The 72,089-nt window shown below is 37.6% G+C and overlaps 4 pseudogenes; all 4 read right to left on the bottom strand.

Moving 5' to 3' along the window:
* Positions 1-25,382: 25,382 nt before the first annotated feature.
* LOC138922874 (olfactory receptor 5D13-like) lies at positions 25,383-26,315 on the bottom strand (annotated as a pseudogene).
* Positions 26,316-38,215: 11,900 nt separating this feature from the next.
* Positions 38,216-39,169, bottom strand: LOC138922873 (olfactory receptor 1165-like; annotated as a pseudogene).
* Positions 39,170-57,849: 18,680 nt separating this feature from the next.
* LOC138922903 (olfactory receptor 14I1-like) lies at positions 57,850-58,746 on the bottom strand (annotated as a pseudogene).
* A 10,748-nt stretch (positions 58,747-69,494) lies between these two features.
* LOC138922898 (olfactory receptor 14C36-like) lies at positions 69,495-70,427 on the bottom strand (annotated as a pseudogene).
* Between the last annotated feature and the right edge of the window lie 1,662 nt (positions 70,428-72,089).

The following is a 72,089-nucleotide window of genomic DNA, read 5'->3' as shown; positions in this document are numbered from 1 at the left end:
TAGCTATTCTCTTTCATGAACATATAGGTCAAATTTTTTGCTCAGGTCTGGTAAGGCCCCTGCAGGTGCTTCCATTAGCAAGCGTGTAAGCTTATTGAAAGCTTGGTCACATAGCTTATTCCACTCAAAGGGGTCTATTCTGTCCCTATAGTTTACATAGAGAGACTTAGCAATCAATCCAAAATTAGGGATCCAAATGTGGCAGAGGCCAGCCATCCCCAAGAATCCTCGTAGCTCCCTATGAGTTATTGGTGAAGTTGACATATTGCCATTTTTATCTCTTGAGAAAGTCTGTGTTGTCCCCTTGAAATGATAAACCCCAAAAACTTTACAACTGATTTAGATATTTGTGCCTTCCCTTTACACACTTTATATCCCTTACTGGTTAAGAAGTTTAATATAGTTAGAGTGTTTTTATCAGATTTCCTTAATAGGCCTGGCTATTAAGATGTCATCCACATAGTGTAACCCAGTACCGTGTCCTAATTCCTAATTTTAGTTCCCTTAAATCTCAGTCCATGATTTCCCTTAAGATAATAGGGGAGTTTTTGAACCCTTGCAGTAAGACAGTCCAGCAATACTGTTGCTTTTGGTGGGAGTCTGGATTCTCCCATTCAAAGGCAAATATTCCCTGGGTGTTGAGATCCAGTGGGATGCAGGAAAAAACATCTTTTAAACCCAGCACTGTATAGAACCTGCTGTCCCCAGGGAGATCAACTGGCACAGTGTAAGAATTAGGTACTACAGGCTGTATGTCTCAGACTGTTTCACTGATAGTCCTAAGGTATTGAACAATTCTATATTCCCCTCTTACTGGCTTTTCAATGGGTATGATGGGAGTGTTTATAGGGATCTACATGGCCTGGTCAATCCCTGCCCTAAAAGCCTATTGATTACAGTCAGGATTTCTCTTCTGACTTCTGGCTTCTGGCTTCAAGGGGTATGGTTTTACATGGGTCCAGTGATCTATCTGCTTCAATTTTACCTTAATGGTGTGGAATTGGCTACTTGTCTCACCTGTCCTCGTGCCCATACTTCAATGTTAACTTGGCTTAAAACATTTAGGGAACTCTCTTCCTTCTTAAGTGCTGGTGTATCTTGCAATAGGGCCCTGAGCTCAACTCCCCATCTTTTAAGGACTTGGTTATCTATTTTATCTTGTTCCCAGCTTATCAAGCCCTGTAACTTAGTATGTCCCTTGCTAGAAAGGGTAACAGGGAATTCCGGTAGATACAGGAAAAAAATGCTTCAACACTTTTGATTCAATTTCACAGGTCCAGGCACCAGAAACCTTTTGGTCTCTCCTTTTTCTGATACTCCTTTTATGTCACACTTTTTTTGTGTACAGGTTTCCCCTTTGATTGTTCAACACCAAAAATGTGGCTTTGATATTGAGCAAGAATTCAACGTGCTCTCTTTCCACTGCCAGAGTCACCCAGGGCTCCTCTGGGGAGATTTGGTTGCCTGGAGCCAAATTGGGAGCCCCATGGCCCCATAATGACTCATCTGTAATCAAGGGAAGTTGCCACAGCTCAGTCTTGTTTGATCCCTTCCCTCTCTAGGGATGGTTCAGACAATCCCACTGCCAATGCCCTTCCTGTTTACAGTACTTTTGCTGATTAGCCCCCAAATTTGTTGATGGCCTTCTGGTCCCTTGCTGGGGGCTGGGATCACCCACCAATGGAATCTTCTTCCTTTCCCTCAGGTTACCTTGAGCAGTCTGTAAGGCCATAGATAGCAGGGAAGATTGCCTTTTCATATTCTTGTCTTCTTTTCCAACCTCAGTTACATCCTGGTTGTTGAACACCCCAAAGGCAGCCTCTGCTATCTGTGCAGAATTAGTATCAGGACCTATGGCCAAATTTTGGAGTTTCCTACGGATGTCTGGAGCACTTTGAGATATGAAATAGGTGTTAATAACCACTCTACTGCCCTGGGCCTCAGGGTCAAAATTTATATATCACCCAAGGGAGTCTCACAGCTTCTGTAAAAAGGTGGACAGATTTTCCTCAGGATCCTGTTGGACCTCTCAATTTAGACCAGTTAATGGTTGCCTTCCTTACCATTTGCATGCCTTTCAAAAGCAGACTCCCCAAATGTCCAAGGTTTTCTTGATTATCAAGATCGTTTTGATTCCACCCAGGGTCAATCCTTGACACAACTTATTCATTAGGCCTGTGGATGTCTGACCTCGAGTCATCTTCCTTACATGCTTGCTTTCTAGCTTTGAACAGAACAGGTGACTTTTCCTCAGGTGTCAGAAATGTAGTCAACAGGCTTTGAATACCTGCCCAGGTTGGATCATGAGTGGAGAAGATTCACTTCGTTGGGTTTATGAACTCTTCTGGGTCAGCGCTCAATCCTTTAGTGTGTGCCTTTCAATTATACAGATCAGAGATGGAAAAGGGGACATATTACATAGAAAGATTATCTGCTCTTGGGTTAATTCATGATACCCAAATGCCTTCCAATTCTGGAGGATACAGCCCAAAAGGCTCTCCTCTGGGATGCAACTTGCACTCCCATATTCTAGGATTTTTTCTTGTGGTCTGTTTCCAAGAGTCCAGGGGAAACTTATAATGATTACTGGTGGTGCAGGTGCCACAAGATTTTGCTCAGAGGAGGTTAAGCACCCTAGTTGCCTGAAACCAGACCCAAGACAAATAAGGAAATGGATTGGGCAGAGGTCCTGGAAAGACTTAACTAAAGTACGAGACTCCAGAGATCAGTGGAAGTCCTTTAGCAGAGAGTGAAAGGGAAAACAAAACTGGTAGATGCTGGATTCACCCAGGGCCCTACAATAAAAAGGGCAAGGAGAAGAGGGAGACCTATCCATCCAGAAAGCTAGAATTTCAGAGGGACTGTAGGTAACAAGATCAATGTCAGATGTCCCTGACCGAAAGACACAAACTGTGGAACTCCAAAGGGCCTTGACTCAACAAAAGACAGACTCAGTGACTCCAGGGAGGCCTCAAAGACACAGAAGACAGACTCAGTGACTCAACAGGGGACTTTAACATGCAGACTCAGTGACCCCAGAGGAGACTTGAATCCACACCACATCACTCCAGGGCTTGAACCTTCAGGGAAGACTCATCAAGGTTCAGATTGCTCCTGTTTCCCCAGAGCCAAAGCATTGGGCTTCTCCAATGGCTGGGTTGTGCAATTCCTTAAGTCCTTAAGCCAGGCTTAAGCAGACTTTGTAAGATAACTTAAAAAATAACTCTTACAGACATGTCATGGAGTCAGCACCACTTGACTCCATCGAGAGATCCTCCAAGCAAAGCTCTCAATGCAGCCACTGGGTCTCCCGATGGGGCAGTGAGGTCAAGCCAGCAGCACATTCACTAAGAAGGACACCCTCCTCATGAGGTCCAATCTTCAGTACCTGGTAGTGTGGATGGGCTAGCCTGAGTGTGTTGCCATAGCCCACTGCTCCCCCTATTGAAAACTGGGTGGCTGGAGGACATGAATCTCAGAGAGACAGAAGTTCCTTTGTGGTCACCAATTTTTTTACCAAACCAAAGTGGGTTTGCTTCTTGGTGAGTTGAAATCAAAGACTTCACAAGAAATAGTTGTCACACAAAGTACAATTTATTTGCAGCAAATAAGGAGCCCACAATAAGGGGAATTATTTCCAAAGGTGTGTCTCCCCAAACAAGGGAAAGCAGACGCCTTTTATTTTGCATGGGGAATGAGTATTCGCAAGGATATTTTCATCCTTACCTGTAGAGGTGGATATTCACACAGACGCAGTTTGAAAACATGCTTTCACACACATTGCATGTTATGTTAACAAGGCCTAAGCTCCCCCTGGGGTCATCTTAACACTAAAATGAAGCAAAGCTAATCTCTCAGCACTTCACGGGCAATCTGCACGGGCATCCCTCTTGCAGTGTGGTTTGGACTGGTTCAGGGCAGTTGGTGATTGCATCTTTTATAACTGAAGAAACGGTTGTGAGAAAGTTAAGTGCTTACTCCTCTGAGTTACTCGAGGCAGTCAGTCAGTGACACTTCTACTTCCAGTCTCTTCAAACACCGATCTGAGATCACCACATAAGAAAGTCTGTGTAACACACCAGCAGCATTTATCAGTCATCAAAAGAATTTTTAATTTTGAAAAAAACATGTGGACAGTGAAGGGAATAGAGCCCTGTATATCTTCAAGCTTTCCATTGATTCCATCATGATACTGCAATAATCATCTTATTGCTCTAAAACTAATGTAGCAACCTGGTAAAGTGATGAAGTTGTGTTTATGGCATGCTGCTCCTTCCCTGTTGTGTTTTCTTTCTTATTAGATTGTTTTCTCATTTAATGATAATGATGCTCTCAACATACTCCTCTACATTCCTTGATCATAATCATTTAAATTTCTATTATTATTTTCAATCTCATAACTTTTCTAGCATATTATAATATTAAATAATCATAGACTATCTGAATTGGAGAGTAGCTGAAAAGTATTTTGCTCAAGGGTTCCATATCCTCTAGAGAAATCTAGAGAATATTGTAAAAATAACATCAGTGGTTACATAATCACACACAAAACTTCTCCTGATGGAAACATTTGTTTGATTAAAGCTACATATGTTATCTTGTTTTGAGTCATGTAATCTTTGTTATATTTGTATATGTCGTTTTGAGAAAGCAAAAGTATCTTGTCTTCTCAAGTTGTTCACAACCACAGAAGTGTCTTCAATCATTTAACAATGATTTGAAAAATAAGTTAGCAAATAACAAGCACATGTTTGAAATATTCAGGATAATAAAAGAGTACTAGTATGACTCTCATAAATACGTGTGCCTCCCTCCCTGCCACCATCACCATTTTCCATGGGACCTTCTCATTCCTTTATTGTGTACCCAACTCCAAAATCTGATGGCTCATAGTCAAACTAGTTCTTTATTTTATACAGTATTGGTTCCCATCCTTACTCCTCTGATATATAGGCTCAGGAAACAAAGATGTGAAGGAGAGTATCATGAAGTTGATGAATCACTCAATATGATTTTGTAGAAGATTTTTATTTCTAAAGTAATTTGATTTATTATATTGAGGATAGTTCAATGCTTCTATTAGAAATGATGATTCAAATTCTTTAGTGAATTCACCAGATTTTTAAATCTACTGTAATAAACCAGTTATTTGATTATTTGATTTCTACTCACTTCAATGTTTATTATAATAGCTGTGAAGCATATGTGAAGTAGCATAAATGCTGTGGGTCAAATAGGGTCTTCCAAAATATCCATGCCCGCCAAGAAGCTCAGAATGTTTTTTGGAAATAGGGTCTTTTCAGAGGTAATAAAGGTAAGGATCAAGATAAGATCATACTGTATTAGGGTGATCCCTAAATCCAATGAGTGTGTCCTAATAAGAGACAGAAAAGGACACACAGAGACATACATGTAAGAAGGCATTGTGAAGATGGAGGCAGAGACTGGTATTTGCTACCACCAACCAGGGAACTCCAGGAGCCATCAGAATATTGAGGGTGCAAGGAAACATTCTCCCCTAGCATCTTCAGAGGGAGCATGGCCTTGCCAGCACCTGGACTTCAGGCTTCTGATTTCATGAACTGGGAAAGAAGAAATTCCCACTGTTTTAATCCACTGAGTTTCTGATAATTTACTGCAGCAACCCTATGAAGTTTATTTAATAATAAACATCAGACCACAAAATCCAAATCTTTTGACTCATATATTGGCATGGCAAATCATTTCTCTGTTCAGTTCTGCCTAAAGCCTTACGCTAACTATCCCCTAGTGTTCAACCTTCATGAATCATGCCAGTATTCTCAGCTTAAATGAACATTTGCTCATTTATTGCTTGGCTTATGCCATTTTCCTTTTCTTTTAACTGGAACATCCTCTTTTTCTGGTGTACTGATGCATCACTTGCTATATATAAACCTCTAAATCCAAATCACTATCACAAAGAAACTTTTGGTTTTCACTCCAGCAACATTTTCCACATTTGTGGTATACCTACAGACATTTCTATCAGGAAATCAAAATGTCATGATATACAGTGTTCACTATTACTTTATACTTATTATTCTTATCTCCTTTCTACAAAATTTTGAAATATGAGGACATTCTCAGATTTTGTAATATTGTCTTTAAATTTTCTGGTGTGACTGTACTATGATAGGCACAATGTAGATATCCTCAAAGCAAAGATCAGGATGATACCCCAGGGAGAGGGGAAGAGACCAAAACCCAGCAACTTGAGCCTTTGGGAGAGAGAGATTTGAAAGCTGAATATGACTCCTAGGAACAAACTGTAGGATTTTGTTCGCCTCTATCACTTCTTTTCAGTCCCTAGAGAATCTTTAACGAACCATTTATTTTTACATCACAAACTCAGGAATTAGATTGAATGCTCTCCTATGTGACATTTTACAAAATTGTACTTTCTTCTAAATCAGTGGATACAACTCTTCCTCAAGCCTACTTCATGAATTTCTTTTAAAAATTTAATTACAGAAAATATACAAATTGACTTAGAAAACATGGTGATTACTTAGAAAATAACAAAGGGAAAGCTAAATCAGCTAAATGCAACCATTCAGAGATAACTGTTGTTAACATTTTCTGTATGATTTTTCTATCTTTTTCTATGCATAATGCATGTGTCTTGAGAAATATAAATGGCATAACTTGGACTCTGGATTTTTCATTGAACATAAAATAATCATTATTGAGAGACTGACATCAGCATCATGGTGGAGTGAGCTCTTCCCTCGGCTCTCCTTTCTAAAATACAGCTAGAGGGACATTTAAACACCAACATACAAGACAGACACAACACAGGAGACATCTGGGAGACCCACATAGCCATGTGCCTGAAGGTGGTGGTGAGACTGGATCCTCTGGAGGAAGGTGAAGCTGCTTGGCAGGAGCTCCACAGAGAGAGAAGACTCATGGTTAGAGGATGGGCACAGCTAGGGAGAGGTGCTCTGGTCCCACCTGGCACTCCAGCCCAACACTCCAGCCCCACATTTGTTGGGAGAATAGCACAGTGATGGAGGGGCTGGTTAGAGGAGCAGCTCAGCTGGGGAGGGGTGATCTGTTCCTGTCTGACACTCCAGCACTGCATGCTAGCCCCATGTTCACCAGGAGAGTGGCAGAATGAGAGAGGGATTGACTAGAGGAGCAGCTCAGCTGGGGAGAGGTGGTCTGGTCCTGCCTGGTGATCCAGCCTTGTGCTCCAGCCCCACAATCATGAGGAGCACCACACAGAGAGAGAAGTAGTGGCAGGTGGAGCCCTGTGATCAGTCAGAGAAACACAGAGAGAGAGAGGCAATGTTTAGGGGTGGCATGCAGGTATATGAAAGTGCTCATTACACTTCCTGTAACTCTAGTCATACTATCATCCAGCACTCTGCACAGAGTGAGAAGCGGTGACTGAGAAAAGCACAGGTGAAGGACAGCAGTGCTCCCCCTGCCCAGTGCTCTAGATCTTCCATTGGCCAGAGCATTGCACAGTGAGGAAAGCAGCAATTGGCCAGATATGGGGATCACCACATCATGCTGGACCCAGAATACACAACACCTGATCCTCATCCAGTGGAGGCGCACGACAGCAGTGACCAGATAATAACATCATGCAGAGGCAAAAATCCACACCATTAAGCAATACGAGAAAATATATTAAATCTCCAGACCAGAGTGACAAGTACCCAGAAGCCAACCCAGAAGACACAGAAATCCATCACTTAAATGACAAAAAATTCAAAATAGCTATCATGAAAAAACTCAACAAGTAACAAGAAAACAAGGAAAGACAAATTAACAAATTAAGAAGCTTCTTCACAAAAGAGATTGAAACTTTAAAGAAGAACCAATCAGAATGGGTGGAGATAAAAAACACAATGGATGAAATTAAAAATATTTTGACTCCCTAAACAACAAAACTGAAAATATGGAAGACTGAATTAGCAATTTAGAAGACAATACTAGAGACATGTTTCAGAGGGGGGAGAAGAGAGAACTAAGACTTAAAGGAAATGAAGAGGCTCTCAGATAAATATCTGACTCAATTGGGAAATGCAACATAAGGATTATAGGTATTCAAGAAGGGGAAGAAAAGGAGAATGGAGCAGAAAGCTTGTTCAAAGAAATAATAGTGGAGAATTTCCAAAACATGGGAAAGGATATAGAAATTCATGTAAAATGCTACCAGAACTCCCAACTATGTTAATATAACAAGACCTACTACAAGGAATATAGTAGTAAAGCTGGCAAAAGTCAATGAGAAAGAAAAAATATTAAGAGCAGCAAGGCAGAAGAAAATAACTTACAAAGGAACCTCTATCAGGCTTTCAGCAGATTCCTCAGCAGAAAACTTACTGGCTAGGAGAGAGTGGAATTACATATTCAAAATCCTGAATGACAAAAACTTCCAGCCAAGAATTCTCTATCCAGCAAAAATCTCCTCCAGATATGATGGAGAAATAAAAACTTTCCCAGGTAAACAAAAGCTAAGGGAGTTCATTGCCACAAGACCCCCACTACAAGAAATCCTCAAGAAAGCCCTCATATCTGAAAGGAAAAAGAGGAAATCAGGAAAAGAGCTACGAAGCCCTGAGAAAGCAGATGAATAGGAAGGCAACAATCAGAAATTGACAGCTCTCTATCAGATCAAGTTGATAAACACTTAACTCTTACATCAAGGATAAAGAAAAGGAAAACACCAAAATAAAAATTATATCATCACCTTAATCACAAACTCACAACACAAGAAGGAATAATATATGAAAAAAATAAATTAGAAAGGTAAGAGGAAAGGAATGGAATCAGTATAGTATAAGGAAATAAGAGGCTATCAGAAAATGGACTATCTCATCTTCTAGACTTTTATACAAACCTAATGGTAACCACTAAACAAATAATTAGAGACATATATGATAAAAAAGGAGAAAATGAAGAAAACCACATAGAAAACTACCTAATCAAGTTGGTAGCCTGATATTCATGGGAAAAGGAACAAAGAATATATAGAAGAACTGGAAAATGTGCAATAATATGGCAGTATTAAGCCTTCATCTCTCAATAATCACTCTAAATGCAAATGGACTGAATTCTCCAATCAAAAGACACAGAGTGGCAGGATGGATTAAAGAATAATATTCAATAATATGCTGCCTCCAGGAAACACATCTCAGCTCTAAAGACAAACATAGGCTCAGAGAGAAGGGAAGGAAGACAATAGTCCAAGCTAATGGCAAACGAAAGAAAGCAGGTGTTGCCATAGTTATATCAGATAAAGTAGACTTCAAGATAAAACAGGTAAAGAGAGACAGCAGGGGGCAGTATTTAATGATAAAAGGGACTCTCCAGCAAGAAGACATAACACATATAAATATATATGCACCCAACACAGGAGCACCAAATTACATAAAGCAACTACTAACAAACTTAAAAGGAGATATTACCAACAACACTCTAATAGTAGGCGACCTCAATACCCCACTTACTTCAATGGATAGATCATCCAAACAAAAAGTCAACAAGGAGATAGTGGAATTAAATGAAAACTAGACCAGATGAACTTAATAGATATATAGAGAGTACTCCATCCAAAAACAGCAGAGCATACATTCTTCTAAAGTGTGCATGGAACATTCCCAAGGATAGATGATATATTGGGAAACAAGGCAAACCTCAACACATTTAAGAAGATTGAAATCATATCTACTATCTTCTCTGACCATAATGCTATGAAAGTAGAAATCAACTACAAGAAAAAAGGGAAAGGAACAAAAATGTGTGGACTAAACAACATGCTACTGAACAACAAATGGGTTGTCGAAGAAACAAAAGGGGAAGTCAAAAAATATTTGGAGACAAATGAGAATAAAAACACGCCATACTAACTCATATGGGATGCAGCAAAAGCAGTCCTAAGAGGGCAATTTATAGCAATACAGGCCCATGTCAACAAACAAGAAAAAGCTCAAGTAAACAATCTTAAGCTACACATAACAGAATTATAAAAAGAGGAAAAAACAAAGCCCAGACTCAGTAGAAGGTGGGAAATAATAAAAATTAGAGCAGAAATAAATGAAATTGAAACAAAAAGACTGTACAAAAGATCAATGAAACAAGGAGTTGGTTCTTTGAGAAGATAAAGTTTACAAACCCTTAGCCAGACTTACTAAGAAAAAAGAGAAAAGGCTCAAATAAACAAATTAGGAAAGAAAGAGGAGAAATTACAATGGAAATACTGAAATACAAAAGGTTATAAGAGAATACTATGAAAACCAGTATGCCAATGAACTGGACAATCTAGAAGAAATTGATAAATTCTTAGACTCTTACAACCTACCAAGACGGAATGAAGAAGAAATAGAGAATCTGAATAGATCAATCTCAAGTAAAGAGATTGAAACAGTTATCAAAAACCTCACCAAAAATAAAAGTCTAGTACTAGATGGCTTCTCAGGAGAATTCCACCAAACATTCAAAGAAGATTTATTACCCATTCTTCTCAAACTATTCCAAAAAATCGAGGAAGATGGAAATATTCCTAACACATTCTATGAGGCCAACATCACCATGATACCAAAGCCAGCTACAGACAACACAAAGAAGGAAAATTACAGGCTCATATTGCTGCTGAAAATAGATACAAAAATCATGAACAAAATATTGGAACAAATATTCGAACAAATCGAATAGAGCAATACGTTAAAAAGATCATACACCAGGATCAAGTGGGAGTCATACCAGGGACACAAGGATGGATCAACATTCGCAAATCCATCAACGTGATTCACCACATTAACAAAATGAGGAACAAAACCCACATGATAATCTCCATAGATGCAGGCAAGGCATTTGACAAGATCCAACATCCATTCATGGTAAAAACTCTGAATAAAATGGGCATAGAAGGAAAGTACATCAACATGATAAAGGCCATATATGACAAGCTCACAGCGAACATCATACTCAGTGGGGAATAACTGAAAGCCATCCCTCTGAGAACAGGAATAAGACAAGGATGCCCACTAACGACTCTTATTCAACATAGTACTGGAGATTTTGACCAGAGCCATTAGGCAAGAAAAAGAAAAGGAGTCCAAATAGGCACTGAAGAAGTGAAATTCTCACTGTTTCCAGATCACATGATTTTATATACACAAACCTTAAAAAATTCCATCAGAAAACTATTACAAATAATGAATAACTACAGCAAAGATGCAAGGTACAAAGTCAACTTACAAAAATCAGTAGCATTTGTATACTCAAGGAACTAACTGAACAATAACTCAAGAATACAATTCCATGTGCAATCCCAACAAAATAATAAAATATCTAGGAATATATTTAACCAAGGAAGTGAAAGACCTACAAAATAAAACTATAAGACATTACTGAAAGAAATTGATAATGACTTAAAGAAACGGAAAGATATTCCATGCACATGGATTGGAAGAATCAATGTAGTTAAAATGTCCATACTACCTAAAGCAATCTACAGATTCAATTCAATCCCAATTGGAATCCCAATGACATTCTTCACAGAAATAGAACACTCTGAAAAATTCATCTGGGGCAACAAAAGACCTCAGATAACCAAAGCAAGACTGAAAAACAAGAAGAAAGCTGGTGGCATTGCAATCCCTGACTTCAAAATATATTACAAAGCTGTAGTAAGCAAAACAGCATGGTACTGGTATAAAAACACGCATACAGACCAATGGAACAGAATTGAAAGCCCAGAAATAAAAACACACATCTATGGACAGCTAATCTTCAACAAAGGATCTAAGAACATACACTGGAGTATGGAAAGCCTCTTTAATAAAAGGTGCTGGGAAAACTGGACAGCCACATGCAAAAGAAAGAAAGTAGACCATTATTTTTCCCCATGCACAAAAATAGACTCAAAATGGGCCAAAGACTTGAAGGTAAGACCTGAAACCATAAAACTTCTGGAAGAGAATATAAGCAGTACACTCTTTGATATCAGACTTAAAAGGATCTTTTCGAATACCATGTCTACTCATATAAAGGGGGAAAAAACCAAAATAAATAAGTGGGACTTTATCAGACTAAAGAGCTTCTGGAAGGCAAAGAAAACTAAGATCAAAATGAAAAAACAGCCCACTAACTGGGATAAAATATTTGCAAGTCATATGTCTGATAAATAATCTCCATAATATATAAAGAGCTCGCAGAATTGAACTACAAAAAAGGAATCAAAAAGTGGGCAGACGAAATGAACAGACATTTGTCCAAAGAAGACATAGAGATGGCCAATAGGCACATGAAAAGATGCTCAACATCACTAATCATCAGGGAGATGCAAATCAAAACTACACTCAGATACCATCTTACATCCATTAGAATGGCTATAATCACCAAGATGAAAAATAACAAATGTTGGAGAGGTTGTGGAGAAAAGGGAACTCTCATCCACTGCTGGTGGGAATACAAACTGGTACATCCACTGTGGAAAACAGTATAGAGATTTCTCAAAAAATTAAAAGTAGAGTTACCATATGGCACAGCTATCTCACTACTGGGTATTAACCCAAAGAACCGGAAATCAGCAATTCAAAGAGACTTATGCACCCCTATGTTCATTGCAGCATTATTCACAATGGCCAAGACATGGAAGCAACCCAAGTGGCCTCTGGCTGATGACTGGCTAAAGAAGATGTGATATATATATATGACGGAATACTACTCAGCCATAAAAAAGACAAAATCGTCCCATTTGCAACCACATGGATGAAGCTTGAGGACATTGCGTTAAGCGAAATAAGCCAGAGAGAGAAATACAAACACAATATGATTTCACATATGTGTAGAATATAAACAAACTTATGGACAAGGAGAATAAATTAGTGCTTACCAGGGGAAGGGGGGTGGAGGGTGGGCACAAGCGGTGAAGGGGCATACTTATATGATGTATGACAAACAATAATGTCCAATGGAAATCTCACTGTGTTATAAGATATTATGACCACAATAGAAAATCATTATTGTAATTGGAAACATTGATTCACTTCAGTAAAACTAATTCACATTTTCTTCCAGATATGGACAATCTACTCTTCCAAGCTTGTATTGATACAATTGAATAATATATTCTCATACCTTCTTAAAAATGACAAATGTATTTTGGAAGCATATTTAACTCTCTAAAATCATTGGATATCAATCAATACATTGGTTCCACCACACCCAAAGCAATTAGAACCACTTATGTTTTGCTGGGCCCCTGACAACCTGGCTAACCCTTGCCACATGCTACCAGGAGCCCCTAACACAACAGAAGCTATTTATTACCTGGAATAAAATTATTCATTGTAGATGACATGACCTTGAGCCAGAATCCTAGGGATCTGCATCGGTATTCTCCCACTGGGAATGGCATGATTTCCACATGGCATCTGCTCCCCACCACTGACACCTCTGCACTCTGGACCAGCTCTGGAGACAATTTCTGCCACAGAGTCACTCAAAACTAAGAACTTTCTGTGTCACCTGGTGTATGAGTTTTCTATGCTGCACAGCAAATTATGACCGACCCAGTGGTTTAAACTAATACACATTTTTATTACACAGTTTCTACAGGGCAGCAGTCCAGGCACCACTTGGCTGGGTTTTCTAGACTCTCAAAGTTGCCATCAGGCTGCAATTCATGTGCCAGTGAGAGCTGTGGTTTCATAAGAGGCTCAGGCGGGGAAACATCCCCTTCCAAGCTCTTCAAGTTGTTGGCAGAATTCATCTGCTTGCAGACATAGGACTAATGTACCCATTTTCTTTCTGGCCAATGATCAGCAGCTACTTTCAGATCCTAGAAGCCACCGGCAGTTCCTTGTTACATGGGCCTCTCTGTAGGCTCTCTCAAAATGCGGCATCTTACTTCTTCAAAGCCAACGGTGAAAAGAGTCTTTCTAACTTCAGGGAGGGCCCAGTCTTTGATTTAAGAGCTTCAAATGATTTAAAAAAATGTCACTCAGGATAAACTCTCATTCAATTAACTCAATATTAAGAAATATTAGACCTTAATTACACATGCATAATTGTTCACCCTGCTATATAGCATAACCTAATCAAGAAAATGGCATCCCATTACCTTTGCCTCATCCTACTGGTTAGAAGCAAGTCACATGTCTCCCCTACACACAATGAGAGAAGATCACACAAAGGTATATACATCCGGAAGTGATAATAAATTACCTTAAGGGTTGTGCATCACATCTTGTATATGAGTCAGAGCACTGTTTCTGGGTGTGGAACGTCTTTCCTCTAAAATCTTGAAAGAGGTCCTCTAAAAGATGTGCTTTCTCTCTTCTGGTAGGGGACACAAGCTGCAATAATTTGTCTTTTATTTTGGACAGGATACTCTGGAATGGATTTTTTCACCCCTGAACACATCACTGAACTGGCAGGTCCCTGAATCTCTTCTTCCCTTTGTGTCTCTCTACTGCTTTCAGCATAAGACCCACCTCTTGTTTATACTGTGTGGCTAGTATGGTGCTATCAGTGTAACGGGTTGGTGTACTGTTCTGTGGGATGTTCAGGTGATAGATATTTCTTCAAACTATGTAATGACAGAGGGCTACAGGGTTAAAATGGCCTTAAGCAAATCATTAAATAAATAATTTTATCCATCCCCTGAGAATGTGAATTGTCCCTGACTTCCTTTTAAAATTAAAAGGGAAAGTAATACATCTGCCAAATCAATGATTGCATGCTATATGCCTTAAGCCATATTCATCTGCTCAAGGGCTATTTGATTGAGTTTTCCAAACTCTACAGTCATTCTCCAAGAACTATCTGGTTTTCTTCTGCCTGAAGGCCTCTTTATGGTTTCTCATACTGTAAGTTCACTGAAGACATTTCCTTAGCTTTTTTGGTATGAGAAGGCTTTCCTCCACCTATATCTTTAAAGAAGATTTCTTAGGAGTAAGATCAGAGCTCTACAGTTATTTTCTTTTCCAATTTACCAATGTCCCTCATTGTCTTCTATCTTCCATCATTCATCGAAGGGTCAGTTCATGGTCTTTCACTTCAGATAGGAAGAGTGCATCACTGAAGACAACAATTCACCTGAAATAACATTTTTAAAAAGGTGAATTCCAAATCTATTTTTAAAGAGATAAATAGAAGTAATCAGGACTAGATAATTAAAGTATCGGGGAGAGAAAAGACCTTCTTTGGTGAGCTGGCAGTCATCAGCTGTTTCCCTCACTGAACACATTTTCTGATTCTGGAAACAGACTAATTTTTAGGTTTGGCACTTGCAGAGAACAGAAGGAATCCAGCAGTCCTTTGTGGACCCCCAAGAATTTAATGATGAATTGAAAACTAAAGAAACCCAAAACTCAAGACGTATTTTCACCAGAGGGCATTAATTATTTTTCTGGGTTGTGTGGGAGGTTGGGGATCTGAACCAGAGAGGCAGATTGAAACACCCTACAGAAATGTCATAGTGTTTAGGAGAAAAATTCTGACTAGAAAATTAAGGCCTTCCACAAAAACTTGACCGTCTCCCCCTCACTGTCTGCTGTTAAGCTGCATTGGGCAGCAGGAGAAAGAACTAAACACAAACTTCAGAGGGTAGAGCTCAACCTTTATCAGCTTTTCAAATCTGAGGGAGATCAGCCCTGCCAGGTCTCAGTCAAAACCCAAGCCACACTCAGGGACAGGGATGCCCACAGAGTGCCTGAGTCAAGGAAACTTTTCCCTGTAGCCTGCTGATTTTAATAGCTTCTTTATTCCTCTCTGGAAGACCTCTCTTCTCCCTTTTATACCAACAATCCTTCTAGTACGTTTATGCCACGTCACTAATCTAATTTCCCTCTCTGGAAAAACCAAAATAATTGTTTTCTTGTCCTGAGCAGACATTGACATATATGCAGGGCCTATCTTTTCTCAGAATTAATAGAAATTTGAAAGTCATTTCTTTGTGAACAAACTACACTCACATCTTGAATGTCAAAATGACAATTACATGAGAAGACAATTATACCTCATCAGTACAATTCTCAAGGGCTTGATAACATAGATATTATGAGAAGGTCATCAAAGGCCAGTGCAGAAGAAGATTTACACACCTTAACAAGTATATGTATATTGTACTATTATACACGCACACACACACACACACACATTTCTTTACTTTAAAGTGACAAGATCTTTCTGAATCTTTTCTGCCATCTCCTGTTTACCCTGGATAACTCTGTAGAAACAGCACTTCATGGAAAACCCACCTCTTCTAGGAAAGTCACTTTTTAAAAGAACAAAGTCAAAAAAGTTCATAAAAGGACAAAAATAGCAACACACATCACTCTCCCTACCTTTCCCCTCCCTGTATCATGGCATATACCAGAGAGAACAATTTTCTCCTAATTTAAAATATTGGATCTCCTTTCTCGTGGGTGAAGACCTAGGAAAGGTATTGTTGAGTCATATGAGAAGTGTTTGTGTGACTTCATATACCTATTACTCCCAGCTGAAATGTCTGAGCATTCCGCTGGCCTCAAGTTTTCACGAATACTTGGCATTTCAGTCATATTAATTTCAGCCAATCTAATTGGTGTGCAGTAGTATCTGAGAGTGGTTTTAATGAAAATTTCAGTGATGACTAATAATGTTTAGTATATTTTTATGAGTTTATAGATGATTTATATGCTTTGTTTTGTCAAGTAACTGCTCAAATATTTTATCAATTCTTTAGATGGTTTGTCTTCTTGTTTTGAGTACAAAGAGTTCTTTAAATGATCTATATACAAAATCTTTGTCAAATATATGTCTGAAAATATTTAGTCATAGTCTGTGGCTTAACATTTTCATTTTCTTCTTGATGTCTTTCACCATTTGACAATTTTTACCAGAAGTTCTTTAAGTTGATGAAGTTCCTTTTATCAATTTTTTGATGATCTATCCCTTCTGTGTTTTATCTAACAAAATATCTGCCTCAAATTTCTGAATATTTTTCAGCATTTTATACTAAAATTTTGTAGTTTTAATTTTTTTATTGAGTTCATAATAGTTTATATCAATGTGAAATTTCAGTGTACATTATTTCTTGACTATCAGCACATAAGTGCTTCCTTTTACTTCCTGTGCCCACCCACCATCTCCTTTCCCCTGGTAACCACTGAACTGTTGTCTTTGTCCATGTGTTTGTCTATATTCCACATATGAGTGAAATCATCTGGCATTTGTCTTTCTCAGTCTGGCTTGTTTCCCTTAGCATAATTGCCCCCAGGTCCTGCCATGTTGTTGCAAATGGGAAGACCTTGTCTTGTTTTATGGCTGAGCAGTATCCCACTGTATATATATTTTTCTTTATCCAATCATCATTCGATGGTTTGATGGGCACTTGGGTTGTTTCCATGTCTTGGCTATTGTGAATAGTGCTGCAACAAGTATAGTGGTGCATATGTTACTTTGGGTCATTGATTTCAAGTTGTTTGGGTAGATGCCCAGTAGTGGGTTAGCTGGGTTATATGGTAGTTCTATTTTTAGTTTTTTGAGGAATCTCTATAGTGTTTTCCACAGTGGCTGCACCAGTTTGCATTCCCACTGGCATTGTATGAGGGTTCCTGCCTGGAGCCGTGGCTACATCATTTGATCAGCTGTTTGACAGGGTCCAGCAGATTAACGCCAAGGGGTGCAGGGTCGCCCCTTGGTGAACAATAACCGGCCGGCCCCTCACATAGTTCTGAAACCTGTGCTGCTTCTAATTGACCTTCATTCCTTTTCCTTTCTTAACTTCTAGTTTTCACTCCTTTGGGTGGCTGCTTGGGAGGCACTACCTCCCGGGAGAATTAAATATAGTAAGAGAATGTGACCACCTGCCAGTAACTTTTAAGATATTTTTCAGTTAATTAATGGAGAAGCACACAGTCCCTTTTGAGACAAGCAGAGAGGAATCCTGCCCAGATAAGATGTCGAATTAGGTTTACAGCCTCCATCTGGTTAATGTTTCCTTCTCCCTCCAGTTCTTTATTTAAATATATATATGCATTGTCCTTCTAAGTTGGCTGGTTAATTGGATGATCAAGAAGTATCTACATATTATTCTTGACCTTCTGCTTTCTGTTAAAATGTTATAGAGATTTTCTCCTAAAAGCAATAAATAATAAATAATTGATGAGTAGAAGGGCCGAGGGGTGCAGAGATGCCCCTCGGTGAAGGATGGCCTGCCGACACCCCTGATATTTTCTGAATTATATGCATGCTTTCTATCAAGGTTATGTCTATACTTATTTCCGTTTTTCATTCTTGAAGATATATAGTTTAGCTTAGCTTTTCAGCCCTTTACTTTACTAACAAAATGATACTTTCTCTGGCAGTGTGCTTAAGGGACTGTTAGCTCTACAATCTAAAAGACAAAGGAATGCTTTCACCCCCTAAAGGGCACAAAAACGTAAAGATGTTTAACTTCCCGCTGAGAATGCAGATAGCCCTTGGAATAAGATACCCTGGAGTCGCCTTTTGTTCCCATTAACCATCTACACTAATGGCATAAATGATTGAGGGAGGCAGGGATGGCTCCCCCAGGATGTAACCAGACGGACTGCTGTCCTGTCTGGAGGCCTGGACCTTCTCTCTTTGATTTAACTTTACCATGAATTACAACAGATGTCTAGGTACCTATCTCTTTTAGCTTAGAGACAACAAACACTAGTTAATTGCGAAGAAGACTACCATTAACCTTATGCTCTATAGAATAGAATGTTAATAAATATTCTTGTGCTCATTTTTTACTTCCTTATCTCTCTGAGAATATTTGTAGAGCTATTTCTGTATTAATCCTGAAAACATATAAACGACACTTGTGCACAGTAAACTTGGACTTGCTAACACCAACCCAAGTCTCACATCCTCTTTATTTTCCCCTCATTGCGCCGACGCCGTCCATCCCTCAGGAACCTGGACTCAGCCGGGGTGGGACCCCGGCAGGTTCCATTTTCTCCACAACCTCTCCACCACTTGTTACTTTTGGTCTTAGTGATTATAGTGATTTTAACATGCGTAAGGTGGTATCTTAGTGTAATTTGATTTGCATTTCCCTGATGATTACTGATGTTGAACATCTTTTCATGTGTTTATTGGCCATTTGTATATCTTCTGCAGAAAAATGTCTGTTCGTATCCTCTGCCCACTTTTTGATCGGGCTGTTTTTATGTTGTTCAGTTGTGTGAGTTCCTTATTTATTATGGAGATTAACCCCTTGTCAGATATATGATTTGCAAATATTTCCTCCCAAGTGGTGGGTTGTATTTTATTTTGATCCTAGTTTCTTTTGCCTTGCAGAAGCTCTTAGTCTGATGAACTCCCACTTGTTTATTTTGTTTTGTTTGCCTCGGCTGAGAAGACATGATATTCAAAAGATCCTTTTAAGTTTGATGTCCAAGAATGTATTACCTATATTATCTTTCAGGAGTTTTATGGTTTCGGGACTTATATTCAAGTCTTTGGTCAATTTTGAGTTTGTTTTTGTCTATGGCATGAGATAATGGTCTACCTTCATTCTTTTCCATCTGGCTGTCCAGTTTTCCCAACACCATTTATTGAAGAGACTGTCTTTTCTCCATTGTATGCTCCTGGCACCTTTGTTGAAGATTAGCTGTCCATACATGTGTGGTTTTATTACTGGGCTTTCAGTTCTGCTCCCTCGATTTGTGTGCCTGTTTTTGTACCTGCACCATGCCGTTTGGATCACTATGGCTTTGTAGTACCCTTTAGAGTCAGGGATTGTGATGCCTCCAGTTTTGCTCTTTTTTCTCAGGATTGCTTTAGCAAGTTGGAGTCTTTGGTTTCCCCTTATGAATTTTAGAATTCTTTCTTCTATTTCCATGAAGAATGTCATTAGGATTCTGATTGGGATTACGTTGAATTTGTAGATTGCTTTTGGTAGTATGGACATTTTAACTATGTTTATTCTTCCAAACCATGTGCAAGGAATCCCTTTCCATCTCTTTATGCCATTATCAATTTCTTTCAGTAATGTCTTATAGTTTTCATTGTATAAGTCCTGCACCACCTTGGTTAAATTTATTCCTAGACACTTTACTCTTTTGTTGCAATTGTAAATGGAATTGTATTATTGAGTTCTCTTTCTATAAGTTCATTATTAGAGTATAGAAGAGCAACTGATTTTTGTCAGTTGATTTTGTACCCTGAAATTTTACTGTAGTTGTTATTTCTAATAGTTTTCCAATGGATTCTTTAGGGTTTTCTATATATAAGATCATGCTGTCTGCAAACAGCAGGTGTTTCACATCTTCACTCCCTATTTGGATTCCTTTTTCTCCTTTCTCTTGCTTAATTGCTCTGGGCAAAACCTCCAGTGCTATACCGAATAAGAGTGGCGAGAGTGGGCATCTTTATCTTGTTCCTGTTCTCAGAGGGATAGTGTTCAGGTTTTGCCCATTGAGTATGATGTTGGCTGTGGGTTTGTCATATATGACCTTTATTGTGTTGAGGTAATTTCCTTCTATCTCCATTTTGTTAAGAGTTTTATCAAAAGTGGTTGTAGGATCTTGTCAAATGCTTTCTCTACATCTATTGAGATGATCATGTGGTTTTTATTCCTCAATTTTTGATGTAGTGTACTACAATGACTGATTTACAGATGTTGAACCATCCCTGTGCCCCTGGTATACATCCCACTTGATCGTGATGTATGATTATTTTGATGTATTGCTGAATTCAGGTTGCCAACATTTTGTTGAGGACTTTTGCATCTATGTTCATCAACAATGTTGGCCTTTAGTTTTCCTTTTTTTGTCTTGTCCTTGTCAGGCTTTGGTATCAGAGTGGTGTCAGCCTCATAGAATGTGTTAGGAACTGTTTCATCTTCCCTAATGTTTTGGAATAGCTTGAGTAGAATAGGTATTAAATCTTCTCTAAAAGTTTGCTAGAATTCCCCAGGAAAGTCATCTGGTCCTGGATTTTCATTCTTTGGGATGCTTTTGATTATTGTTTTATCTCTTTCCTTGTTATTGATCTATTCAGATTATCTCTTTCTTCATGATTCAGCTTTGGGAAGTTGTAAGAGTCTAAGAATTTTTCCATTTCCTCTAGATTATCTGTTTTGTTAGCATACAGTTTTTCTTAATATTCTCTTGTAATCCATTGTATTTCTGTAGTGTCCATTATTTCTCCTCTTTCATTTCTAATTTTGTTTATCTGAGATTACTCTATTTTTTCTCTGTGTAAGTCTGGCTAGGGGGTTGTCAATTTTGTTTGTATTCTTAATGATAATTAAGAATCTTATGCAAAGCTCTTTGTTTCATTGATCCTTTCTACTACCTTTTTTGTTTCAATAGCACTTATTTATGCTCTGATTTTTATTATTTCTCTCCTATTGACTTTGCACTTTGTTTTTTCTTCTTTTTCTAATTCAGTTAGGTGTAATTTCAGATTACTTATTTTGGGTTTTCTCGTTTGTTAAGGCATGCCTGTACTGCGATGAATTTCCCTCTTAATACAGCTTTTGCTGCATCCCAAATGAGTTGGTATTGTATGTTATCATTTTCATTTGTCTCCAGATATTTTTCAGTTTCTCTTCTAATTCCTTCAATGATTCATTGCTTGTTCAATAGCATGTTATTTACCCTCCACATCTTCCCTTTCTCAGCTTTTTTCTTGTAATTAATTTCTAGCTTTATAGCATTGTGATTGGAAAGGTGCTTGTTATTATTTCCATTTTCTTAAATTTATTGATGCTTGCCCAGCTTCCCAGGATATGGTATATCTTTGAGAACGTTCCATGACATTTGTGAAGAATATGTATTCTGCTGTTATTGGATAGAGTATTGTATATATGACTATTAAGTCCAAATGGTTTGGCTTTTCATTTAATTTCACTGTTTCCTTGTTGATTTTAAATCTGGATGACCTATCCATTGATGTGAGTGGAGTGTTGAGGTCCAGTACTAATATTGTGTTATTATTAATATCTTCTCTTAGATTTGTTAATAGTTGCTTTATGAACTTTGGTGTTCCTGTGTTGGGTACATAGATATTTGTAAGTGTTATTTTTTTCTCGATGGAGTGTCACTTTGATCATTATATACTGCCCCTCTTTGTCACTCTTTGCTTGTCTTATCTTGAAGTCTACTTTGTCTGATATAAGTATTGCGACACCTGCTTTCTTTTGTTTGCCATTAGCTTGGAGTATCATCTTCCATGCCTTCATGCTGACCCTGTGTTTTTCATTGGAGCTGAGATGTGTTTCCTAGAGGTAGCGCATTGTTGGGTCTTGTTCTTTAATCCATCTTGCCACTCGGTGTCTTTTTATTACAGAAGTCAATCCATTTACGTCTAGGGTGATTATCAGTATACCAGGGCTTAATCCTGTCATATTTTCACTCATTTTCTGATTCTCCTGCATTCCCTTTGTTTCTCATCCTGTGTGTTTTGGTCTACCACTGAATTATGTAGTTTTTTATGATATGTTTCCCTTCTTTCTCCTTATTTATTATTTTGTCTCTGTTCTGCTTTTTTGTTTAGTGGTTCACATGAGGTTTGTATTCAGAATCTCATGTATAAGATAGTCCATTTTTTGATGGCCTCTTAATTCCTTAGTCTAAACCAATTTGGTCCCTTTCCTCCTCCCCTCCTAAGTTGTTTATCTTTCATGTTATTGCATTTTGTGTTGTGAGTTTGTGGTTCGCGTGACGAGATTATCATTGTTTTTGGTGTTTTCCTTTCCTTTATCTTTAATGATATACTTGAATATTTCCTATCCTATTCTGATTTTGTGTACCTTTTCATCTCCTTACTGTGTGATTTGTAACAACTTTCTCCCTTTTTTTCAGGGATGAGGGCTTTCTTGAATATTTCTTGTGGGGGTGGGGGTCTTGTGGCTATGAACTCCCTTAGCTTTTGTTTGTATGGGAAAGTTTTTGTTTCTCCATCATATCTGAAGGATATCTTTGCTAGATAGAGTATTCTTGGCTGAAAATTTTTGTCTTTCAAATATTTGAATATGTCATTCCATTCTTTCCCAGCTTGTAAGGTTTCTGTAGAGAAATCCACTGAAATCCTGATAGGGGTTCCTTTATAGGTTATTTTCTTCTGCCTTGATCCCCTTAGTATTCTTTCTTTGTCATTCATTTTTGCCAGTTTTACTATTATATGCCTTGCAGTAGGTCTTTTTACATGGCATATCTAGGATATCTGGAAGACTCTTCCACACATACTTCCACCTCCTTCTCCAAGTTTGTGAAGTTGGCTGTTATTATATTTTTGAACAGACTTTCTGCTCCATTCTTCACTTCTTCTGGAATACCTATGATTCTTATGTTGCATTTCCTAATTAAGCTTGATATTTCTCAGAGACTTTCTTCATTTCTTATTAGTCTTAGCTCTCTCTCCTCCTCTGTGTGGAACATTTCAACATGTCTGTCTTTGATTATGCTGATACACTCCTCTATGATGTCCACTTGAGCATTAAGGGAATCCATATTTTGTTTTATCTCTTCCATCATGTCTTTCATCTCTAATATTTCTGATTGGTTCTTCTTTATAGTTTCCATCTCTTTTGTGATGTAGCTCCTGACTCGTTGAATTGTTTCTCTACAGCCTCTTTTACTTCTTTGAGTTTTTTGGTGATAGATATTTTGAATTCATTGTCATTTAGGTTACATATTTCTGTGTCCTCAGGACCAAATTCTGGGTACTTGTCATATTCTCTCTGGTCTGGTGATTTGACATACTATTTGATATTGGTAGATGAGGCAGGTCGTATCTTAGGCAACTTGATATTATGTGGTTGCGGTTACCACCTATCACCACTGGTGGATGTCAAGAGCCAGATATCCTGAGCCCTCTGCCTTCCGCCAAGATCCCAGGCAGTGGAGTGGGCACAGGGCGGGTGAGGGGAAAGGGTGCTTTCTCTTGCATGCTTTCTTGGGTTTCTCGCTCCTGCTAGCTGCTTTCCTGGGGTGTGTGCTTGATGAGCCCACTGTTGTGAAAGCTCTTGCCCCACTAGAGGTCTTCTAGGTAGGCTGCCAGACCTTGGGGGTCCATGAGGTTCCCACAAATGAGCGTCCCCTCTCCCCTTTCTTCCCTCTAAGAGCCTCCTGACGTTGTGGATCACAGTGTATTAGGTGAGGGAGCAAAGTTTTCTCTTACCCTGGTCCAGCTCTTCTGAGGGGACTCCAACCTCTCCACCCTCCATTGTATGGCTGTGTGGGTCTCTCCAATGTTTTTGTGTCGTGTTAAAATGTCCTCTGTTGGAATATCAGTGTCCCTTTTCATTGTATGTTCTAGGGGAGAGGATCCCAAGCAAGTTCACTCTGCCATGACGCTAGCATCACTCCTGAGGTTTTAATTTTTATGTTTAGATCTATGATCCATTTCATTTAATTTGAGGTAATAGATGTGTATGGTGTAAAATAAAAGTTATAAAAGTTAAGGCTCACTTACCCATATGTATATTCAGTTATCTTACAATTATTTGTTGAAAATCATCCTTTCTTCATTGAATTATAATGACACATTTGTTCAAATTCAAATGACAAGATATGCTTGAGCTCACTTCTGGTCTTTATTACTGTCCTACTGCCTTTATTATACAATTTTTTTTGAATAAAATACGATATAATTTTAGAGAAAGCAGAACAATACTTTATTCAATTTTGTTTGCTTGTCAATTGGCTAGAATTTTCATGAGTAAAAGACAACTTCTGCCATTCAATACAATAAAGAGCATAATATTCATTGCTGTACAAGGTATAGTAAGCTTAAGCATTTTGTTACATCCAGCTCTGGAATATGAGCTTCCTAATTACTATTATAAGGAACCGTTCTTGATCTGCACGTATTTGTTAAGCTGAGAATTAGTTTTACTTTGGAAACACACATAAAAAATTACACCAAATGACAAAGTATTTAAAAATAATTTACATATGTTAGAAAATATGGGGGCCAGCCCAGTGGCACAGCTGTTAAGTTTACCTGTTCTGCTTCAGTGGCCCCTGGTTTGCTGGGTCATTTCCTGGGTGTGGACATGGCACTGCTTGTCAAGCATGCTGTGGCAGGTGTCCCACATATAAATCAGAGGAAGATGGGCATGGATGTTAGCTCAGCACCAGTCCTCCTCAGCAAAATGAGGAGGACTGGTAGAAGAATTTAGCTCAGGGGTAATTTTCCTCAAAAACAAATTGCAAAATGTGGTCCAAGAATTTTAATTTGTAAAATTTTGATTTACATGTGGCTTAGAGAAATTTAAAAAAAAATATATGCAAAAATCCGTAATCATAAGATGTTATACTGTCATAGATATATTAACTAACATCTTATTGACTAAATAGATGGAATCATCAACTTCACTATAAGAGTTAAACAATCTGAGCATAGAAAATAATTTTTTAGAATTACAAAATTTAATCTAACAATATTACATTGTTTTGGCAAAGCAATTTTCTGACAACTAATTTTCTGAATGTGTCTTTCACATCTTTTTCCCTAAGGCTGTAGGTCAAAGGATTCAGCATGGGAATCACCACCATGTAAAACATAGATGCCACTTTAACTGTAAGCCAAGAAGTTTTAGGAGTAGGGATACAACATAGGGAAATGTTGGTTCCATGGAAGATGGTGATGGCTGTCAGGTGAGAGGCACAAGAGGAGAAGGTTTTCTGGCCCCCACTCTCAGAAGGTTCCTCACAACAGTAATAAAAATGACTATATAAGACATCAGAATAATTGTCAGGCTGCTCACCTCATTGAATAGGGCAATAATAAAATGCAGCACGTGGCTTATATCAAAGCAGGAGACAGAAATAATTATGCTATTTCTATAGCATATGCTGGAAAGCAATGCTAGAAGAAAATATGTGTCTGCCAGGGAACACATTACACCCCATGAGTAAGACCCAGCCACCAGCAGAGCACATGCTTCTGGGACATAGTAGTGATGTAGAGCAAGGGAGGACAAACTGCCACAGAATGGTCATAGGTCATCACTGCCAACTTGAAAGTTTCTATTACTCTAAATATACAAGCAAAACAAAACTGTAGAATGCAACTAGAGAAAGAGATGGTTCTATCTTCCACAATCAAGTTCTCTAACAATTTATGTGTTACTATGGTGGAATAAAAGAAGTGTACAAAGGGCAAGTGACTGAAGGAAAAGTACATGATTGTGTGGATTTGGAGGTTGATCTTGATGATTATTTTCAAGCCAAACCCCCCACTGCAGTGACTGTGTCGATAGACAAGAAAACCAGGAAGAGTGAAACCTGGAGTTCTGGGTATTCTACAAAACCCAGGAGAATAAAAGTGGGTATGATGCTTTCAATTCCTTCAGATAACATCACGATTCTTGTTAAATAAAGAACCAAAGGTTATGCCTGAAAAGCAAAACTGAATAGAAGGGAGAAATAGAGAGAAGAAAGAGGCTTCATATGTCTGTGTGTAGTTGCTATGTAGAGCAGTGATTCTCAAAGTGTGGCCCCCAAACCAGCAGCAGCAGGAGCTCCTGAGAATTTGTTAGGGATGCAAATTCTCTATCCACATCACGAACTTCTGAACCCACAACTCTGGGATGGGACCCACAATTCGTGATTTGATCAGTCCTCCAGGCAATTTTGATGCCTTCTAAGTTATGAGAACTAGTGGTATGGAAAGTGTATAGTAATAATTGTATTGTTTAAAATTCAGCCCTTGTTAGTATAATTAATACAGCACTGAAATTTAAATTTAGAGCCAAAAGAAATTGTAAAGCAGAGAAGCAAGAGAGGCAGAACAGAAGCACAGAGTACTCTGTTTACAGTTCTAAGAATATGCTAAGGATCCAGGAGATCAAATTACATTGCCAATAGTGCCAAATAATCTTAGTATTAATTATTTTATTTTTGACCTTTCATAGACATAACACAGAATTAAATACCCATAGAATTTATGAGTTGGAATAAATCTTAAAATGTAACTGGTTTGTGCCTTCCAGCTAATGCTTAGGAATTCATTACAGAATTTTATACATGAAATGATCGTGTGCACTCCATCAAAACCTCCATTAATGGTACAATTCCTCCTGGGGTAATTTTGTGAATCTTTTGTTGACACTTTGATTAGCATTTATTTTATTAATTAAAGTTAATTAAGTTTCAATTAACTATTTGCTAATGTGTTTTTATGTCATCCACTCTGATATATATATATATTATTAAATTATAAATAGATCATATAAATTATGTATATATGATATTGATATTTTTAACAAACGTGACAGTATATTTCAATGGATATGCTAGTAAAATAGCATTATATTTCCAGGACATAAGAGATCTCAGAGGATACAAAGAAAAAGTTAAAAGCTGAATTCACAGTCTAAATTCTGCCAAATTCTGGGTCTTATATCTGCCTCCTTGACTATGAAGATATAGAATACAGAGAATTATAATTGAGTGTTACTCAATTGGCCACAAACTATGCAATTAGTTGAAACACTGTCTCCTATGTCATTGTGGTAGGTGCATTTTCTTCTAAATCTTGAGAAAATCACATCGTCACTTCTATCCCATTAATTACTTGTAGATATGGAATTATTGAAATAATACATTTCGATGGAAGAAAACATAAACTGTAGAATTTTAAATAAAAGAAAAGGGAGAATGCAGAAATAGCTGTTCTTACCTCAACTGTATTTCAAATTTCACATTCAAGTTTAGAGTGGAGAATCTTGGCCAATGCTACCTTAAACAAAGGATGAAGGTGACCTTTGTCAGTGATATAATGTGGAGATAATTTACCCACCTGATATTATGTGATGAGAAAAGCTTCACCTCTATGACATTCTTCCCCCTGAATCCATAATCCCAGCTTAATATGAGAAAATCATCAGGCAAACTCATACTTGGAAACATTCTACAGAATGTCTAGCCGGCACAACTTGGGACTTTCAAAGTCAATCATAGTAGGAAGGAGTGAAAAATTTTCACAGACCTGAAGAAGCTGGGGAGACATGACAACATTAAATGCAATGTGGTACCCTAGATTGAATCCCAGAAAAGAAAGAAGAAATTAATGGGAAAAAACTGATGGAATCCAAATAAAGTCTGGATTTTAGTGACCATAATTCATCAATGTTTCTCATTTTTAATTTTATTTTATTGCGGCAAGAACACTTAACATGAGATCTACCCTCTGAAGAGATTTTTTTCAGTCTACAATACAGTATTGTTGAGTACAGATAGAATTTTGTTTGGCAAATCTCTAGAATTTATTCATCTTGCTTAAATGAAATTTTATGCCCATTGATTTGTAGCTGCCCATTTCCCCATCCCCCAGTCCTTGTCAACTGTCATGCTACTCTTTGTTTCTATGAATTTGATTAATTTATATCCTTCATATAAGTGGAATCACACAGTATACGTCTTTCTGTGACTGGTTTATTCCACTACCATAATGTCCACAAGGTTCATCCATGCAGTCACATATTGCAGAATGTCCTTATTTTTAAAGACTGTATTCCATTGTATGTACATGCCACATCTTCTTTATCCATTTATCTGTCCAAAGACATTTAGGTTGTTTCCAAATCTTGACTATTGTAAATAGTTCTGCAATAAATATGGGAATGCCAACATCTCTTTGAAATCTGGATTTCAATTCTTTTGGATAAATACCCCAAAGCAGGATTACTGGCTCATAGAGTAGTTCAGTTTTTAACTTTGTGAAGAACCTCCATACTCTTTTCCATAGCAGCCATACATTTTGCATTCCCACCAATAAGGCACAAGGGTTTCCAGTTCTCTGTGTCATAGACAACTCTTGTCTTCTGCCTTTTGATAAGAGCCATCCTGACGAGATATCTTTGTGATTTTGATTTACAATTCCCTGATGATTAGAAACATTGTACATTTTTTTCTTACACCTACTGGTCACTGATATATCTTCTTAGAAGAAATGTCAAAATCAAGTCCTTTGCCAACTTTTTAATTGGGGTATTAGTTTTTTTCCTATTGAGTTGTATGAGTTCCTTAGTATGTATTGGCCATTAATCTTCTTATCAGAGGTATGGTTTGCAAATATTTTCTCCATTATGTAGGTTGCCTTTACATTCTGTTTATTGTTTCCCTTGCTGTGCAGAAGCTTTTGACGCATGTATAATGGTAATTGTGTAAGATGTTAACAATGTGGATAATTGAGTGAGGTATGAAAACCCTCTGAAATCTCTTTACAATTTATTTTGTAAATTGTAAATTATTAAATACTTTAAAATTTATTTTAAAAACATCAACATTCATATTAATAAACTTATTTCATTGGATCTCCACCACCAGAGCCAGCACTGCTTTATGCCAAGATACCATCACCTCCAGACTGAAATGTTGTAAATGCAGCAAGTACCATCTCAGCATCCACTTTCACCCCAACTCTGAATCATTTTGGTACAACCATTTGCCAGACTTCTTTTAATATCTCTGGTTTGGGTGCGTCTGGGATGCTAGGGGCGTTGGGGGGTAGTAATTAACATTTTTGAGCTCTTAATTACTAACTAAATAAGAACTCATTTAGTGAATGCAAATCTACATACTATTTCCTAATAATACACAGATTTCACAAAGAAGTAAACAGGATATAAAAATTCTAATTCCATAGGCCCCAAACTTGGGACATAGAGGATGCAGGATTCAGTTACTATCTCCTTCATGTAAAAGATGCTACAAAATCACAGCAGTCTGAGGACTTGCTTCAGTCACAGCAATTTTCTTAAGGTTGTGCTTTGATTTGATTTCCTTCCTTTGCATGTCTCCCTACCAAATTCTCAATTTCCCACTACATTTTATTTAGCTGGTATCTAGCTCAGCTACACATTCAAAATACTTGTGAAATACAAAGAAGAAAATAAATATCTTACTTAATTTTAGTCATTTATATTTGCAAATAGTAATTGCAATTTACAAAGCAACTCTGTAAATATTGCTCAGTTAATTTTTGGAAAAAAAGTGGAATTAGTAGGAGATTCTAATGCTAACTCTGGGAATTAGTGTAAGTATTTCCAGCCTGTGTTGCTAATTAGAGGCAGAACTGGACCGTTCCCCAGAAGTTAACTCTCGTGTTATTTATAAACTCCTGTAACTCTCCATATAAGAGCATGATGAAAAATTTCTGGAAATCTAAGCTTATTGTAAGTGAGAAAGATTGAATATAGCCAAAAACTGATCTAAAGTTTCTAATTTTATGAAACAAGCTGAGAGTGTAAAATACTAGGATTGCCAGAAGTGGCTAAAATAATTACTGAGGCAAAATGACGCATCGTATTATGGCTCAAGGAAGACAATAGCAATTCTTGTAAAATCATTGAATAAAAGAATGGGGATGAATTTCAGTGACATTTCAGTTCATTTTTTTACAGGTCCAACGTAATCTGGCTCTTGAAGTAGTACACTGGTGTTTGTATTATAATATTTATGCAATCTGAAGTAAATTTATCAACCACCTAAATACTGAAATACACAAAATACAAATATATTAATATACACTTCTATGTATATTTTCTGTATATATGGGTATCGCTAGTTGTACATGTAGGTATTTACCAATCAACCTACAAAAAGGAAATATAGAAACAGATACCTTCTTATCATAACATTTGAAATCCATGCCAACATTTATTAATCATCAATTTCTATGTTAAAACCATTTATGATAAAGTAAATGTAATGGTGTTTTATTAGATAATAAATTTACCTTAGGTGATTCCAAAGACAGGTAAATTAAAAAAACCTTCCCTCAACCCATCAGTTTTTCTGCCTGAGGTAATGACTGCCACCTGTTTGTTTATTTTGACTCACGAACAAATAGTAGTGCATTTATATGCTCATACATACAGAGACATGGATATGCACTTCTCACATAAATGATGTCAAGTGAGGACTACTGTGTGGTTCTTGCTCAATTTCCTGGTACATTTTGTTTTGGAGAAGAAAGTATATAGAAAATATAAGTATATATAAAAGTGATCTAACATTTTAATAGCTGCATGGTATCAATTTTTCAAAATTCTGTAATTTATTAGCTAAACCCTGTATTCAAGGGCGTTTAAGATTCTATAGTCTTTTGCTGTTATAAACAGCACTTTAAAAATATCCAAATGTGGGGCTAGACCAGTGACAATGTAGTTAGGTTCATGTGCTCCTCTTCCGTGGCCCGGGGTTCATGGGTTCAGATCCCGAATGTGGACCTACACACTGCTCATCAAGCCATGCTGTGGTGGAGTCCCATATGCAAAATAAAGGAAGATTGGCATGGATGTTATCTTAGGGTTAATCCTCCTCACACACACAAACAATATATATATATTATCCAAATGTATATCTCTTTACTTTGTTATTCAAGATATCTGTAGGATAAATTCTCAGAAGTAGTATGGCTGTGTCATAAGGTATATTTTCTTAGGATAGGTACTACTAAATTACACTCTAAAGTAATTCTACCAGCTTGCACTCTCACGAACCATGTGAGAGCCCTTGATTCCCCACACCTTGTTGTGGTGGGCACTGAGATGTCCTATACAGATCCATCTTCAAGGAAAGATGTATTCTCTCAGCTGTCAACTCCTTCAGGATTGGCACCAGCCATTGTGCCCATATGACAGATTACATATGGATATAAAGGCCTAGTCCAGGGGATCAACTCTGATTTGAGATATGTGTGACAAAGCTTCCCATAAGGTAGAGCAGGACTTTGGTGAATGTATCAAACCTGAATTGTCCTTGTATTCAATTGTGTATCCTTCCCTTTCCTTCCATAGCTATTTATCCTCTAAAAGTTGCATGCCAAACTCTGTCTCAACATCTGTGTCCAGAGAACTCAGCTTCAACACTTGCCAAATACACATTCTTTTCAAATTCTTTTAGATTATTTCCATTGAAGTAGAACTTAAATAATATGAAGTGAAAAATTGAGTTCAACTCTAAATTTTTTAAAGTGAACAAACTTCTACACATAGCAATAAGGTCATGATATTGGTTATTATAAAAATATTACCCAGAAGCATCCCTATAGCCTCTGCCAGTCAGTAGCCCCTAAGAATCACAACTATTCTGATACATTACTCCACACTAATTTTGCCTATTCATGAGCTTTATGTTAGTAAAATAATATGATTTATACTCTTTATTATTTGGTTTTCTTCCTTAACATTATGGCTGTGAAATTCTGTAATGTTGTTCTGAGCATCAATAGTTAATTACTTTCACTTCTATACAATAGTCAGTTCAATAAATGCAACCAAAATTATTTATCTTTTTTGGATGGATTTATGTGTCACTTTCAGTTTGGGGCAATCAGAAATACTGTTGTTGTCAACATTCTTCCCCCTAACTTTTGTTCAAATAAGTATGTGTTTGTATTGGTTCTGTATCAAGAAATGAAACCATGGGTTCATACTTCCAAAGAGTTTCCAAACATTTGACAAACTTTACACTCCTACTCACCATTTATGAAAGTTTTATTTAACCCACATTTTTGCCAACTCTTGATTTAATAAATTTAATTTATTTTTTTAAGTTTATTAGATTGTTTACTAATATTTATTGGAGTTTTTCTACTTTACAGTTCTTAGGAACTCTTTCTATATAATAGTTGTTACACGTATCTCTCATGTATGTTCCAGAGATGTTTTCCAGACTATCCAAGCTTGGTTTACACAGACCCCGAGATAAGGATTTGGATGAAAGTAGTTTATCTGGAAGATGATCGTAGAAGCACCAGTGGCTAAGTAGGGAGAAGAGACAACAGAACAATGAACATGTTATTTTTGTGGACAACTGGGATCAGTCCAGCTGAAGCCCTCAGGAAGACTGTGTAAAACATAATTTAGACTTGTCTCATCCAAGGAGTGAAGAAGTTGGTATATTTATGTGCCCACTACCATACACCATTGGTTGAGAACTGTTCCTGGAGATGTTGACTGCTTGGCACTATCAAGCTGGACTGTGCAGACTGAGGGCATTCACAGAACCAGGAAAAATAGGCCTTCAGATAGAGACTCACAGGTATTTTCAGTAAGAAACATCTGAAGAAAGGAAAAAAGTTGAAAGACAAAAACAGAAGAACTTAATAAAGTTCCCATTTTCCCCCTCTGATCAGCCTTCCAACATATTTTTTCTGTCTTAAACTGTGTTTAATCTGCTATTAAATGCTTCTATTGGCTTCTTAATTTCAGTTGCTGTATTTTTTAAAAAAATATTTCTCCTTGGTTTTATTTTTAAGAAAATCAGCCTTATAAAATATCACGGTTCTGTTTCCTCAAATTTTTCAAATTTCTTTTTTAATTTTGTCTTCTTAATTATAGTTTGTGTGGTTGATTTACAATATGCATTCAATAATTCTCATTATAAAGTTCCTGTGAATCTATTATCTTTTGCTTCACCCAGTCTTCCTTTTAATGTGCTTAATTAACTTTGATTATGCATTGCGCATTATTTTCAAAAACTCATGTGGGAAAATAAATTGAGGCTTCAGATTATTTAATCTTCCTTGAGACAGGATTTTTGTTGGTTTCCAACAGACATTCAGGACAGTCTAGTACAACATCCATCTAATTTCAATACTTAAAGCTTCTTGGGCCACTCAGATGAGTCACACTCTAGTTGCAGACTAAGAAAAGCATGATCTGTCTTCTGACTGCTCTTACATCCCTCTGCATCTGCCCATAATCTTAATCCAGGTCAGGAAATGCTTTCTCTGAATCTTCAGCTTTGTTTACCATTGAATTTAAGCCTTTCGGTGTATTTCCATGAGACCATAAAAAGCGTAGCTTAAATCTTAAATGAATATGACTAGGTGAAAGAAGCCAATCTAAGAAGCCTACATACTGTATGATTCCAACTATTGCCATCTGGAAAAGGCCAAACTATGGGGACAGTGAAAAGATCACTGGCTGCCTGGAGGGGGAGAGAGGCAAAGGGATTAATAGGTGGAGCACAGAGGACTTAAGGGCAGTGAAAATACTCTGTATTATATTATAATTACGGATATATGCCATTGTACATTTGTCCAAACCCGTAGAATGTACATCACCAGGAGTGAACCGTAAAGTGAACTGTGGACTTTGGGTGGTTACGATGTCTTAATGTAGGTTCATCCTTGGTAACAAATACACCATTCTGATGAGTGATGTTGATAATAGGGGAGGCTACGCATATGTGGGAGCAAGAGATATATGGGTAATCTCTGTACCTTCCTCTCAATTTTGTTGTGGACCTAAAACTGCTCTAAAGAAATTGTCTTCAAAAAAAGTGTAGCTCAGCCTTTCAGCAACTGGTTCAAGGGAAAAAGCAGCCTCAGGTACCTAGAACATTTCACTGAGATCCTGGTTTAACTTTGAACTTGGCCTACTTTTTTTTCCATGAAAGATATAAATCCATCTTTCTGCTGCTTGAACCTGGTAGGTGTCCCTCAGGTAGATAAACAGAAAAGTCAGTAAGAAGTGCAGCAAAATCTAAAACTGACGTATTCACTGTACAAACTACTCAAAGAAACAGATATTTGGGGGCCTGGCCCAGTGGTGCAGTGGTTAAGTGTGCTCATTCTGCTTCAGCAGCCCGGGTTTGCTGGTTCAGATCCAGGGTGCGGACATGGCACCACTTGTCAAGCCATGCTGTGGCAAGTGCCCCACATATAAAGTAGAGGAAGATGGGCACGATCTTAGCTCAGCACCAGTCTTTCTCAGCAAAAAAAGAGGAGGATTGGCAGCAGTTAGCTCAGGGCTAATCTTCCTCAAAAGAAAATAAAAGAAACTGAGATTTAATCTCAGGATGTTCCTCTTAGCATGACCACTGCTCCAGCTGCAAAAGGACAGTTACAAGCCTTCCTTTTGTTAGTTACATATGGAGATGTCTACCTGCTACTTGACTCTTCTTCAAGTGCCTTTAAATGAATGGAGCAGTGGAACTTTATGTATGATAAATAAACCTATATATCTACTTATCTATCCATCATCCATCTATGGAGCAATAAAGAGAGAAAGAGTGGATTTTTTAATTCATTATGTGAAAATTGATATATACACCTTTGTTGCCTCTCAACTTTCTCAGAAACCCAATCAATAAATCATTAGTAATATCAGTAATAAATTAATGATAATGACAGAATAAATCAAGTAAAAAAGTCACACTAATAAAGACAATGGTAAAATAAAAATCAACCAATATGGCTTTACCATAATTTTGAAAAGAAGATGGAGGAGTACAAACTAATGAAGGAAAGAAGGCATACCTACAGCTAAAAATGCTTTAAAGAGAAGATCTAAAGAGCAAGTGTAATTGTTAGAGCAGGGGCCGGCCCGGTAGCACAGCAGTTAAGTGCACTCGTTCCGCTTCTTGGTGGCCCGGGCTTCACTGGTTCAGATCCTGGGTGCAGACATGGCACCGCTTGGCATGCCATGCTGTGGTAGGTGTCCCACATATAAAGTAGAGGAAGATGGGCATGGATGTTAGCTCAGGGCCAGGCTTCCTCAGCAAAAGAGGAAGACTGGCAGTAGTTAGCTCAGGGCTAATCTTCCTCAAAAAAAAAAATTCTTAGAGCACATGAGATGCTTAGGCTTCAGAAGTATGCCATAAAAGAACAAAATAAATCCTGAAGTGTCTTGAAAATGTAAAGGGCCAAGGAAAACCAGGATCTGCCCACAGAGAAGGAAAATATGATAGGAAGTTCTGGAACGGATATCAAGACTTATTTCAAAGCTATAATAATTAAAAATATGTGGTAATGGTGAATGCTGAATTCAAATGCAATAAAGAGTCATGAAGTTGACTAAGGTAGATTGAATGATTGCGTCCAATTAGTCACCATCTCCTTGTATCATAAATCTTCCATTGTCCATTGTTGGTGGGGTATGTTTCTTCACCTTTGGATTATGAGTCCAATCCTGCGACATATTCAAAGAGATGTTGGAAGAAGAGAAAGTGTGGGAGTTCCAAGCCAAGGTTCTAAGAGACCTTGAAAATTTTCACTTCATCTATTGTTTTACTGACATTTCCATGAGACAGGAAGTGGCTAGTCTAAAGATGATGAAAGACATGTGGAGCAATTATGCTCACAGAAGTCCGCTGTGAAACAAAACCTTCCTAGTCTCAGCCTGAAGCAGAGCTACCTCAGGTGACCTGCAGATCTTTGAAAATAAATAATTGTACTTTTAATCCATTGAGTGTTGGATGGTCTTTTCAAGAGTCATTGTGGCAATGGTTAGCAGGTACGCTGATAAACAAGCATATGGAAATTTTGTTTATGATAAGATTGGAATTGCAGAGCAATAAGGAGAGAATGCATTGTTTTCGGTAAATCATGTAGGAAAATGATATAGTCATATGGGTAAAAATGGAGTAGTACCATGAGTGTTATTGACTGACTACAGCTCTGATTTGCTGTATTTGACTAAGTTTTGCTCCATTCCCAGGTTTTATCATTCCAAGACCCATGTTGAAGGAACACTCACTATTTGTGGTATGCTTTTCCCCAGGTTGAGTTCATAAGCTCAAGAAGGAAAGATTGAAATCATTCAGAGGCATTTGAAGCTTCTTCTATGACGTAACTTAACACATTCACTCACCTCCCACTGTCCCAAGCAAGTCACATGCGAACTATTCTCTCCCTGCCTACAGAGAAGCAAGATAAAATGAAGAGAGAGCAGATAATGTTGAACAAATAAAAGAATCTATCATACATCCAAACCTCACACCATCCACAAAAATGAAATTGAGGTGACTCAAGAGTAAAATATGAAGAACAACATACCCTTTTTGAATATAATGTAGACAAATGTCTTCCTCACCTCCTAAACAATTACAAAAACATTACAAAAGTAAAACATTTGACTAGGTTAAAACTCAAATTGCACTTTATCAAAAGACATTAAGTGATTGAAACATAAAGCCAAAGGTGAAAATATTTTCAAGGAATATAACTAACAAAGGGATTATATTCATAATGTGAGAGATTTTTTAAAACAAATAAGAATAAAGACAAATAATTTAGAAGGACATTGGTAATATGCTATACAAAGGCACTTTTCAAAATCCAAAACATATTAAAATGCACCTAACCTCAGTAATCATAAATATTCAAATTAAACTATAAATTAAGTATTCTGTATCAAGTAAATGGGTAAAAATCATAACATCTAATAATACTGAATACTGGTGAGGAAGTGAGTCATAACTTTAGAACTTTCAAACATTGCTTTTAGGAGTCTAAACTGATACAATCATTTTTAAAAATTGAGACCATAATTAATGCCTAATACTTCTACAAATAAAACCCATTCTAAGGAGTACTAAGATTCAGTGTAATGGTATATATACCCAAAATGAAACATCCCAAATGTCCTTCATAATAGACTGTATTAAAGAAAAAAATCTGAAATATTTCTATTATAAAACATTAAAAAGAACCAAAATTGATAAAAACTATAAATACATGCAGCAACACAAATGATTTACAAAGACGATGTTCATTTCTAGAAGTCAGACATATGGAATACATAATGCATGATTTCCTTTATATAAAGTTTGCAAAGAAATTAATTTATGTTTTTTAGAGGCATAGTTAGGTATTGAATCTACATAGAAAAGCAATGAAAATAAGACTTGTTAGAAATAAATTGAACTTTTTCTTAGCATTCAGGGTTAATTTCAACACCTTTCATTGAACTATATTAGACTGATACTCAAAAAATAAGTGACTAATATAGAGAGTTATTAACATTTTCAGCATCCCCTAGCTTAAAGTCAGATAATATATCTCATAATGCAAACTCCCAGGTCCTCATTTTACCTGAAATGAAATAAAGTTTCGAGGGAAATAAAAAGTGTTTTATAGAACTTTCTGAGTGGACTGATTATGAGAACTTGAGAGCAGATCCAGAACACACAGTTATCATCTGTGGTTTTTAGCACTTTTATAAGGCAAAGTTTAAACTATAATTAATGAGTCTCTAAATATATATCCCTTATTCATCACCCTGAATTCCATAGTGTCTAACTGGGAGTTTTTGAAATATGGTCCTTTCTGAAACCAGTAGAGATGTAGTGTGTCAGAATAGATTATTTCTATATTAATCCAGAGCATCTTGACCACTGAAAAACATGGAAAGTACAATATTTAATTGATTTAAAGCATAATTATACATTTAATTAAAGGTAACCTAGCATCAATAATATATATTAAAAATTACTGGACATAAGTAGGACATAAATATATATATTTATTTGAAATATATTGAGTGAGAAAGCAGTTTGGAGTTGATTAAACTCCTGACAACCTCTTTCACATTTTTGTTCCTAAAGCTGTATATAAAGGAGTTCAGTGTAGGGATCATGATGGTAAGAAACACAGTGGCCACTTTGACAAGGAGCCATGAGCTTTTGGAGATGGGCACACTGTAGAGAAGAAGGATGATTCCATGGAAAATGGTGATGGCAGTCAGGTGGGAAGTAAAGACGGAGAAGGTTACCTGGAGTCCACCCATAGAAGGCATCTTGATGATTGTGACAACTAGGACCACGTAGAAGGAGAGGATAATCAGGAGGCTACAAGCCTCAGTGAACGTAGAAATGACTAAACATGTCTTCTCCCTGCAGAAGGGGTCAGAAGAGGATAAAGAGAGATGGCAGAATACTCACAGCCAAACTGATTGATGATGTTAGAGCCACAGAAAGATAGTTCCGGAAGAGAATATGTGAATGTCAAGGAACATATTCCACCACATATGTAGCTTCCCATTATGGGGAGAGTACAGAGTTTATGAGACATAGCAACTGTGTAGAGAAGGAGGTTACAAAGTCATGAACTGGTCATAGGTCATCACTGCTAACATGAACATTTCTGTTATTACAAACGCACAAAGAAAAATTGTACTGTGCATCTCTTGAAGGAGATAATTCTGCCTTCCACAACCAAGATTTCTAGCAATTTGATTGTAAGCACATTGGAATAACAAATATACAAAAATTATAGATGGCTGAGGAAAAATTATATGTGTGTATGGAGTTTGGGATTGATCCTTATGACCACAATTATGCCCAGGTTCCCTACCACAGTGACTGTATAGATGGTCAAGAAAACCAGGAAGAGGGGTTCCCTGGAGGTGTGGGTATTCTGAGAAGCCCAGGAGGATGAATGTGTTCACAGAACTCTGATTTCCCTCATCCAGTAACATGGCTTTTGACTATAAATAAATAAATAAGAAAACTGAGCAGCAGAACTTGAGAAGGTGGGGTAAGAGGAACTCGGGACAGCTCCCTGTGAACTACTTAACACAATGTGGTCAGTGTGCACTCTCGAGTGTTCTGCTCAACATTGGAGTCTTACTTGACAACTCACTGACTTTTTGATTGTAAGCAATTAGCTTTATCCTTCAGTACTGTAGTTTCCTCATTTGGAAAACAAGAAAAACTAGTAATTGTCAATAGTATTACTATATAAATGATTCATAAATGCGTGTGATACTTAGAGCATTGAATACCCCATGATAAAATATAATCATATGAGAACAAAGGAGACATAAAGTGAAATCAGAAAAAAGTTGAGCAGATCATTGTAGTCATATAGTCACAGCAGAAGTGGCCTTGGGAAGGTTAAACACCATACAAATAGAAATACAAAAGAGTAAATTTCTTTGGGGAAAATGTATCATCAGACATTCAAAATTCTTTATTGGTATGTTGAATATTTACCTATTCAACATATATCTTATTATCAAGGACACATAAAACATCTACTTAAGAAGATCTTTAAGAGGTCTGGTCAAAAATTCCACTGATAACTATGTTCTCTCAATAACATATCCACCAAATGGCACTTTACAAGGCTCAAAATGCTCAATGGTTTTGAAATGTCTTTTGAGGAAGTGTTTTGGAGATATTCTTGAAAGTTTCATGCTGACTATCTTCTGTTGGTAGTACATATTGTATTAAAATGGAAAAAAAAATCCTGCTTATTTATCAGTGATTATAAAACAAAAAAATCTTACTAAAAACAGAAATATCTCTTGCAAAATAACCAAAATCTTTTCCACGCTTAGGTGTGGCGGTCAATGAGGAATGAATAAAGTTTGTAAGATTCAAAAATATAAATATTTTACTTCTATAAACCAACAGGAATTTGAATATTAGAAATTTCACATGATTAAACCTAAAAAATCACAACTGATTCTGGAAACAAATGTAGAGATGCAATGAATATGTTGCTGCCATCTTCAATCCATCTGTGAACTGGCACCATTTTTAGCTTTGCTTGGCACAAGCAGTAGCCTGTCATGAAATCTGCCCCTAATCCCAGGCACAGAGCATCAGCTGTGTGGCCACATTTTCCATTACATAGAAGATTGGGTTGACAATTTGTGAACTTTATGTATTCAGTCACATGTATTCATAAAAATGCTTCTCCAAATTCAGGAACTTACACTGCTTTTCTTGGGTCACATCTATGCAGGTTAAGAATTTTGAGGTACGGTCTGCTACTGCTTCAAGGAAGCTTGATGAAATGACTATATCAGTAAAGGTTCTAGAGCTTGGATTGGAGAAAGAGTTACTGGAATTGTTAGATCATATTCTCCTTGATAGAAACTAACTGACCTTTGTGACAGCCTCTAAACCAAGATCAAGACTTGATATAGTTGAAAAGCAGAGACTTCCTGCATATTTCCACATACCTTGTGTTCAGTCTTCATGAGCAATAGTTCTACTGTCTCTTCCTTACATTACATCTCCTGTCCTCACAGCTAATGTTCCCACCTCAAACTCTGTCAGTGAAATGTATCAAAGCAGTAACCATCATAGTCAACTCTGTGCTTCAATATTTCTCTTAACTAGTATTCTTTCTACTGTATTTTGTGGTACCTTCCAGGTCCAAATGGATCTAACTCTATCTCCAAAGTTCACAGAAATTAAAAGTAATCCCCTTTTACATTATAGACGTTCAAATATGTGAAGATATTTAAAATGGATCTCTTGCTGTTTTACTCTCTAGGTAAACATTTTTAGTGTTGTTTTCTGTTTGTTTTGTTTCCATTTTTGTCCTCACACTGGTTTCTAAATATTCCAGAGGATCCAGTCAATATTCTGGGTATACCATTGACCCTTCTGAGCTCATACTGAAGCTTAAACTAAAATCTTCTCAGGAATATTCTGTCAGAACAAGAGGCAATGACCTGAGCAATCTGCCCTTACTTGCTACATATCGAATAACAATGCCTAACTGAGCACTTGTAGTCAAATATTTGAACTGTGTTAGGTTAATTTACTGCTTTCCCAAGTTTCATCCATGATTTCTGGTAAGCAACAAATCACGTGCATATGCACTTCAAATTTTCAGGCAAAGTTGAAGATAGTGCATTTACTACTAAATTTCATGCAGTTTGTTTTCTTTTCCTCTTTGCTGCTTGCATGACCTTTCACTCCAATTAGATTGACTGCTTACCACACTGCTTCTCGCCTTTATTCAAGCCACTCGGTCTGACTGGATGCCTTCACTGTTTTGTCAGCTTCCATCAATATTACCAGACATCAGTGCCCATTCCATTCTCTTTACTATTTTTATTTGTTAAACTTTTGATAAATATTCTTTCCCCTCCACTTTTAAAGAGCACACATGTTGTATTCAAAATATGCTCAACACAAACTATAAGCAAAATACTCACAGGGAGTTTTTACAACCTAGAAGAGTTCAAGATCACTTATACTGAATACATCACTTCCTTACCTACATTATAATCATTTTGAGGGCCAGATTCACATTGTTTTATTTATTAGTTCAAAAATAAAACAGATACGAAAATGCACAAAGAAGATAATAATTGTCAAGATAATGTAATGGTGATAATTTTATCAATGTGGTTAGGACATTGATTTTAACTAAATTAGCTTGGTATCGGGGAATATGACTGAGGTTGAATGAATAAACTAAGTCCTTGTTCACAGCACAGAAAAAAGGAAATAAAATGTCCTACTTATTTAATCTTATCAGGAACTTTTATTATAAAATTCTAAAATATTGAGGATCTTGTCAAGATGGCGGTGTGAGCAGACGTTGAACTTGCCTCCTCCCACGAACACAACCAAGTGACAACAATTTTTGGAAAAATTACCCTGGATTGAAAACTGAAAACTGGATAAAAAGAACCCCCACAGCAAGGGACAGTCCTGACGAAGGCAGAAGAGGCAGAAATTCCTTGTGGAGAGGAAAAAAGCCACCTTTGGGAGCAGCAGAGCTTCTCAGCTGGCCAGGCGGGAGCCACACTAAGGTACGCAGCCCTCCCCAGAGGAGTGAGGTCCGGAACGGGGGCGATATTGCTATAAGCATCCTTCAGACTCAGCTCAACTGAGACAGGGGTCTTACTGTCTGGCTTTGCTGGCTATTAACTGCAGTGAGGATACCCCTAGAAAAGCTGTCAGCTAAAAGCCAGAGACCCCGGATCTTAAAGGGCCCACACACAAACTCACTCATTGCAGCAACTTAAAATCACCAGAGAGAAGGCTGACAGTCCTTCAGTGAAAGGAGACTCACTGGTGGGCTCTGGGGGCATCTTGGTGAGAGGAGGGAGCTCTCTGGAGACTGAGGCATTGGTGGGGGCTATTGTTCTGAGCTGGTCCAGGCATGCTGACATGGACCATGGTGGGTGCCATTGAGGTTCACCCCTTGGCCTGTTAGCCCAGGGGTCTTCCAGGCCCACTAGAGTACAGATTTAATCCAGTTCAGCCAGGGCACGCAGCCCTCCCTAGGGACCAGCCCCAACTAACATCAAGCCCTCAGGCTACATTTCAGCCTGCATAGACTGGGTGCCTTGACCCTCTACAGGCAGGCAAGGATGTCTGCCTCTGTGGGGCAGGGCCTGTATGAGGACCAGGTGAACTGCAGGGGGCACTAGTGGAGAAGTGGGGGCCCCTGCACTGTGGCATGGGGGTGCACTCCAGGGGGTTGAGAAGTGTGCACGGACCAGGACTGTGTTGACGGTGTATGTGCTCCTTTGGGGGGTGATGCTTATCAGCAGTAGAAGACCTATGCTTCACAAACAGCCATAAAAAGGATCAGCCCCACCTTCCAAAGTCTGAAACAATTGAGTGCTCCTGTGCCTAGGGTCAGCCCCACTCAGCTGCAGTCCTAAGAGAACTGACAACAGCCTTGTAGACCTGCTGCCTATCACAACTGTACACCCCTGAGTCATCAACCAGCAACTCTGGGTACCAACCCAATTAAGAGGAAAACTGCAATAAGAGTGTGCTGATAGACTTTGTAGGCTGAGGCTACCCAAACCAGATTTACAAACAGCTGGCCAGGGAACAAAAGATTAGACTCCCTGGGTACCTGCAGTGGGAGGAAGCTTGCCACAGCAGAACGACACAAGTAGCTCACAAAGGGGTCACTTTTGGTTCTTATGGACTGGTGACAAGAGGGAAGCACACTGCTGGGCCTCATAAGGCATCTCATACATAAGGCCACTTATCCAAGATCAGGAGACATAACCGACTCACCCAATACATAGAAATAAGCACAGAGAAAGAGGCACAATGAGGAGACAAAGGAATACTTTCCAAGCAAGGGAACAGCAAACAACCCCAGAAAAAGGACTAAATGAAACAGAAACTAGCGACCTACTTGACAAAGAGTTCAAACAAAATATCATGAGGATGCTCACAGATATGGGGAGAAGAATAGATGAACACAGTGAGTACATCAGCAAAGAACTAGAAGATATTAAAAAACAGAAATGAAGAATACAATACTGGAAATGAGAAATTCACTAGAGGGACTCAATAGCAGAGTAGAGGAAGCAGAAGAATGGATCAGCAAGCTAGACAAAACACAAGAGGAAATCACCCAAGCAGAACAGAATAGGGAAAAAAGAATTAGACAGAATGAGAACAGTCTAAGGGAACTCTGGGACAATATCAAGCATGCTAACATTCAGATTATAGGTGTCCCAGAAGGAGAGGAGAGAGACAAAGGGGGAGAAAATTTATTTGTAGAAATAATAGAGGAAAATTTCCAAACCTGAGAAAGGAAACAGACATCCAAGCACAGGAAGCACAGAGAGCTCCAAACAAGATAAGCCCAAAGAGGCCCACACCAAGACATACTATAATTAAAATGTCAAAAATTAAAGACAAAGAGAGAATCCTAAATGCAGCAAGAGAAATGCCACAAGTGGCATATAAAGGGAAGCCCATCAGGCTATCCGTGGACTTCTCAGCTGAGACCCTAAAGGCAAAAAGGGAATGGCACAGCTATTTAAAGTGCTAAAAGGACAAAACCTACAGCCAAGAATACTCTATCCATCCAGGTTGTCATTCAGAATGGAAGGAGAGATAAAGAGCTTCCCAGACAAGCAAAAATTAAAGGAGCTTATCACCAAGAAACCAGTTCTTGAAGACATGCTGAAGGGACTTATTTAAGTGGGAAAGTAATGACCACAAATAGAGATGAAAAAGATTATCAAAAAAACAAAACAACAACAAAAAAAACAGGCAATAAAATCACTTGTAAGGTAAAAATATAGTAAAGGCAGCATGTCAACTACCTGTGAAGATACCATGAAGGGTAAATGACAAATTTACTAAGATCACCAATTTCAATGATAAGAGGGGAATGGGTAGACACACACTAAACAAGGGACAATATATGATTTGAAAAACATATAATGTGGCAAGAGGGGAGTGAAAAAGCAGAGCTTTTAGAAAGAGGTCAAGCTGAACAGTCTATCAACTCAAGATAGACTGTTATATGCATAGTATATTAAATAGGATCCTCATCGTAATTACAAATCAGAAACCTATAAGAAGCAAGAAAAGAAGTAAGACAAAAGAAATCAAACATATTACTAAAGATAGCCATCAAGTCACAAGAGAAGAGAGCAAGAGAAAAACAAAGGAACCGAGAAGAACTACTAAAACACCCATAAAAGAAAGTGACAAAATGGCAATAAATACATATGTATGTATCAATAGCTAATTTAAATGTCAATGTACTAAATGCTCCAATCAAATGTCATAGGTTGGCCAATTGGATAAAAAAAAAACAAGACCCATGTATATGCTGCATACAATAGACACACTTCAGACCCAAAGACACTCACAAACTGAAAGTGAAAGGATGGAAAAAGATATTCCATGCAAATAGCAAAGAAAAGAAAGCAGGGGTAGCAATGCTTATATCACAAAAAATAGACTTTAAAACAAAAATTGTAACAAGAGACAAAGACAGGCACTACATAATGATAAAGGGAACGATCCAACAAGAAAGTATAACACTTGTAATTATCTATGCACCCAACATAGGAGCACCTAAATATATAAAGCAAGTATTAACAGACTTAAAAGGAGAAATAGACAGCAGCACAATAATAGTAGGGGACTTTAACAGTCCACTTACACCAATGGATAGATCATCCAAAGAGAAGATCAATAAGGAAATACTGGCCTTAAAGGACACATTAGACCAGATGGACTTAGTAGATATATACAGAACATTCCCTCCAAAAGTCACATAATACACATTCTTTTCAAATGCCCATAGAACATTCTCCAGTATTGATCACATATTAGGCCACAAAACAAGTCTCAATAAATTTAAGAAAATCGAAATAATACCGTGCATCTTTTCTGACCACAAAGGTATGAAACTAGAAATCAACTACAAGAAGAAAACCAGAAAAGCCACAAAAATGTGGCGATTAAACAAAATGCTACCGAACAACGATTGGGTCAATGAAGAAATCAAAGAAGAAATAAAAAAATTCCTGGAGACAAATGAAAATGAAAAGACGACATGCCAAAATCTGTGGGATACAGCAAAAGCGGTTCTACGAGGGAAGTTTATAGCAATTCAGGCCTACCTCAACAAAGAAGAAAAATCCCAAATAGACAATCTCAAAATGCACCTAAAGGTACTGGGTAAAGAAGAACAAAAAAAGCCCAAAATCAGCAGAAGGAAGGAAATAAAAAATCAGAGCAGAAATGAACAAAATAGAGACTAATAAAACAATAGAAAAGATTAATGAAACCAAGAGCTGGTTCTTCGAAAAGATAAACAAAAGTGACAAACTCTTAGCTAGACTCACCCAGAAAAACAGAGAGAAGGCTCAAATAAATAAAATCATAAATGAAAGAGGAGAAATTACAACAGACACCTCAGAAATACAAAAGATAATAAGAGAACACTATGAAAAGCTATACGCCAACAAATTGGATAATCTAGAAGAAATGGATAAATTCTTAGAAACATACAACCTTCCGAAACTGGACAAAGAAGAAGTAGAAAATTTGAATAGACCGATCACCAGTAAGGAGATCAAAACAGCAGTCAAAAACCTCCCAAACTATAAAAGTCCAGGACCAGATGGCTTCCCTGGTGAATTCTACCAAACATTCAAAGAAGACTTAATACCTATCCTTCTCAAACTCTTGCAAACAATTGAAGAGGAGGGGAGGCTTCCTAACTCCTTCTACAAAGCCAACATTATCTTGATACCAAAACCAGACAACGACAACACAAAAAAAGAAAATTACAGGCCAATATCACTGATGAACATCGATGCAAAAATCCTGAAGAAAATACCAGCAAATTGATTACAACAATACATTAAAAAGATCATACATCGTAATCAAGCGGGTTTCAATCCAGGGATGCAGGGATGGTTCAACATCCGCAAATCTATCAACGTGATACACCACATTAACAAAATGAAGAATAAAAATCACATGATCTTCTCAATAGATGCAGAGAAAGCATTTGACAAGATACATCATACAATTATGATAAAAACTCTAAAATGTGTATAGAAGGAAAATACTTTAACATAATAAAGGCCATATATGACAAACCCACAGCAAATATCATTCTCAATGGAGAAAAACTGAAAGCTATCCCTCTAAGAACAGGAACCAGACAAGGATGCCCACTGTCACGTCTTATTGAACATAGTATTGGAAGTCCTAGCCAGAGCAATCAGGCAAGAAAAAGAAATAAAAGGGATCCACATTGGAAAAGAAGTGAAACTGTCACTCTTTGCAGATGACATGATTTTATATCTAGAAAACACTAAAGGTTCCACTAAAAAACTTTTATTTTTGTTATTTTAATTTTTTTCCTTTTTCTCCCCGAGGCCCCCAGTACATAGCTACATATTCTTTGTTGTGGGTCCTTCTAGTTGTGGCATGTGGGATGCCACCTCACCGTGGTTTGATGAGCCGTGCCATGTCCGTGCCCAGGATTCGAACCAACAAAACACTGGGCTGCCTGCAGTGGAGCACACAAACTTAAGCACTTGGCCATGGGGCCAGCTCCTAAAAAAACTTTTAGAAACAATAAAGGAACAAAGTAAAGTCGTGAGATACAAAATCAATGTACAAAAATCAGTTGCATTTCAATACACTAACAACGAAGTAGCAGAAAGAGAAATTAAGAATACAACCCATTTACAACTGCAACAAAAAGAATAAAATACCTGGGAATAAACTTAACCAAAGATGTGAAAGATCTGTACAGCAAAAACTGTAAAACATTGTTGAAAGAAATCAAAGAAAACATAAAGAAATGGAAAGATATTCCACGCTCTTGGATTGGAAGAATTAACATCATTAAAATGTCCATACTTCCAAAAGTATTCTATAGATTCAAGGCAATCCCTATCAAAGTTCCAACAACATTTTTCACAGAAATAGAACAAAGAATCCTAAAATTTATATGGAACAACAAAAGACCCGGAATAGCCAAAGGATTCCTGAGAAAAAAGAACAAACCTGGAGGTATCATACTCCCTGATTTCAAAATATACTAAAAAGCCATAGTAACCAAAACAGCATGGTGCTGGCACATAAACAGACACAAAGATCAATGGAACAGAATTGAGAGCCCAGAAGTAAACCCACACACTTATGGACAGCTAATATTCAACAAGGGAGCCAAGAGCATACAATGAACACAGGAGAATCTCTTTAATAAACGATGTTGGGAAAACTGGACAGCCACATGCAAAAGAAAGAAAGTAGACCATTCCCTTACACCATGCACAAAAATCAGCTCAAAATGGATTAAAGACTTGAATGTCAGATCTGAAACCATGAAACTTCTAGAAGAAAACATAGGCAGTACGTTCTTTGACATCGATCTTAGAAGCATATTTTCAAGTATCATGTCTGACCGGGCAAGGGAAACAAAAGAAAAAATGAATGAATGGGACTACATCAAACTAAAAAGCTTCTGCACGGGGCCCACTCCATGGCTGAGTGGTTAAGTTCCCGCGCTCCGCTGCAGCGGCCCAGGGTTCGGATCCTGGGCATGGACATGGCACCACTCGTCAGGCCACATTGAGGCGGTGTCCCACATCCCACAACTAGAAGGACCTGCAACTAAGATATACAACTGTGTACATGGGGGGGTTGGGGAGATAAAGCAGAAAAAATAAAGTAAAAGATTGGCAACAGTTGTTAGCCCAGGTGCCAATCCTTAAAAAAAAAAAAAAAAAGGAAAGAAGAAAAAGCTTCTGCACAGCAAAGGAAACTATCAACAAAATGAAAAGACAACCTAACATTTGGGAGAAGATATTTGCAAACCATATATCGGATAAGGGGTTAATATCCAAAATATACAAAGAACTCATACAGCTCAAAAACAAAAAAACCAACAATCCCATTAAAAAGATGAGCAAAGGATCTGAACAGAGATTTCTCCAAAGAAGATATACGGATGATGAACAGGCCTATGAAAAGATGCTCAACATCATTAGCCATCAGGGAAATGCAAATCAAAACTACAATGAGGTATTACCTCACTCCAGTCAGAATGGCTATAATTAACAAGACAGGAATCAACAAATGTGGGAGAGCATATGGAGAGAAGGGAACCCTTGTTCACTGTTGGTGGGAGTGCAAACTGGTGCAGCCACTATGGAAAGAAATATGGAGTATCTTCAGAAAATTAAGTATAGATCTACCATATGATCCAGCTATCCCACAGCTGGGTATTTATCCAAAGAACTTGAAAACAAAAAGCCATAAAGATACTTGCACCCCTATGTTCATTGCAGCATTATACACAATAGCCAAGACATGGAAGCAACCTAGGTGCCCATCAAGGGACGAATGGATAAAGAAGATGTGGTATTTGTACACCCTGGACTACTACTCAGCCATAAGAAACGATGAAATCAAGCCATTTGTGACAACATGGATGGACCTTGAGGGTATTATGCTGAGTGAAATAAGTCTGAGGGAGAAAGTCAAATATCATATGATCTCACTCATAAGTAGAAGATAAAAACAATGACAAACAAACACATAGCAATAGAGATTGGAATGGTGGTTACCATAGGGGAAGGCCGGAGGGGGGAGGGCAAAAGGGGTGATTAGGCTCACATGTGAGAGGATGGACTATAATTACTTTTTGGGTGGTGAACATGATGTAATCTACACAGAATTTGAAATATACTATGATGTAATCTGAAAATTAATTAATTAGTTAATTAATTAATTAAAAATATTTAGTAGTGAAATCATGGATGTAAATTCACATACTGATACATTTATAAATTCAGAAAAAATGGCTCTTTTTCTATGAAAATAATTTGCAAAATTTAAAGTTTAATAAAAACTGAATAAGCCAACTATTATAAAGGAAACGGAAATTTTCATTAAAATTTCAAATATAGCCTTCACACTCAAGCATCACTTATTAAATATATGGGGAATAGAGATAATTATTTAATTTTAAAGAGTAAGAAATGTATAGAACTTTCAAAATATCCTAGGAATCTGAAATTACTTTTTAAAAAAATCAGGTAAGAATGACAGCAAAAATGACACCCTTTGATACCCTTTCATATATAGTAAGTAAATTATTCTAAATATGATGCTAGCAACAATAATCTAGAATCTAACAACACATATAAAATAAAAAGTACATGTACTCCAGAAATATAAATGAATATAAGAACATTAATTTTTTTATTACAGATATTAAGATAGTATAAAATTGTGGAAAACATTCTATATTCTCTAATCAAACTGCCTGGAACCAATAATTGGTTCAGACACTTTTAGCTGTGTGAACTTATGCAAGTTCTTGAGTTCTAACTCAGTTTTCTTGTCTGTGGAACCCAAATGAAATAAACAGAACCAACATCATAGTGTTATTGTGAGTATTGAATTAGTACAAATATAAATATATAAAGACCAAGGGATCCAAGATGGCGCCGTGAGTAGTCCTCTTTGTCTCTCCCCGTTCAAGTCTACAATTATTTGGACACATTGCTTAACAAAGGATAACCAGACAGCATCTCAGGACGTCTGAGAGACCCACACGACTATACATCGGAAGGCGGAAGGACTTTCCTCCGGGAGGATGTGGAAATAGGTGAAAACTCTCCGACCCCGACCAAACAGCCTAGTACCTGCAAGCGGCTTTCTTCCAACGGATGCCCCCAGAAGATCAACACACATCTAGGGCAGGAGCGAGCACACAACAGAGGAGCGACGGTGGAAACAGGTGACCAGAACCCTACCTAAACCCCCCGCAATTACTCCTAAACGCAGAGGGAAACTCTAGAGTTACACACCTGAGCCCACGGGGAGGGGCTCATACCCCATTGGCAGGGAGATCCCGCCTAGTGTTCACGGCGCCTGGAGTGTCCCAGAGAGAATCGCTGAGGGTACGGAGGTCCCCCAGCTGCCACTGCCTGCACAGTGGGGCTAGGGATTGCCGGAGATCTCGGAGCGGACTGGGGCTGGGTGAAGCTCCAGAGGCCGACTCCATGCCCCGGAGGGGAAGCTCCAGAGTTCCGCCCGGGCAGCAGACAAAACTCTCTGTCTGCCATTAGCGGAGGGGCCATGCCCAGCATTCACAACTCTGGAAAAGTCCCGGAGAGAATCCCAGAGGGCGGGGTGACCCCCAGCTACCATTGCCTCCCCCGTGGGGCTAGGGATTGCTGGAGATCTCGGAGAGGACTGGGGCTGGGTGAAGCTCCAGAGTCTGCTGCCTGGACAAAACCCTCTGTCTGCCATTAGCGGAGGGGCCACCCCCAGCATACACAGCTCCTGGAAAGTCCCAGAGAGAATCCCAGAGGGCGAGGTGACCTCCAGCTGCCATTGCCCGCCCCGTGGGGCTAGGGTTTGCTGGAAATCTCGGAGAGGACTGGGGCTGAGTGAAGCTCCAGAGGCCGGCTCTGCGCCCCGGAGGGGAAGCTCCGGAGTTCTGCCCTTCTGCCTGGGCAGCAGACAAAACTCTCTGTCTGCCATTAGTGGAGGGGCCACTCCCATCATTCAACTCTGGGAAAGTCCCGGAGAGAATCCCAGAGAGCGAGGTGTCCTCCAGCTGCCATTGCCCGCCCCACGGGGCTAGGGATTGCTGGAGATCTCAGAGATCTCAGAGAGGACTGGGGCTGGGTGAAGCTCCAGAGGCCGGCTCTGTGGCCCAGAGGGGAAGCTCCAGAATTCTGCCTGGGCAGCAGACAAAACTCTCTGTCTGCCATTAACGGAGGGGCCACGCCCAGCATTCACAGCTCAAGGAGGGTCCTGGAGAGGAGAATATCAGGCAGGGCAGCAGCTGACCAGCTACCACTGAAATCAGGATCACCAGCTATCCCCCAAGACAGGGCAAAGGGCTCCCCGAGTTCCTGGGGAACAGGACTGGGGCTGGGTGGAGTTCCAGTGACCCAGCTCCGTAGCCTAGGGGGAAACCCTACAGGCTCACAGGAGCCTCAGGGAAAGTCTCTGCACAGCACTAGTAGAAAGCACCCAGCCGGCAGCCACAAGGCTGGAAGACCCCAGGACAAAAGTAGCATAGCTAGGTGAACTAACCACAGACTGTAGAAGATGCCAATAGCTCTCCTGCAACCCATAGTGGACAAGTGAGATTTTGTGGGTGCCGACAGTGACAGAGTGACAAATATAAGTGATCCCACCCCTGGACGCGGGAAAAGCCCATAACACCGCTGCAGACCCCAAGGAGGGAGCACGTATAGGTGGGCTGCCACAGTAGGCACCAGCAGCCTGAAGCCCCCCTGTGACAGCCCCCACGGCAGAGGAGGGAATCCAAAGGACCACTGTGACTACGAGTAGGGGCCCAGGCCCAGTTAGCAACTGCGGACAGGCTTCCTGGTTGGTGCAGTATAAACAGCTGCTCCCACACCGCAGCAGTGGAAACAAGTGAGAGGAGCAACTAAACTCTATCTCTATGTGGAGGCACAAATCAACAACATCAAGCAATATGAAAAAATACATTAAATCTCCAGAACAGAAGGAAAATAACAAATACACAGAAAACAATCCCAAAGAAAATGAGATATATAACCTAAATGATGATGACTTCAAAACAGCCATCATTAAAATAATGAGTTAAGAGAGAATTCTGACCGACAACTCAACGAGTTCAGGAGCTATGTCACAAAAGAGTTTGATACGATAAAGAAGAACCAAACAGAAATATTGGAAATGAAGAACACAATAGAGGAGATTAAGAAAAATCTAGATGCTCTGAGAGGTAGGGCCGATAATATGGAGGAAACAATTAGCAATTTGGAAGATGGCAATATAGAATTGCTGCAGGCAGAGGAGGAGAGAGAAGCAAGACTAAAAAGAAATGAAGCAACTCTCCGAGAATTATCAGACACAATTAGGAGATGCAACGTAAGGATTATAGGTATACCAGAGGGAGAAGAGAAGGAGAAAGGGGCAGAAAGCCTATTCAAAGATATAATGGCTGAGAACTTCCCAAATCTGGTGAGAGAGATGGATCTTCAGGTGACAGAAGCCAATAGATCTCCAAACTTTATCAATGCAAGAAGACCAACCCCACGGCATATAGTAGTGAAGCTAGCAAAAGTCAACGACAAGGAGAAAATACTAAGGACAGCCAGGCAAAAGAAACTAACCTACAAAGGAACCCCCATCAGGCTATCAGCAGATTTCTCAGCAGAAACTTTACAGGCTAGAAGAGAGTGGAATGATATATTCAAAAATCTGAAGGACAAAAATCTACAGCCAAGAATTCTCTACCCAGCGAAAATATCCTTCAAATACGATGGAGAAATAAAAACTTTCCCAGATAAACAAAAATTAAGGGAGTTCATTGCCACAAAACCTCCTCTTCAGGAAATCCTCAGGAAAACCCTCATTCCTGAAAAATCCAAAAAAGGAAAGGGGCTACAAAACCAAGAGCAGAGGAGATAAGTAGAAGGACAACAACAGAGAGTAGCAGCTCTTCATCAGAACAGATTAAACCATGGGACGAGAAACAAAGGAAAGTGAAGAAAACCGGAAAACAAGACACAAAATGGTAGTGGTAGGCCCCCACATCTCAATAATCACTCTAAATGTAAATGGATTGAACTCCCCAATCAAAAGACACAGAGTGGCAGGATGGATCAAAGAACAAGACCCAACAATATACTGCCTCCAGGAAACACACCTCAGCCCCAAAGACAAACACAGACTCAGAGTGAAGGGATGGAGAACAATACTCCAAGCTAATAATGAACAAAAGAAAGCAGGTGTCGCTATACTAATATCAGACAAGGTAGATTTCAAAGCAAAACAGATAAGGAAAGACAAAGAGGGACAGTATATAATGATAAAAGGGACTCTCCACCAAGAAGACATAACACTTATAAATATATACGCACCCAACACAGGAGCACCAAAATTTGTAAAGAAACTCTTAATAGAACTAAATGAAGACATCAACAACAATACAATAATAGTAGGGGACCTCAACACACCATTAACACCAATGGACAGAACATCCAGACAGAAAATCAACAAGGAAATAATAGAATTAAATGAAAAATTAGACCAGATGGACTTAATAGATATATATAGAACACTTCATCCAAAAACAGCTGGTTACACATTCTTCTCAAGTGCACATGGAACATTCTCAAGGATTGACCATATTTTGGGAACCAAAGCAAACATCAATAAATACAAGAGAGTTGAAATAATATCAAGCATCTTTTCTGATCATAATGCTATGAAACTAGAAATCAACTACAAGAAAAAAGCAGAGAAAGGTGCAAAAATGTGGAGACTAAACAACACGCTTCTGAACAAACAATGGATCATTGAAGAAATTAAAGAAGAAGTCAAGTATTATCTGGAGACAAACGAAAATGAGAACACGACATACCAAATCATTTGGGATGCAGCAAAAGCAGTCCTAAGAGGGAAATTCATCGCAATACAGGCTCACCTTACTAAACAAGAAAAAGCTCACATAAGCAACTTCAAATGACACCTAACAGAACTAGAAAAAGCATAACAAACAAAGCCCAGAGTCAGTAGAAGGAGGGAAAAAATAAAAATAAGAGCAGAAATAAATGATATTGAAACAAAAAAGACAATAGAAAGGATCAATGAAACAAAGAGTTGGTTCTTCGAAAGAATTAACAAAATTGACAAACCTTTAGCCAGACTCACCAAGAAAAGAAGAGAGAAATCGCAAATAAATAAAATTAGGAATGAGAGAGGAGAAATCACAACAGATACCAATAAAATACAAGAGATCATAAGAGAATACTATGAAAAACTATATGCCAACATATTGAACAACCTGGAAGAAATGGACAAATTCCTAGACTCCTTCAATCTCCACAAACTGAATCAGGAAGAAATGGAGAATCTGAATAGGCCAATCACAAGTAAGGAAATAGAAACGGTAATCAAAAACCTCCCCAAAAATAAGAGTCCAGGACGAGACGGCTTCTCTGTAAAATTCTACCAAACATTCAAAGAAGACGTAATACCTATTCTTCTCAGACTGTTCCAGAAAATTGAGAAAGATGGAGTACTCCCTAACACATTCTATGAAGCCAACATCACTCTGATCCCCAAACCTGACAAGGACAACACAAACAAGGAGAACTATAGGCCGATATCACTGATGAACATAGATACAAAAATCCTCAACAAAATTTTGGCAAACCAAATACAGCAATACATCAAAAAGATTATACACCATGATCAAGTGGGATTTATACCAGGGACACAGGGATGGTTCAACATCCGCAAGTCAATCAACGTGATACACTACATCAACAAAATGAAAAACAAAAACCACATGATCATCTCAATAGATGCAGAGAAAGCATTTGACAAGATCCAACACCCAGTTATGATAAAAACCCTCAATAAAATGGGTATAGAAGGAAAGTACCTCAACATAATAAAGGCCATATATGACAGACCCACAGCCAACATCATACTCAATGGACAAAAACTGAAAGCCATCCCTCTGAGGACAGGAACAAGACAAGGGTGCCCACTTTCACCACTCCTATTCAACATAGTACTGGAGGTGCTGGCCAGAGCAATTCGGCAGGAAAAAGAAATAAAAGGAATCCAAATAGGTAACGAAGAAGTAAAACTCTCTCTGTTTGCAGACGACATGCTCTTATATATAGAATACCCCAAAGAATCCATAGAAAAACTATTAGAAATAATCAACAACTACAGCAAAGTAGCAGGGTATAAAATTAACGTGCATAAATCAGTAGCATTTCTATACACTAACAATGAACTAACAGCAAAAGAACTCAAGAACTCAATCCCATTCACAATTGCAACGAAAAGAATAAAATACCTTGGGATAAACTTAACCAAGGAAGTGAAGGATCTATACAATGAAAGCTACAAGACTTTCTTGAAAGAAATTGACGATGACATAAAGAGATGGAAAGACATTCCTTGCACATGGATTGGAAGAATAAACATAGTTAAAATGTCCATACTACCTAAAGCAATCTACAGATTCAATGCTATCCCAATCAGAATCCCAAGAACATTCTTCACAGAAATTGAACAAACAATCCTAAAATTCATATGGGGCAACAAAAGACTGTGAATTGCTAAAGCAATCCTGAGCAAGAAAAACAAAGCCGGCGGAATCACAATCCCTGACTTCAAAACATACTACAAAGCTACAGTGATCAAAACAGCATGGTACTGGTACAAAAACAGGTCCACAGATCAATGGAACAGAATTGAAAGCCCAGAGATAAAACCACACATCTATGGACAGCTAATCTTCGACAAAGGAGCAGAGGGCCTACAATGGAGAAAAGAAAGTCTCTTCAACAAATGGTGCTGGGAAAACTGGACAGCCACATGCAAAAGATTGAAAATAGACCATTCCTTTTCACCACACACCAAAATAAACTCAAAATGGATCAAAGACCTAAAGATTAGGCCTGAGACAATAAGTCTTTTGGTAGAGAATATACGCAGTACACTCTTTGACATCAGTTTCAAAACAATCTTTTCGGACACTGTAACTCCTCAGTTGAGGGAAACAATAGAAAGAATAAACAAATGGGACTTCATCAGACTAAAGAGCTTCTTCAAGGCAAGGGAAAACAGGATTGAAACAAAAAAACAGCTCACTAATTGGGAAAAAATATTTACAAGACACTTATCCAACAAAGGGTTAATCTCCATAATATACAAAGAACTCACACGGCTTAACAACAAAAAAACAAACAACCCGATCAAAAAATGGGCAGAGGACATGAACAGACATTTCTCAAAAGAAGATATGAATATGGCCAATAGACACATGAAAAGATGTTCATCATCGCTAATCGTCAGGGAAATGCAAATCAAAACTACACTAAGATATCACCTTACACCCGTTAAATTGGGAAAAACATCCAAAACCAAGAGCGACAAATGTTGGAGAAGTTGTGGAGAAAAAGGAACCCTCATACACTGTTGGTGGGAATGCAAACTGGTACAGCCACTACGGAAAACAGTATGGAGATTTCTCAAAAAGTTAAAAATAGAAATACCCTATGACCCAGCCATCCCATTAATGGGTATCTATCCTAAGAACCTGCAATCAGAAATCTCAAGAGTCCGTTGCACCCCTATGTTTATTGCAGCATTATTTACAATAGCCAAGACGTGGAACCAGCCTACATGCCCAGAAACTGATGATTGGATAAAGAAGATGTGGTATATATACACAATGGAATACTACTCAGCCATAAAATAAGACAAAATTGGCCCATTCACTGCAACTTGGATGGACCTTGAGGGTATTATGTTAAGTGAAATAAGCCAGTCAGAGAAAGACGAACTGTATATGACTCCACTCATAGGCGGAAGTTAGTATATTGATAAGGAGATCTGATCGGTCGTTACCAGGGAAAAGGGGGGGTGGGGGGAGGGCACAAAAGGGGAAGTGCTGTACCCACAACATGACTAACAGAAATGTACAACTGAAATCTCACAAGGTTGTAATCTATCATAACATTAATAAAAAATATATATAGATATATAAAGTATTTAGACTACGGTCTGATGTAAAGTGGATATTATACATTTATTTGTTTTTATTGTTACTATTACAGCATTTCAAAAGTGAAACATGGTGATTTAAATAGATGCCAAAAAAGAGTGTTGATGAAACTTGGCTCAATTTCCTGAATGATTTATAGAATAACATTAACTCCTGTCCTCTGTAACTGATTTGCTTGTTTTATGTTCTCTTTCCTGAGAAGGTAAATTAGGTACTAAAAACAGATGTGCATATCTGTCTGTCCCCTTCCAACAAATGCACAGTAACGTTAGTGTAGGGCTACAGGTTCAGTATAAGGTATTTAAATGAGTTGGAAGATAAATGGGACGAGAATGAATGGATCACCACGGAAGGTTGTAGTTACACAACTTTGGAATATTTCCTATCAATAGATTTTTATTTTTTGCAGGAACATTTGCATTTCTTTCTAAATCCAGAGCATGAAACATTTCATTCTGCCATTCAACAGTTTTTTTCAATATTATTTGTCTGTCATAAAGTGTTTGGATCTCCTGGCCTTTGGTTAGCAGAGACCATTAGCAGAGACCAGGTGTTCTACTTTTGCAGAGGATTTATCTTCCTAAACAGTCTCCAGACAGCACCTTTGATCTCCTTGTTTCTAAGACTGTATATGATGGGATTCAGGAAGGGAGGCAAAACTGTATATTCATCAAATCTCGAATGGAAGAAGTTTTGGTAATTGACCCTAAGGCAGCAAAGAGCCCTGTGGTGAGGAAGAGGATGATGACAGTCATCTCGTCTTTCTCCTGAAGGGATTCTGAGCACTGTTGAGAAGATCTGGATATAGGAGGTGATTATAAGAACAAAGCATATCAGCACCAAGCTGGAGCTCAGAGCTAGGGTCACAAACTGAACAAAGAAAACATCACAGGAAACCAGGGCCAACATGTGAGGGATGTCACAGAAGAACTGGTGGATCATGTTGGATCTTGAAATGGGCTCCCAAAACATGTTCCCAGTGTGGACTGCTGCATAAGATAAACAACTTAGCCAGGCAATGACTGCCATATGGTGGCATTTTCCTGATGTCATAGTGGCTCCATATTGGAGGGGGTGGCAAATGGCAACATAGCGGTCATAGGACATGACAGTGAGAAAGGCCAGTTCAGCAGATGCAAAAGCAAAGAAAAAGTAGACTCGAGACACACAGCCAAGATAAGAGATGGAGCAGCTGTGGGTCAGGGAGCTGTGGACTGACTTAGGCACGGTGACTGAGATGTAGCACAAATCCAAAAAGGAGAGGTTCCTTAGGAAGAAGTACACGGGCATGTGAAGATACTGATGAAGAGTAATGAGCATGATGATGAGAAGGTTCTCCACCAGAGCTGCCAGATAAATCAGCAGAAACAGTCCAGCAAGTAGCATCTGTAGCTCCCAGACATCAGAAAACCCCATGAGGAGGAATTCTGTCACTTCCGTGAGATTGTCCATTGGGTAGGTAAATCTATGTCCTGATTGTTAGCGGAAAAATATGAAAAGATTAAAAATGAGGCAAATAAAAATGAACACAATGTTGTATTAATACAATATTATAAAAATAATATTCCTCTAATTGAAGTAGTCAATATCTTCTACATTGCTTAAGCAAATGCAGTGATGGTAGATGAATTTTTCACATAAGAAGATTCTGAGTGAGGTATGTCTAAGACTTTAATAGTTAAGTAAGTAAATTCCCAGAGCTTTTGATTAGAATTGCATATTTACTGTGAAGTACTCCTCAAAACATGAGATCAAGACTTTTTCATCAAATAGGGTGCTTGTTATAGATATAGATTTTCAGGTCCCAAGGAAAATCTACTAAATAAGAATTTGTGAGATAAAACCAACAATTTTCCTTCTATACAATTTCTGGGTATATTTTTAATACAAAGCTTGGAAGAATTATAATGGTTGCAAGTCCTGGGAGGAGTCAGCTCTCTTTAGCTTTTTCTTGAATAACTTTGGTGGTATGCCACTTTAAAGTGGGGATTTATTGTTTACGTTATAGAATGAATATGGAATACAATTTTAAAACCCATTATGAATAGTTCTCATATGGAAAAGAGGGAAGTTTGCTTTGTGTGAATGCATAAGAAATGACATTAGTACAATAAAAACACCACAATCTTTGTGTAGCTTCCTTTCTGTGCCATATCTGTTATCTGCAGATTAAATACATTAACTCAATTAATATTCTCAATGGCACAACGAAGTAAAATGTGTTACTATTATTTCCATTCTACAGAAGGTGAAACTGAGACAAAGCAAGGTCAAGTAGCTTGCCCAAGACCACTCAAAAAGCCAGATCCTGCGCCAGCACTAAAATCAAGATAGTCCATCTCCGGGATCAGTGTCACTAACCTCTGCATTCTGCTAATCTACTTTAATGGGTAATAATTTTGACCAACAAAACTTCATGGACTTTTTCTATATATTAATTGATGATCATCATATCTTTGCTTTTTCTCAGTGGTGCTGTCTGCATGTTTAAAACATACATGCTTGTCTGCGTCACAGTCATTTGCATGTTAGATTCACTCTACATGACTCTAAAGTATTGTAACCCACAATTTAATAAGTTGTTTCCTATTATAGCCAACTTTAAAGTCAATTTAAAATAAGCTTAGTGATTATCCCTTTTAATCAGCATTGTTTCATTATCTCATTCCATTAGTGATAAATAAAGCACATAAAGGAATGCTATCCTTTGTGATTAGGCAAACGTGAATGAATGTTATCATTATTTACAGGAAAGGTAGAAACCCTTTTTTATGACATATTTTGAAGATAATCTTCTTTCCATAGGTTATAAATAACATATTCAGTATGAAACACTTCATTGTATCATTAAAACAAATTTTTAAAAAGAATAGTATGTTCACACAAAGTCAAATAATGAGCAATAAATATTTGCAATGTAAATGATAAAGAAGCAGTATCCGCTCCCCGACAAAAAAAGTAACTATGAGAACAAATTAACATAAAAGAAAAATATGGGCAAAGTGTCTGAACAAGCCGTTCATAAACAGAAAAATTAATGCTCAATTACTACTTCAAAAATACGTCCAGAAGTTCTCATTATGAAATTGTACATTAAAACCTGAATAAGATGCTCTTTTTCTGCTCATTGCCTTAGAAAATATAGTGCACGTAAATCTTACAATAAAGGCTGAATAAAGACGTGAAGGGATGAAATGTTCCTTTGCTGCTGTTGTCTGTGTAAGCAGTCTATGTGCTGTGGAGTGTCGTTGGGCAATATTTACCACTATTAAGATGTGCAAGTTTTGAGCAGCAATGCTACTTGTAACAAATACATACTCACTTTTTAAATGACATATTTAAGAATGTCTGTTCTATCATGTTCGAACTCTAAATTCCCATTTCTGGCATACCGGATAATATACCCTGTTTAATGCCAGAATGGAACACTCTGTAGCAATAAAGTCAAACATAACAGCTCTGCATACATAAATAAGGGAAATATTAATATGTTTTTGAACCAAAAAAAGCACGCTGAAAGCTATTACATAGAACGTGTTCCCAATCATATCAGTTTAAACATTCAGAAGACTATAGTATATTATTTATGGATACATACATATATAAGAATTGTATAAATCTGTTAAAGAATTAATACAGAGTACCCATTAATCGACATGGTATAGAAGAGGACAGAAAAGAGAATAAAGGGGAATAAAAATTGAGCATCAACTATATCTGAAATATTTTAATGTTTAAACCTTGGGGCAAACACAAAAATATTAACATGATGAAATTAAATACTGGTTATTAATCATTTGGTATATTCCCACTTTCCAGATTTGAAAGATTACTATTGATATTGTGTATATTCATGTAAAGAAACAATTAGAATTCTTTTGTGTATTATGAATTGGATTCAACCTTTTAAGTTACTGATAGAACTCAGTGAGAAGAGGCCAAACTGTTTTCTTTGGCATTATGGATCCAATAAGATACCCCACGTATTAAAACCTAAGAATCCAAGAAAATATGGAGATTTAATAGAAGTTATTGGGGCCTCAGTTCAGTGTTAAATTATTTATTATTAATTTCTTCATATTTTGTTATATTATAATAATGTTTTTAACAATGTGTAGTAATTTAAAACTGAATTTTTGTATTGTCTTTTTATTGTTCATAGAATTTAGAGAAACAAGTAATAAAATGCTCATTTATTGCTTTTTATTATAACAGTCCCAGCTACACAGTCAAGACTTGTAGCTTCTCCTTAAAGCAAAACAAAAGCAAACACACACATGCACAAACACTCACACACACTCACAAAACCCTTTCAGGCTGAATCAGCAGTAGGATACAATCCTCCAGGTTAACTTTTCTGCAGTAGATGTAAAATTCTACACAACTGCCACATGGCAGATTCCTCATAACGTATTGTCTAAAGGATGAGAAAATAAACATCCTAATTTCTTATCTCTTATAGTCACATTTTCATCGTTCTAAAAGGAAAAAATACATAATTTATATATAATGGGTGTTTATTTTTTACTAAAAACTTATTAAATCAATATTTTTAATTGCAGGCAATTTAGAATTAAGAGCATATAAATGAATTTATAGATGTACAAACATAAATACATTATCATTATGAAATATAAATAATATATACAATGTATCTTATTCCAAATATTAGGCAAATTGGTTGATGCATTTGTTTAGTAAATGGCTGGTGGTTAACAGATACAAAAGGTACAATTCCCTTCCACACATATACATACATCATCAATTGTTAGGTATAATTTGTGAATTTTAAAAGCATTGTTTTTAACAGTAAAGCATTTGTTAAATATAAAAGTTTCTTGCATTTGAGTCTGTGTATTTTATTTCATATTTTTTTCTCTTTAATTTTTATTGTGTTTATGATAGTTTGCACCCTTGTGAAATTTCAGTTGTACATTATTGTTTGTCAGTCACGTTGTAGGTGCACCACTTCACCCTTTGTGCCCACCCCCCAAACTCCCCTTTCCCCTAGTAAACGCTAATCTGTTCTCTTTGTCTACATATTTAACTTCCACATGTGAGTGGAGTCATACAGAGATTGTCTTTCTCTATCTGGCTTATTTCACTTAACATAATTCCCTCAAGGTCCATCCATGTTGTTGTGAATGGAACTATTTTATTCTTTTTTATGGCTGAGTAGTATTCTATTGTATGTATATACCATATCTTCCTTATCCAATCAACAGTTGATGGGCACTTAGGTTGCTTCCACCTCTTGGCTATTGTAAATAATGCTGCAATGAACATAGGGGTGCATGGGACGTTTGGAATTGCTGACTTCAAGTTTTTTGGATAGATTCCCAGTAGTGGGATGGCTGCGTCATATGGTATTTCTGTTTTTAATTTTTTGAAAAAGCTCCATACTGTTTTCCATAGTGGCTGCACCAGTTTACATTCCCACAGCAGTGTATGAGGGTTCCTTTTTCTCCATAACCTCTCCAACATGTTACTTTTTGTTCTGGTTATTTTTGCCATTCTAATGGGTGTAAGGTGATATCTTAGTGTAGTTTTGATTTGCATTTCCCTGATGATCAGTGATGATGAGCATCTTTCCATGTGCCTGTTGGCCATCCACATATCTTTTTGGAGAAATATCTGTTCATATCTCCTGCCCAATTTTTGATTGGGTTGTTTGATTTTTTGTTGTTGAGTTGTGTGAGTTCTCTATATAGTATGGAGATTAACCCTTTGTTGGATATATGATTTGAAAGTATTTCTTCCCAGTTTGTGGGTTGTTCTTTTGTTTCAATCCTGTTTTCCCTTGCCTTGAAGAAGCTCTCTAGTCTGATGAAGTCCCATTTGTTTATTCTTTCTGTTGTTTCTCTTTTCTGAGAACACATGGTGTCCGAAAAGATCCTTTTAATACTGATGTCAAAGAGTGTACTGCCTACATTTTCTTCTAGAAGCCTTATGGTTTCAGGTCTCCCCTTTAGGTCTTTGAACCATTTTGAGTTTATTTTGGTGAATGGTGAAAAAGAATGGTCAATTTTCATTCTTTCACATGTGGCTTTCCAGTTTACCCAAAACCATTTGTTGAAAAGACTTTCTTTTCTCCATTGTAGGCCCTCAGCTCCTTTGTCGAAGATTAGCTGTCCATAGATGTGTGCTTTTATTTCTGGGCTTTCAATTCTGTTCCACTGATCTGTGCCCCTGTTTTTGTACCAGTACCATGCTGTTTTGATCACTGTAGCTTTGTAGTATGTTTTGAAGTCAGGGATTGTGATGCCTCCAGCTTTGTTCTTTTCTCTCAGGATTACTTTAGCAATTCTGGATCTTTTGTTGCCCCATATGAATTTTAGCATTCTTTGTTCTATTTCTGTAAAGAATGTCATTGGGATTCTGATTGGGATTGAGTTGAATTTGTAGATTGCTTTAGGTAGTATGGACATTTTAACTATGTTTATTCTTCCAATCCATGCACATGGAATGTCTTTCCATCTCATTTTGTCTTCATCAATTTCTTTCAGGAAAGTCTTGTAGTTTTCATTGGATAGGGCTTTCACTTCCTTGGTTAAATTTACCCCAAAATATTTTATTCTTTTTGTTGTGATTGTGAATGGGATTGTCTTCTTGAGTTCTTTTTCTGTTAGATAGATAGATAGATAGATAGATAGATAGATAGATAGATAGATAGATATAGATACACACACACATCTAAAGTCTAAATGAAGACAATAACAAGGTCAAATTTCCATCTGCCATGATGCAAAAAAGTACTAATCTTTTCCCCAGAAGAGGAAGCAAAGTCTTTTGGTGATATGCACTCTGCTCCTTTATATTGTGTAACCTAAACACTATTACACAAAGTTAATAATACTTAAATACTATGGTATAAAGTCAATGCATCTTTTATATAAGATAAAGGGATAAGAGAGGGAAGAAAACAAGGATATTTAATACGCATGCACATTATAAGAAAATATAGAGGAAATAAGAAATACAGGTTTTGTTTCTCTAATTGGTTACATGCTCATAGCTGGTACTTAAAAATATCTCTTTCACTCCCAGTTCCTTATTACTTTCACCCTCAGCATGTAGCTTCACTAGTCATGATTCTATACCAAGTGGGATAATCCAAATACTCACATCTGAAGGACTTGGGCCATTAGTAGTCCTGCTTGAGTTGAGTTTTTGTAGCTTTCTATTGACTTCAACAGCAGAGAATGATAGTACTAAGAGACATGCTAAGGGAGCTCCTATATTCCGGAGAATATGCTTATTATGGAGTAGTAGTTCAATTTTTCCTTGGTTTTCAGGATTGATCACCCCTTCCAGCATAGTAACTCTCTTTGTTGCCTCTTGGTTCAGAGGCACGAGAAGCCCAACACAGCCAGATAGCAACCTTAGCATAAGGCTCAATGGAATCATTATTTCTCCTGGTGGAAGCGTTCCCCTCTTTGGAACTAAGACTCTAGACCAGCAGAGAATAAGGTTGTGAGGATAAGAAGTAACATTCTGCTAGTGGATCACTAGGGGTAAATGGTGAGTCTCTCATTTCTACAACTTTGTCACTGGATTCATATCTGGGCTACGGAAGAAACAGTAACACATAGTGGATGCAGATTCAGAGTCCATACAGCCTTCTGGAGATGTGACAAATGCCATTTCAGGACTTAATTTGTCTCTATAATGCATAATAGTTAAAAACAGTAAGAGGAAAATATAAATTCATTTATTACCTAGAGAAATACAAAAAGCCTATGAATTTGAGATCAATTAATAAATATATTTTTAAAGGATGATGGACAAGAATACCCTTCTAATGGGAAAAAAACCCTGAAGAGTTAGGGGAGTTATGGAATGTTTGAATATAAAAATGAGATTTTCATGGTGGTCATGTTAATTTACTATCATGCTGAATAAAATGAAGTGAGTCCAGCAGTTCATTCAACATGTTAAAACAAGTTCTTTTGTTTCCTAATCAGGAAAGAGCCTTCAGTTAGATCATAGAAGGGTCTTGGCCAGAAGTCAATCAAGGTCCGCTGATCTCTGTTTGCTTCAGCAGGTTAGACCACGTTATGACACACTATATTAGTCAGTTTTAGCACCTGTTGGCAAGTGCTACATTATGTGGATTTTGTTTTTCCTTTTTAACCCTCTCTTGGCTTTCCCATTTCTGAAGTGGATGGAATACCACACTCAGCACAGGCAAGTAGTAATTAGGTCTATGCAACCATCTTGGTTTCAAGATTCATACCCATGACATTCCATTGTGCTGTTTCCAAGGTATTGAATCATCTTTGACATCTGGTGCATGAAATGAGCAGATGGAAGATGTGGGAAAACCATGTTTATACTACACCGTAGAGCAGCAAAGATTAAGACAAAGTAACATAACTAATGAACGCAAGGTGACTCTTAACCAGCCTCCTTTTCGTCAAGCCCACATTATGTGAAAAAATTATATGGCTGGTTTGACTCACCTTGGACAATCAACTGACATGCTGCTTGATTTTTAAATAGGAATACTAAGAGATGTCAGCCAGTACATATGTGCTACCTTATTTGGTCAAGAAATAATTCATAGTAATTCTACTGTCCTGCCACTTAAAGTTGGCCATGTTAAACCTTTTTTTTAAATTTTGAACTATTTTATTTTTAATATTTATTTGAAAATTCAATGTTGTCATCATGGGGGAAAACAAAATTTGTTGGACTTTCTTATATATAATCCATGGTTTGGTATTATTTATTTTTCTCTCCTTTCCTTTCTTTTGTCCAGCTTCACTGAGATATTACTGACATATATATAATTTTAGGATATACAGTGAAAGGATTAGACACATGTGTAACCTGCAAAATGATTACCAAAATAATGTTAATTAACACCTCCATCCACTCACATTATTACCATATGCTTTGGGTATGGTGATAACACTTAAGATCTACTCTCTTAACAGCGTTTAAGTTATTTAATACTATATTGTTAATTATCATCAAGCTGTGCATCAGATCCTCAGATCTTATTTATCTTATAACTGGGGGTTTGTACCATTTGATCAACATCTCCACATTTCCTCCCACATCCAACCCACAGCAATTACCGTTCTACTCTCTATTTCTACGAGTTTGGCTTTTTAAGAAATTCCACGTATAAGTGAGAACATACAATATTTGTCTTTCTCTGTCTCAGTTAGCATAATGCTCTCAAGGTCTATCCATGTTGTCAAAAAACAGAATTTCCTTATTTTTTTGGCTGAATAATATTCTCTTATAGCATAGCTTCTTTATTCATTCATCCATTAATGGACAGTTAGGGCATTTCTGTGTCTTTACTATTGTGAGTAATGTAAAATAAACATGAGGGTGCAGATGTCCCTTTGCAGATAGTGTTTTCACTTCCTTCAGTTAACTACCCAGAACAGGGGTTGATGGATCATAGGATAGCTCTATTTTTAATTTTTTGAGGAAGCTCCATACTGTTTTGCATAATTGCTGTATCAACCTACATCCCCACCAACAGTGAATAAGGGTTCCCTTTTCTCCACAGCCTCACCAACACCCATTGTTTCTCGTCTTTTTCATAAAACCAATTGTATCATTTGAAATGATATCTAATTGTGATTTTGATTTGCATTTCCCTGATGATTAGTGATGTTGAACATCTTGTCACATACCTGGTGGCCATTTGTTTGTCTTTTGGAACAATGTTTACTCAAGTCCTCTACCTATTTTTTAATCAGACCAATTTTTGTTTTTACTATTGAGTTATATGACTTCCTTGTATATTTTAGATATTGACCCCTTAACAGATATATAGATTGTAAATATTTTATCTTATTTCAGAGATTGCCTTTTTGTTTTTCTGAATGTTTATTTTGCTGTGCATTAGGATTTAGTTTGATGTGTTCCTACATGCTTATTTTTGATTTTGTTGTTTATGTTTTTGGTGTCATACCCAAAAAATCTTTGCCAAGTCCAATGCCAAAGAGTTGTTTTCCTACATTTTATTCCAGAAATTTTATGCTTTTCCAGCTTTATTCTTCTTTCTGAGGAATGCTTTGGCTATTTTGTGTTTTGAGGTTCCGTACACATGTTAGGATTTTTTCTATTTCTGTGAAAAATATTATTGGAGTTTTGATAGGAATTAAATTGAATCTATAGACGGCTTTGGGTAATATGTACTTTTGCATTCTTATCTTTTTTGCTGAGGAAGGTTAGCTCTCCCTGAGCTAACATCCATTGCCAATCTTCCCCTTTTTTCACTTGAGGAAGATTAGCCCTGAGCTAACAGCTGTGCCAATATTCCTCCACTTTATATGTGGGTTGCCATCTCAGCATGGCTGATGAGTGTTGTACATACACTCATGAGATCCAAACTCATGAGCCCAGGCTACCAAAGTGGAACATGCCGAACGTAACCACTATGCCACTGGTCTGGCCCCAAAATGTATGTTTTAACAATATTATGCCTTCTGATACATGAACACAGGATATTTTTCCATTTATTTGTGTCTTTTTCAATTCTTTCATCAATGTCATATAATTTTCACTGAAGACATTTTCTACCTTCTTGGGTAAATTTATGCCTCAGCATTTTTATGCAATTTTGAGCAATATTTTTTCTATTTCTTGTCAAAGATCTTGATGAAGCACTTGTAAAGAGGTGCTAAAACTGACCACTATATTGTGTCACAACATGGTCTAACCTGCTGAAGCAAATAAAGATCAGTGGACCTTGGTTGACTCCTGGCCAAAACCCTTCTATGATCTAAATGAAGGCTCTTTCCTGACTAGGAAACAAAAGAACTTGTTTTAACACGTTGAATGAACTGCTGGACTCAACCTGATTTATTCAGCATGACAGTAAATTAACATGACCGCCACGAAAATCTCATTTTTACATTCACATCTTCCAAAATTCTCCTCATTCATTATTCAACATTTTTTATCCATTGGAAGAATACTCGTCTGTCAAACTTTCAAATATATTTATTAATTGATCCCATATACATAGGCCTTTTGTATTTTCTTTATAATAAATGTATTTATATTTTCCTTCTAAAGTTTTTAACTGTCATGCACTATAGAACCAAATTAATTCCTGCAATGGCATTTGTCGCATCCCTTATGATTTTATTTGAAATTTTTTCTATTTTGTTTGTTACTTCACAATTCCTAGATAACTTGATATTTAGCATGTGTCAAAGGTGTTATGAATAATGAGCAAAGTATGTGACGATTTGGAAATCTTAAAGTTCAGAGAGAACTAAATTGTACATTTGAGATAATGAAATATTGACACAAGATCTTAGTCTATAAGTACACAGAGAGGTTTCCTTAAGGAAGTAATTCAGCTGAGATAAATTTTAGAGTTGACATGAGTTAATACTTAGGTTATACAATTAGGGTATCTTTTCTCATAATTGTCAGAAATGACTCTTTACTCAGAAAAATATGTGAGAAGGAAGTCATCTGAAAGAAAAACAACTAAAAATTTGACCTGTATCCAGTCACAACATTTTATCCCCTGAAAATGGGTCATTCATGGGGTTGCTCAAATAAAAACCAAACTAACTCAGACAATAAAGGTACAGTGTACCCTCCCTCAGCAAAGGGCAAGGAATTTCTCCAACATAAAAAAGTTGGCTGCAGCCATTATTTCCTCAGTTCTCGTTCACTGCAAATTATTTTTCTTTTTCACTTACCAGATGGACCGCAGTATTAGTTTGACTCCAAATATATCTTAGATTATAATTTCTTTTGAATTTATTTATGTTTATTTTCAAAAAATTAAATTAAGTGGGGACCATATCACTTGAATATTTATGTCACATTTCGCTGAATAAGGTCAGGCAGTGTGGCCAACATGGTATTCACGTATTATATTTTTATGGTTCATTTGAGGCATTTTTGATATTTATATTGCTAAATAGTTGATGAATCATAAGCATGTATAATGTAAAATTATTTTCAACAAATACTTTGAATAATATCCACTTGTTAAATATGCTACTGCTAAAATTTCTTCAATGCATATCGTATGAGCGGTAAATTGAAAGGGTAATGTAAAACAAAATATTTTACAGCATTGATTACTTAGGTCTTGATAGGATGACAGTGGAGTTGTCAGTCTAATATTTGAAACTTAGACTTTAAGTGTATTTCATATGTTTACCATTTATTCAGTGAAATTTAGATTATCTTGAAATGTACCTTTATTATTTTCCTGAATAAGGCTTTCCTAATATGACTTTTCTTACAGATTTCTTTACCTGTTTATTTCTAAGACTGTAGATGATAGGATTCAAGAATGGAGGAACTATGGTATAAAATACAGAAAAAATCATGTCCAGAGTTGTTTCAGAGTTTACTGAAGGCCTTAGGTGCTCATAGAAACCACAACTGAGGAAGACAGACACCACAAGGATATGAGGGATGCAGGGGGAAAAGGCCTTCCCTTGCTCTCTTGTTGGAAACTTGAGCACCATAGAAAATATGCATGTATATGATATAGCAATGAAGATAAAGCAACTACCACATATCCCTATGGAAGAAACAAAAATTAAGAGTTCATTTCTAAAGGTGTCAGAGCAGGAGAGCCTCAGCAGTGAGGGGATGTCACAGAAGAACTGGTGCATCACATTGGACTTACAGAAAGGCAGCTGGAATGTGTTGCCAGTGTGCACGCCTGTATAGACAAGACCACTGAGTAGAGAAGCCAGTGTCATTTGGACACAGAATTGGTGGTTCATGATAATTGGGTAGTGGAGAGGCTGCCAGATTGCCACATAGCGATCTTGGGCCATTATAGTAAGAAACATCACCTCCACATATGCACAGTAAATGACCAAGAAGGTCTGAGTTGCACACGCAGCCACAGAAATGGTCCTCTTGCCAGTGAGAGATTGGGCACAGGCATTAGGGACAGTAACAGAAATGTAGCACATGTACAAGATGGATACATTCCTGAGGAAGAAGTACATAGGTGTCTGCAGTTTCTGGTCGATGGTGGTGACAGTGATAATCAGAAGATTCCCTAAATTAGTAGCCAGGTACATCAGTAGGAATACCACAGCTTGCAGTCACCTCAGCTTCCAGACATCAGCAAAGCCTGTGAGGATAAACTCAGTCACCATGGTGGAATTGACCATTTTCTGGAAATGCTTGATTGGAGAGGCAGAGGGATAAAAATAGGAAGAGTGAAAATAATTAATTTTTTAGAATAAAGCATTTACCTCTATTTTCTATGGATGGTTTTCGTTTGTGGGAATGGTCCACTCCTGGTCTTTTGATTTTTCTCAGCCACTCTTCAGTTGATATAGTATCAAGGTGCTAAGGATGAGATCCTCCAACCTATTCCTCTGTTTGTGACATGCAGAACTCTTCCTCTGTTTCTTCCAAAATATCCAATCCATGAGGTTTACGTTTTAACAAAAATTGAATTATTTAATGCAAGACAATCTCTGTAAGAGAAATAGTGTCTGAGAAAGAAAGGCGTTATCAGGAGCTGAATAATGCATTCACTCAGGATGTTGACACACAGCAGGGCTTTATCTCAGTGCCCTTCAAGTGTGGACTGTGTCTCATCAAGATCCCTGCCCTGTGTGGCATTACTCCTCCCAAGATCAGTGCAGAATCTGAGACTAAGAGTTCTCATATCTTTATAACACTTGTCATTGTGATGAATTCACTGTGGGGTCAGTAGGCTTATATTTTGCATGTCATTTTAAAATGTCATTTTTATAGACATCTATTTATTTTAATTGTTGAAAATAATCAATGTGCAAAATTTGGAGAAAATGAAAATGGGCCTTCACTACAGCTAGCTCAAGAGTCTCTGCTCTAGGTGGAGTGAGCATTGGTGGAGAAGATATCTGTGTGGTCACATGAGGACAGAGACACTGAATTTTTGCTACGATAATTTTTATAAATATCTTCTGTACATTCTTGAATAATCTAGAGCTAATAAAGTTGAATACTATATGATTGTAATAAAATGAGTGGGGACCGTTTCCCATCTTCATCTTCTGAGTAGTGCTTCCCATTGTTTGTATTCAATTTCTTCTATGATTACTTTTCTATCTACATTTACTATGAATCTTGACACTGATCCTACACAGAAATTTATCTCCCACAAGATAATAATCTGAAAGTTTCACATGCAAAGCATAACCCTTTTACTGCTCACCTCTACTCCTTCCTAACAAATTATCTTCTTATACCTTTTCTATAAATCCCATTTTTAAGTTACCTTCCTCCTTTTCTTGACTACCTCAGTTGTCGCCATTATTGTACCATCATATACAATGCTAGTAATCCAGACTATAGTTCATTTTATATTTTACATATGGAAATATTGATACCATTATAATATTTAAATGTATCCACGAAGAGGAACAATTTACTAATGAAGAAGCCATCTCAAAAAGTAAGGGAACTTTGGGGCTGGCCCACGGTGTACTGGTTAAGTTTGGGCACTCTGATTCGGTGTCCCAGGATTGTGGGTTCAGATCCTGGGCATAGACCTACACCAGTTGTCAGCCATTCTGTGGTGGCAACCCACATACAAAATAGAGGAAGCTTGGCACAGATGTTAGCTCAGGGCTAATCTACTTCAGCAAAAAGAAAAAAAGTAAGGAAACTGAAATTTCAAAGATATATGTTTCTAGTTTTGGCTCAGTCTAAGGAAGTCAAGTCCTCAACACTCATACTTTTTATGGATCCAACCTTGTCAATTACTGACCATTTTTCATCTCCACTTTGTGCTTGCTTTCACTGTTTCATCAGAATATTACCAGATCCTCAGACATCTC

This window comes from Equus caballus, unplaced genomic scaffold (assembly GCF_041296265.1).
Source record: "Equus caballus isolate H_3958 breed thoroughbred unplaced genomic scaffold, TB-T2T haplotype1-0000016, whole genome shotgun sequence".
NCBI classification, from domain to species: domain Eukaryota; kingdom Metazoa; phylum Chordata; class Mammalia; order Perissodactyla; family Equidae; genus Equus; species Equus caballus.
Note: the sequence above shows the minus strand (reverse complement) of the source record. Positions and strands in the feature narration are given on the sequence as shown.